Source organism: Chenopodium album, chromosome 9 (assembly GCF_948465745.1).
Source record: "Chenopodium album chromosome 9, dcCheAlbu1.1, whole genome shotgun sequence".
Lineage (NCBI taxonomy): Eukaryota > Viridiplantae > Streptophyta > Magnoliopsida > Caryophyllales > Amaranthaceae > Chenopodium > Chenopodium album.
The window spans coordinates 8,279,348-8,350,778 of record NC_137842.1 but is presented as its reverse complement, the minus strand read 5'-3'; the positions used below and the strand labels follow the sequence as shown (position 1 = coordinate 8,350,778).

Sequence of the window (71,431 nt, the reverse complement as noted above, 5' to 3'; positions counted from 1 at the left end):
TACGTTTTTAGGACGATTATTAGGAGGGAACCTCCTTCTCTTAGACTTTCTCTCTCTACTTAGTTTTCTCTCTCTTAATCTCTCTCTAAACCTTTGTTCTTAATTCTTTCATTAATTCCAGATTTATTTTGGTAACGGTTTCTTCTCCCTTAATCTTAGTGTTTATTTTATTCCTTTCACCATGATTTATTTTATTACTTTGATTAGTTTAGTTTTTAATATGTGTGAGTAGTTTAATTTCTAGGGTTTATGGGGATCTAATAAACAATATGAAGGGGTAAATTATTGTTGTTGATTATCAATGCTAGATTAATTTCCTATTGATTGATTTAATGCTCTGTGACTAGATTAGGCCTATCTTTTATGCATGAGTTTGACAATATTGATTCAAGAATCGAGAGATGAGAATTAATGTTTAGGTCTAGTTTCAATAGGCAAGTTAATTTATAAATGGTTAAGTCAAGATTCGAGAGATGAGATTTAATACCGATAAATTAATTGTGCGATTGTAATAAGTAGCGAGAGCCCTTTACAATCTGGTTAATTGATGCATTGATGATTGACTATTATTGATTGTTGGTATTGCATGATAATTTCTTATTGGATTGTTTTAATGTTTTACAATTGCGGCTTGTAAAAGTATAGCAATATTAAATTGATGAATCGAGCAGATGTTAATTTGATATTAAAGGCTATTTTCAATAAGAACTTAGATCTAGTAAATTGCGAGAGCCTGTTAGATCTATGTTGATTAATAAATTGCGAGAGCCTATTAATCATGTTATCTATGCCTTGTCAATGATTGATTACCCTGTTTTACCCCGGAGTATTATTTATTGGTGAACCTATGCCCTAGATCCCTTTATATATTGTTCTCTTCCTACTCTTATTCTTTGTAGTTTAGTCTCTTGCTTAATTATAAATATTGGTTACTTAAATAATTTAGATTATAATAATTAATTAGAATTAAAAAGACCTGTTTCCCTGTGGAGTTCGACCCTACTTCCCTATCTACCTTAGTTAGTGATTTAGGTAATTATTTTTTATTAGGGGATACGACTTTACCCTGTCAAAATTTGGCGCCGTTGCCGGGGAAACGGTTTTATTTTTATTTCTGATTGTTTTTGTAGTCTAGATTATTTCCCCTTTTTGTCTCAGAGAGCGTTAGTTCTCTGAGACAAATCTCATATTTGCTTCTAGTTTTTGTTTATGCCCAGGTGTTCCAGATCAGGTTACATCCCTTTCGATCTTGAGATCGAACGTTCCTTCCATAGACAGAAAAACTTCTACAAGCAAATCCTGGCGGATTCTGGTGATAATAACAATAATCACCGCGATCCTCCAACTGATTCTAGCGATTTAAAGGTATCATCAGACACAGAATCAGAGATGGCGGCTCCAAAGAAGCTTAGTGATTATTCACAACCAAAGCTTACGGATTTTCCACATCTCACCCCTACTCCGGCTCTTGATGGGGTTCAATTTGAAATTAAACCTCAATTTATAACGATGATAGAGAGGAAGCAATTCAGTGGAGCAAAGGGTGAAGATCCGAATCTTCACATTGCCGACTTTTGTCAATATTGCAACACCATCAGACAAGCCGGGGTCACTCAAGACCAGATCAGGGAGATTCTCTTTCCCTTCTCTTTAACTGGAAAAGCTAAATTGTGGTTTAATGGCTTAAATTGAACTACACTTGGTATAACTGACTGGGAAACTCTTGTTTTGAATTTCTATAACAAGTATTATCCTGCAGAGAGAACAGCAGTACTACGGAGTGCGATTCAGAACTTTGCCCAAGAAGTCGATGAGTCTTTATATGAGGCTTGGGAGAGGTTCAAGGACTTACAAAGAGAATGCCCTCACCATAATTTAGTGCAATGGCAGTTAATCCAAGCCTTTTATAACGGCATTGGAAATTCTTCTAGAATAATTTTAGACTCTGCAGCTAGTGGGAGATTCATGAATCTTAATGTTGATGATGCAGGTCAGGTTATTGAAGACATGGCGATACACAATTCCCAATATGGGAATCCTAGAGGATTTGCTAACAAGGGGAAACATAGTGTCGACTCTGTATCCTTTTTGCAAGCTCAATTGACCTCTATTTGCCAAAAATTGGATAATCTGAGCACTGCTAATGTAGCCAATGTTTCTGCGATTAATAATAATTCTAATGAGGCTTTCTGTGAAAATTGTGGTATTGTAGGTCATTGGGAGCAGGATTGCCAGAGTTCCGTGGAGCAAGTTAATGCCTTCTAAGCTTATAGGCAGAATAACCCATACTCCAACACTTACAATCCTGGGTATCGGAATCATCCATACCTTTCCTACCGGAGCACTAATGTTCAAAATCCACCACCACAAGAACCACAGGTGCCACAGCAACAGCAGCAGAAATATTATCACCCTAATGCTAGCCAGAAAAATCAACCACAACAACCCCCCTCATCTTCCGACCCTTCTTTGGGAGAAATTAGAGCAATGTTGGTCAATATGCAAAAGCACATGGAGAGCAGGGATGCGACAATTGATCAAATTCTAGCGCATAATAAAATTGTAGATAATCAAATTGCGCAACTCTCCGCTACTCTACAAGCACGCCAACAGGGAGCCCTGCCGGCACAGCCGACTAGGCCTACGGATCAAGCATTTGCAATTACTCTAAGGAGTGGTTCAAACTATGAAGGGCCCTCTATGCCCAGAGTTGATGAACCTATTTTATTAAATAATGCTAATCTTGATTCCATTAAACCAAACAATGTAGTTGATAGCCCTGCAGGGCTAAAGGATAATACTAACATATCTAATTTTACATTGCAGGGTAAAACTCCAGAGAAGGTGGCTACTCCAGACAAGAATAAGAATGCTCAAAAGCCAATTATCAAACTTCCTTTCCCCAATCGTCAATTGAAGACAAACTTGGATAAACAGTTTGGTAAGTTCCTGGAGGTGGTTAAAGATTTGAAGGTAACAGTTCCCTTTACTGAATTGATCACACAAATCCCCTCGTATGAAAAATTCATGAAAGAAATATTGACGAGAAAAAGGTCTATTAGTGAGGTAGAGACAGTAGCTTTCACTGCAGAGTGTAGTGCCGTACTTCAAAATAAGTCTCCACCTAAATTAAAAGATCCGGGTAGTTTTTCTATCCCTTGTCATATTGGCAATCTCTTGATTGATAATGCATTATGTGATTTGGGTGCTAGTGTTAGCGTCATGACATTATCTGTGTGTTCTAAGTTGAATATGGGTAAGTTAAAAGCTACCAATATAACTCTACAAATGGCCGACCGTTCTTTCAAATACCCCTTAGGTGTTTTAGAGGATGTCCCCGTTAGAGTAGGTAAATTTTATATACCTGTGGATTTTGTTGTTCTTGATATGGCTGAGGATATGCAAACCCCAATTATTTTGGGTAGACCATTCCTTAACACTGCAGGAGCAGTCATAGATGTAAGAAGTGGTAAGTTAACACTATCAGTAGGGGACGATAAAGTAGTCTTTAATCTGAATAATGCCCCCAAAAGCTCCATGACTGAGGAGAAATGTTTCAGTGTTAATGTGGTTGTAAATTATTCTAACAAGCCCCAAGCTCTTGAAAAAGATCCCTTGGAGGCGGTATCTTGTGTTGCATCCTTTTTAGATGAGATAGACAAATGGTAGAAGGAAGTCGATGCAATAAAAAGAGCACTCTACAATGTTGGTCTTGGTTTCGAGGATGAACAAGTGGAACCGATCGAGCAAGTTGTGCGAATCGAGCCTACGGTAAGTGTTGCGCCAGATCGAGTTGCAAGTGTTGAACGCAATGACAATTTGAAGCAACATTCGATCAAAGGAGGGTTTTTAGTGCGTAGCATTGAAGATCCCCCAGTCCAAGTCAAGGAGGATCCACCAGATAAGGCGACTTGGCGTCCCACAAGTTATGTCAGGAAGCCGCATCGCAGCCTAAACATCGCTAGAACGGGTGAGAAACCACCCGATCAAGCGTTAGGCCAAGGGTCCTAGGAATTGTACTTGGTAAGAAGGTCGTGCGGGACTTAGATAAACCAGCGCTTTGCGGGAGGCAACCCGTATTTCATGCTTTCTAGATTAGTTTTCCTTTTCTCTTATTTTTATTTTTATTTTAGAGAGGTGAGGAGAGTGATATTTCACCAGTTTTAAGTGTTGTTGTACAGGTATGAATTTGACAGGTAAAAAGACTTAGAAAAATTTGAAGAAGAAAAGAAATCGTAGAAACTCCAGGGCTTGGTACGGGCCCGATCGGGCGAGGCTCGCCCGATCGGGCGCGCAAGTGAGGCAAAAATCGGAAAAAAATTCGCCCGATCGGGCGCGCAAGCAGAGCTGATTTCGTGGCTAATTTCGCCCGATCGGGCGAAGCTTGCCCGATCGGGCGCGAGAGGAGAGCTGGAAACGAGTTCTCTTTTCGCCCGATCGGGCGCAAATCGAGTGAGAAGGAAAGATTTCTCGGGCGAAGCTTGCCCGATCGGGCGAGCAAAGGGCGAAAATTTTGTTCGCGTTCACGCCCGATCGGGCGGAGCTCGCCCGATCGGGCGTGCAACTTGAGTTCTGGAATTTCAAACCTTCGCCCGATCGGGCGCGCCTACAGCCCGTCCCCCCTTTATTTTCTTTTCTCTTCTTTCTTTCCTCACTTTTTCCTTATTTCATCTTCTTCATCTCACTTTCTCTCTCTAAAACCTCCATTTTCAAACCTTCAACTCACACTTCAATCCAAGATCTTCTCCAATTCTTCCATCCAAACTTAAAAATTCTTACATTTTCCAACTCCTCTCATCTTCCTCTACAATCTACACTAAATTTTCAACACTTTCTCTCAATTTCTTCTCAAACCCTAAGAGAGAGAAAGCTTCAATTCCTACTACTTTCACATAAAATGGCTTTCAAGAGGTCTAGAACTGTAAGGGGTGAAGGATCGAGGCAACAAGCACCCAGCATTGACCCGGAGTTGCAAATTCCGGGGTGGGAGAGGGTGGTCATCACCACCCAAGAGCAAAGGCAAAGGATGCTCAACCTCATCTCACGGCAGGTAATTCCTACCCGTTTTATTCATCATCCTACGCTTTCTAGACTAGGAATTGATAAACATGTTGAAAAATTGTTCAAAGGAGTTGGCATGAGCGGTTTCTTTAACATGCATTACGATACTTATGATTATTTAACCTTAGAATTCGTTTCTAGTTTTAATGTCATAAAATCAAATGCCTTAATTTTTCATGTTCAATTTCGGTTATTCAATAATGATATTAGATTAACTTTGAAAGAGTTTGGAAAATTTTTTGAGTTGAAATCGGATAGGCCTCTTGAACCACCCCAAGACAACATTTCCGTTGTCTATCAATCCCTTACGGGGGATCCTAACTTGAACCTCCAACACGCTAAAGGCACTTGGATACAACATCCCGTGCCAAAGATTTGGCAACGGTTTGTTGGCCTTACCATTTTTGGTAGGCATGAACCCGCCAATGTTAGGCGGGATGAGCTTGAATTACTAGGGTCATACATGGTCCCTAGGAGTGAAAAGCTCAATATAGTCCACAAAATGGCCAACCACTTCCAACGGGTGGCCAATGCGGCTGAGGCGGGTAGGTCTAGGGTACCCATATACTTTGGTGGCCTAGTTACACATATAGCGGTCAAACACCTTAGCTTTTTCCCTAACGATGATGGTAAGGTAGCCGGCCCAACTCTTATGGACCTACCCTATCTAGGTAGCCTTAACTGGGTTAATGTCATAGGAGGGGATACTTGGTGGGTGATTCAACGGGAATCGGGTAGGAGGGATAATGCTTTCACTTTACCCCACCCCACCTTGACCAAATTTGAGAAGGGGAAGCCTTCTTACACTTTTGCACTTGACGGTCAAGGTGAGGTGCAACCACCTCACCCTTCACCCCAACCCCATCAATCACCAATTGACCACTCACCTCCTCACCATTCACCACACTATCCACCACCTCCACCCTTTACATACGACATTCCCACTTCCTCAACCAACTACAACATCGACCCTAACGCCCCATATGACTTTTCGGCTTTTAGAACCCAATTGGATCGGATAGAGAGTGGGCAAGGGAGGATGGAGGGTATGGTTAGGAATTTGGACACTAGGGTAGGAGCCCTAGATTCTAGGGTTGGGGTTGTGGAGAGGAACTTAGGGCGGGGTTTATACCCCATGTATGATGATTATGCCCGTCGGGGGGCAATTCCCCCCGAATCACTTGTCCCCGATTGGTTCCAATACCCCCAAGGGGGATACACGGACCCAAGTGCATACGGTACCTATGTGGACTATTCATCGGTCCATGGATATGGGACCGATGCTCCTTTTGGTGGGCTTGGGGGGAATGTAGACCCTAACTATTTTGCTGGTGGTTCGGGGTATGGTGGTGGTGGCTCTAGCCATGGAGGAGCCGGTTCTAGCCATGGAGGGGGCTATTCTAGGATGGATGAGGATGAGGAGTAGGCTACTCTCCCAAGTCAATTAGGGCATTGCTTGATTTGGCTTGGGGGGGTGTTCTTTCACTTGGAAATTCTCTTCCTTTTCTCTCTTTATTTGCTTTATAGTATAGTTTTTCTTTCTTTCTAGGTTAGATTTCTTGCTTTCCTAGTGTAGTTTTTATTGCTTTCCTTATATGAAAAATACAAAAAAAAATTGAAAAACAAAAAAATCCAAAAATACGTTCCAATGAATTATAAATTATGCTTCCCTGTGCCCCTTACTTGAGAACATTGTTTTGATTCTTGGTATTTGATGATAGGCATTGTGGATTAGTTGATCATGATTTGAAGTTTAATTGCCTTGAACCCTAAACATGCGTCAATTTTATCCAACTACTTGTGAATATAGTGCTTGACTAGTTGACTTGGTAAGGGAATGTGTGATAGTTCCATAGTTCCTGGTATGTCAATGAATTTGAGTATTGGTTTGCAACTATTAGTAATGTCTATATGATTCATTATTATGCACATTGTGGAGGACGAAGGCATTTGTTCTTTTAGGTAGCCTCCAGACATTGTAGATACATTTGTTCCCTTCTTGCTACCCATGTTGTTGCCTTGGCCTTTTGTTGTTTATTAGCCACATTACAAGCCTATTTTTCCCCATTGGTTACTAGTCCCAAGCTTGGCTTGGGGGAGCTATTAGTGAGTGAGGTGAGGGAGTTTGTAGTGTGCTTATTATTTGCACAATTTGGGTGGGACTTTGAGAAGTTGTTTTGTTGTTATTCATGTTTATTTTTGATGAGTTTGAGAGTTATATTTTCTTGAAAAAAAATAAAGCATGATGTTATGAAAAAAATAGAAGTTAAAAAAAAATGTGAAAAAAATAAGTGAACTTCGAAAGGAAAAAAAAAATGTTCAAATGTTTTATTTGGAGGTTGATCAAAAGGGAAAAAAAATTGAGCCTCAATGAAAAACTCAAGTTGAAAAATAAAGTTTGTTTATTCACTCTATTTCTTCATTATCATATTTTTATGAGTGGAAATTGTAAGAGTTGGGTTTATTTATTATGATTGGAGTATATTTGGTTGATGTTAGAGTTGGTTATGTAGGAGATGTATGATCATTATTTATTTTGATCATGGGTTTTATTAGGATATATATGGCTCCTTTAAGCATAGCTTTTCTCTCACTTATTCCCAAATTTATCCTACCCTTTACCCTAGCCTTACATTACAAGCTTTAAAGACCTTCTGACCTTTGTGCATAGAATTGTATGAATGTGAAAGTGTTGTTTATCAATGCAAGTTATGATTTGACATATTTCGAGTCGACTAGTAAGATTGAGCGTTCATTGTTTTATACACACGAGAGTGTGAGTTGGGAGGGCATTGTTCACATAAAGGGGTTGGATGGAGAGCGAACGAGTACATCTTTTACTCGCCACATAAATGAGAGTTGAGTGTGTGAGCACTAGTCTTGAATTCTATATGCTCTTGTGGTTTGCTCTGTTTGACAATTGTTAGGGGAGAAAGGTAATTGGATGGATTTGATTGGTTGACTCTGAAGCGTGTTTATTTGATTTACCCTGGATCGTTTGTGCTTGATTTTTACTTTTGGGGTGAAGCATATTTATTGATTCATTGATGAAATCTTTGCTTAGGGACAAGCAAAGGTTTGGCTTGGGGGAGTTTGATGTGTCCATTTTATATGGTATTTTACCCCCGTCCCTTGGTCATAATTAGTAGTGTTTTTGGCTCTTTAGAGCCACTTTTATAACTAATCGATGTTTTCCAGTGTTTTCGTAGATTTGGTTGACTTTTGCAGGGATTTATGCTTTTGGAGTATTTTCCCGAGATATTTTGGAGCAATCACGAGCATTGGAGAAACACGACCACTTTTGGAGCCCAAGACCGGTGAGAGCCGGTGATTAAGGGCTCGGTAATCGGGATACCGAGGTATATGGACCGAGTGATCAAGACCCTAAGTGGATATCCGGATTGGGCCGAAGAAATAAGCCCAATCGAAGCTCTGAGCCTCGAGGTGAAGCAAGGGCCCGATCGGGCAGCTTAGCTCGATCGGGCAAGATGCGTGCTGGTGCGTGGCCAAAGGCGCGCCCGATCGGGTGAGCTGCTAGCTCAATCGGGCGCGGCTGTGAGAAGAACAATATGAGAAAAAAGGCGCGCCCGATCGGGCGGCCTCTAGCCCGAGCGGGCGCGTGTTTCTGGAAAGGCTCTTTTGACGAGCAATTAGTTTCTAATTAGGAGTTGTTTTAGTTTTGTTTAAGTACGTTTTTAGGACGATTATTAGGAGGGAACCTCCTTCTCTTAGACTTTCACTCTCTACTTAGTTTTCTCTCTCTTAATCTCTCTCTAAACCTTTGTTCTTAATTCTTTCATTAATTCCAGATTTATTTTGGTAACGATTTCTTCTCCCTTAATCTTAGTGTTTATTTTATTCCTTTCACCATGATTTATTTTATTACTTTGATTAGTTTAGTTTTTAATATGTGTGAGTAGTTTAATTTCTAGGGTTTATGGGGATCTAATAAACAATATGAAGGGGTAAATTATTGTTGTTGATTATCAATGCTAGATTAATTTCCTATTGATTGATTTAATGCTCTGTGACTAGATTAGGCCTATCTTTTATGCATGAGTTTGACAATATTGATTCAAGAATCGAGAGATAAGAATTAATGTTTAGGTCTAGTTTCAATAGGCAAGTTAATTTATAAATGGTTAAGTCAAGATTCGAGAGATGAGATTTAATACCGGTAAATTAATTGTGTGATTGTAATACGCAGCGAGAGCCCTTTACAATCTGGTTAATTGATGCATTGATGATTGACTATTATTGATTATTGGTATTGCATGATAATTTCTTATTGGATTGTTTTAATGTTTTACAATTACGGCTTGTAAAAGTATAGCAATATTAAATTGATGAATCGAGCAGATGTTAATTTGATTTTAAAGGCTATTTTCAATAAGAACTTAGATCTAGTAAATTGCGAGAGCCTGTTAGATCTATGTTGATTAATAAATTGCGAGAGCCTGCTAATCATGTTATTTATGCAGTGTCAATGATTGATTACTATGTTTTACCCTGGAGTATTATTTATTGGTGAACCTATGCCCTAGATCCCTTTATATATTGTTCTCTTCCTACTCTTATTCTTTGTAGTTTAGTCTCTTGCTTAATTATAAATATTGGTTACTTAAATAATTTAGATTATAATAATTAATTAGAATTAAAAAGACCTGTTTCCCTGTGGAGTTCGACCCTACTTCCCTATCTACCTTAGTTAGTGATTTAGGTAATTATTTTTTATTAGGGCATTAGGTGAAAAAAGGCAATTGGCAGCGGTTCAAACCCGGTCTAAGGCACCGGTTTGAGCCGCTGCCTATGTGAGGGGTGCCAAAAACATGGTTTTTGGCACCGGTTCAAAACCGGTGCCATAGGGTGGAATAGGCACCGGTTAACCGGTGCCTAAAACTGCTCTCCCGCTATATTTTTTTTTGGTGGTGGATAGTTTAGGCACCGGTTGCTGCCTAACCGGTGCCTATTAACCAATTTTTTTTTTTCGTTTTTTTTTTCCATCGTGCAATAATATTTTAAAAAAAAAAACCTGCAATAATAATAACCTGTAATTCCAGCAATTATATTAAATATAATAATTAATAATTTTATTATTATAATCATCAATCAATCAAAGCCTTAATCCCAAAAGTGGGGTCGGCTAACATGAACCAAATTTGATTATTCCGTGTAGTCATCAACATAAATCTTTCTCCTCCATCCCTTACGATCCAAAACTTCATCCTCACGTAAATCCATGCACTTCATATCCTTCCTCACTCCTTCCAACCAAGTCATCTTTGGTCTCCCTCTTCCTCGTTTAATCCCTCCATGGTCCCACTCTTCCACTCTTCGCACCGGTGCACCCTCGGGTCTCCGTCTTACATGTCCAAACCAACGCAGACGATTCTCCCTTAATTTATCTACAATGCCCGCCACACCTACTTTCTTGCGAATAACCTCATTTCTGATTCTATCTCTTAAAGTGTTTCCACACATCCACCTTAACATGCGCATTTCCGTAACCTCCATCTTTTTAATATGCTCTTTCTTAGAAGCCCAACATTCTGTACCATAGAGCAACACTGGTCTTATGGCAGTCCTGTAGAATTTTCCCTTCAACTTTAAGGGAATGCTGCGGTCGCATAGCACTCCCGTGGCCGCTCTCCATTTAAGCCACCCTGACTTAATCCTGTGGGTCACGTCTTGATCAATGTCACCATTCTTCTGGATGATCGACCCTAGGTACTTAAAACATTCACTCATGGTCAAATCCTTTCCATCCAAACTCACCACTTCATTGCTTGTCCCCCTCTGAGTGCCAAAACGACATACCAAATATTCAGTCTTACTCCGACTTAGCTTAAACCCTCTAGATTCCAACCTTTGCCTCCATTGCTCCAACTTGACATTAACCCCATCCTTAGTCTCATCCACCAAAACGATATCATCTGCGAACAGCATACACCATGGAACCTCATCTTGAATTGGTCTAGTTAATTCGTCTAGAACCGTTGCAAAAAGAAAAGGGCTTAATGCAGACCCTTGATGCAATCCGATTGTAATAGGGAAATCTTTTGTCAACCCTCCGCATGTCCTCACATTTGTTGACACATCCCGATACATATCCTTAACTAGGTCTACATACCTTCGTGGGATACCTTTCTTCAACATTGCCCACCAAAGTATCTCTCTTGGCACCTTGTCATATGCCTTCTCTAAATCAATAAAGACCATATGAAGATCTTTCTTCTTTACCCTATAAAACTCCATCATTTGTCTTATCAAATGGATTGCCTCCATAGTAGATCTCCCAGGCATAAAACCAAATTGGTTATCTGAAATGCTTGTGCATGCCCTCAACCTTTGTTCAATCACCCTTTCCCACAACTTCATAGTATGGCTCATAAGCTTAATTCCTCGATAGTTAGAACAATCTTGAGCGTCTCCTTTGTTTTTATAAACCGGGACCAAGGTGCTCTTCCTCCAATCTTGTGGGATCCTTGTAGCCGTCCATATCTTGTTGAAAAGGTTTGTTAACCAATCAATACCAATCTTACCCAAACACCTCCACACCTCTATCGGTACCCCATCAGGGCCAACCGCCTTCTTAGGTTTCATCTTCCTCAGTGCAATCTCCACCTCTACTCTCCTAATCCTTCGCACATACTCCATGTTGATTTCTTCATCACTCATAGAGGTATCTCCTATCACAACTCCATTACTTCCATTAAATAATTCATCGAAGTACCCCTTCCACCTGTCCTTGATGCCCTCCTCTTGCACTAGGACCATTTGGTTCTTATCTTTGACACACTTCACCATGCCAATATCCTTCCTTGCCTCTTGTCTTCTCTTTGCCATCTTATAAATGATCCTTTCTCCCTCCTTGGAATCAAGCTTTTCATAAACCTCCTGATATGCCTTTTCTTTTGCTTGGCGAACAGCTGCCTTTGCCTTACTCTTAGCCTCCTTATACGCTGCAAAGGTTTCATCACTCCTACATTTTCCTAAGGCTTGATAGCATTCCCTTTTTTGCTTAATTACTGCTTTCACCTCTTCATTCCACCACGAAGTATCTCTCTGTACCGAAGTTCTTCCCCTTACTTCCCCTAAGACCTCTTTGGCCACTCTTAGGAAACAGTTCTTCATTCGTAACCAGGTCATGTCCGGATCCACCTCTCCATCCCAATCCGCTTCTTCAATTACCTTTTCTGTAAAAACCTTAGCTTTTGCATCCCTTAGGGTCCACCATCTTATCCTTGGTTCTTCTTGTCTAACTTTTTTCTTCGCCTTCTCTTTCAGACGAATAGTCATTACCAATAGCCGGTGTTGGGTGACCACACTCTCCCCTGGGATAACCTTACAGTTTATGCAACTTTGTCTATCTATGCTCCTTGTGAGCAGGAAGTCTATTTGAGTTGCATTTGCTCCATTCCGAAAAGTTATCAAGTGTGAATCCCTCTTCTTAAACCAAGTATTAGCCAAAATTAAATCATATGATTGGGCAAAATCCATAATAGCTTCACCACCGGCGTCCCTCTGCCCATACCCAAAGCCTCCATGGACACTCTCATAGCCATCTCGGCTCGCCCCAACGTGCCCATTTAGATCCCCTCCAATATATAACTTCTCTGAGTGGTGGACACCCTGCACCACCTCGTCTAGGTCCTCCCAAAATTGTCGTTTCTCTTCTGCATCTAAACCCACTTGGGGAGCATAAGCACTGATAACATTCACAATCTCCTTGCCACATAGCAACTTCAGCCTTATCAACCTATCGTTCTTCCGATAGACCTCGATCACCTCTTTTGCCAACCTCTCATCGAGAACCACACCAACTCCGTTCCTAGCTCCACCATTCCTTGTTCTGTGGCTCGTTTCTTGCCCAACATACCATACCTTATACCCCAAAACCAAGCCTCGAGCTCCTTCTCCTGTCCATCTTGTCTCTTGGAGGCACATGATGTTCACGCGTCGTCTTTTCATTACTTCTACCAATTCTGCTGATTTTCCCGTAAGAGACCCCACATTCCAAGAACCAATCCGCAAACTAAATTCTTTTCTCCCACGCTCCCTCCTGATCCCAACTCCAAGTCCTTGATTATTTGACACCACAATTGGGCAATATGGCGCGTCGCTTCTGGGCGACGACCTAGCAACCCTTACATACTTATCACTGCACCCGGGTCTGGGAAGTGCAGCGCGTCGCTCAGTAGGGAACGCCCCAATGGCACGCCCTTGCTCATTTGACACCACACTCGGGCAATGTGGCGCGTCGCTTCTGGGCGACGACCTAGCAACCCTTGCATACTTATCACTACACCCGGGTCTAGGAAGTGCAGCGCGTCGCTGAGTAGGGAACGCCCCCACGAAAATATCTGTTTGGCTCATGTCATGGGATGTGACGAAGTTTTATACTGGCTGTCACTGGCCTACCGTAACCCTCCTCCTTTATCCAGGCTTGGGACTGGCAGCGGGAAACCCACTGGCGGAGTTATAATAACTAATAATAATATTATTAATTATTATATACAAAAATATACAAAAATAATATTAGAAACAAGAATTCAATTATATATATAGATATAAATATTCTCAAACGCAATACAAAAAAAAAAAAAGTTGCTTACATATACAAATAATAGTAAGTACACATATATAATGAATAATAAGTTATATAGTTCAAAAGTTAACATAAATAATTTACAATTACAATGCCATTTACATGTTGAAGGTGATAAAAGACGCCAACATGTCACGAACTTCATTAAGCTCCTTGATTGTCAACGGACCATCCTTTTGGACCTTGCAAAACTTGAAATACAAAAACATTATTTTAAAAATAATTAATTAGGCAAACAATATGTATTTTATCAAATATTACCTATATGACTTCTATATAGCCCATTTACTACATTACTTATCAAATGAACTATTTCTTTCTCATAACATGTAAATATTGGATAGTTGTATGTGTGTAAGCCCTAAAATTGTATAGGAGAGCATTTTGTTAAGGTTTATGACGCTTTTTACCCAAAATGGCCCGAATATGGCCTATATGACCTTACTTTGCCCATTTCTTACATTTCTTATTAAATGAACTTTATTTATCTCATAACATGTCAATATTATCTAGTTATAGGTGTATAAGGAAAGAAATCACATCAAAAGAGCATATTAACACAAAATGGCCCTAATATGGCCCATATGACTTCTATTCAGCCCATTTTCTACCTTTCTTGTGAAATAGCCTTTTTGTTTCTCATAACATGTCATTGTTGGATAATATTAGGTGTCTAAGGCTAGAAATCACATCAATAGAGCATTTCAAGAAGTTTAACAACGCATTTTACTCAACATGGCCCAAATAGGGCTTATATGACTTCTATGTAGCCCATTTTCTACATTACTTATCAAATGAACTATTTCTTTCTCATAACATGTCAATGTTGGGTATTTGTATGTGTGTAAGCCCTAAAATTGTATAGGAGAGCATTTTATTAAGGTTTATGACGCTTTTTACTCAAAATGGCCCGAATATGGCCTATATGACCTTACTTTGCCCATTTCCTACATTTCTTATTAAATGAACTTTATTTATCTCATAACATGTCAATATTATCTAGTTATATGTGTATAAGGAAAGAAATCACATCAAAAGAGCATATTAACACAAAATGGCCCTAACATGGCCCATATGACTTCTATTCAGCCCATTTTCTACCTTTCTTGTGAAATAGCTTTTTTGTTTCTCATAACATGCCATTGTTGGATAATATTAGGTGTCTAAGGCGTGAAATCACATCAATATAGCATTTCAAGAAGTTTTAGGACTTACCTCATCAAGCTGTTGAGTGTCCGTACAATGAGTCACAATGTCAAGCATGAATCTCATCACATACAAAGCACAATCAAGTCCATTTTCTTGTTGTGCGCACTAGCATATGACAAACAAATCACATCAGTGAAACATGCAAAGGAAATGAGCAAATATTTACTACCATAGATTTTCAAGATAATCACAATATCATGTAAATTACCAACGGTGTCTTCCATGTTGGACCCTTTGGAGCACGACAATGTAGCTTCTTCATAACACTGTAGTATAAAAAAGTACATTCAAATTTGATTAGTCGTATGATTACTAAATTAGTTATTATTAGCAATAATCATCACTATACGTTGCTATATATATTTACTTTTGCAATATAGACTTCACGAGCCACTTCTCCGATGATCGAGCTGAATCAAGGTGATAAATTGTGTTAGTGGAATTACAAATCACCATGAGGCTCCAATGCTCCCTACATAAGTTCACAATAGACAAGGTAATTAATATTTAGGAGTCAACATACAATGAGGCCAAATCGATTGAATTTGACATGGTTAGACTTACTCTCTATAACATGGGGCGAATATGAACTTGTCTCCCGCACGCGCTGATTCCCTTATACTCTGTTCAACATAGTACAACACGTCATGGGGGTTGCCTATGATTTTAGTAGTGGATAACTGCTCGGGGCATAACCACCCAACTTTACAAGGAGAATCAGTGTCAGTTAAGTGCTCCTGTAGTGCTCTGCGTGCATGAACATTGAATAATTTATCAGATGTAGGATAATCACCATCAATTTGAATAACTTGAAAAAAGTATAGATTATGTGGGCATTGAAGTACCTCATGAATGTTTGAATGAGGGAAATGTTAAGCTTTGCACCGCGTAGAAATTCCTTCACATCTTCTTTGCTGATCCATGCAATTGCATCCTCATCATAGTGGAACATTGCCTTAGGAAGTGCAACTTCCATGGGATCGACCAAATGACAAGCACGGTTGTGAAGAAAGGTCATGTCAGTAGAGAGCGATTGAAGAACAATGTCTTCAACAAGTGGAGTAGGTGGCATGGGTGAACCTTTCGAAGAGTGCAACTTCGACGCTTGTTCACTCTTGGACCGTTGTTCACTTAGCTTCTTCTTAGGTTGATCAATTCTTTTAGGCTTCTCCACCCTCTTTCTCTTTGAAGTTTTGCTTCCATTGGAAATCTGAAATAGTTTGAGAAATAATAAGTTTCAACTCACAATCACTTATACATATGTAATTATGATATGGTTTGAGAATGTATAAGTTTAGTAGTTGAGAAATGAAGAAAATAGCCAAGTGAGTAGACATTTCGGCTCAAAATGGCTTTATTTTGATGAATTGGACCCAAAAACTTAGAACTTGGCGATTTTTATGTAATTTCAAATGACAAACACTTATAAATATGTGATTATGAGTTTTTTTGAGATGCAAGGAGTTTATAAGTTGAGAAATGAATAACATAGGCAAGTGAGTAGCCATTTCGGCTCAAAATGGCTTTATTTTGATGAATTGGACCCAAAAACTTTGAACTTGGCAATTTTTATGTAATTTCAAATGACAAACACTTATAAATATGTGATTATGAGTTGTTTTGATATGTAAGGAGTTTATAAGTTGAGAAATAAAGAAAATAGTCAAGTGAGTAGCCATTTCGGCTCAAAATGGCTTTATTTTGATGAATTGGACCCAAAAACTTAGAACTTGGCGATTTTTATGTAATTTCAAATGACAAACACTAATAAATATGTGATTATGAGTTGTTTTGAGATGCAAGGAGTTTATAAGTTGAGAAATGAAGAAAATAGTCAAGTGAGTAGCCATTTCGGCTCAAAATGGCTTTATTTTTATGAATTGGACCCAAAAACTTAGAACTTGGCGATTTTTATGTAATTTCAAATGAAAAACACTTATAAATATGTGATTATGAGTTGTTTTGAGATGCAAGGAGTTTATAAGTTGAGAAATGAAGAAAATAGCCAAGTGAGTAGCCATTTCGGCTCAAAATGGCTTTATTTTGATGAATTGGACCCAAAAACTTAGAACTTGGCGATTTTTATGTAATTTCAAATGACAAACACTTATAAATATGTGATTATGATTTGTTTTGAGATGCAAGGAGTTTATAAGTTGAGAAATGAAGAAAATAGTCAAGTGAGTAGCCATTTCGGCTCAAAATGGCTTTATTTTGATGAATTGGACCCAAAAACTTAGAACTTGGCGATTTTTATGTAATTTCAAATGAAAAACACTTATAAATATGTGATTATGAGTTGTTTTGAGATGCAAGGAGTTTATAAGTTGAGAAATGAAGAAAATAGGCAAGTAAGTAGCCATTTCGGCTCAAAATGGCTTCATTTTGATGAAATGATGAAAATTGCTTAATTTTTTTTTAAAAAAAAAATGCAACGGCATCCGCACCGGGACACCCGAGGGAGCCGCCCCCGCTGCCGGAATAGCGAAGGCAGCCCGTGCCGAGGCCACATCAGCCCCGACAGGTGGCTGCCAAGGCTGTAGCAGCCACGGCAGGTGGCTGCCAGTCTGCTGCAGCCTTGGCAGCAGCCTGCCTGGGCTGCTGCTGCCTCGACAGGCGGCTGCCATGGCTGTAGCAGCACAGGCAGCACCTGCCGAGGCTGCAGCAGCCCAGGCAGGCTGCTGCCAAGGCTGCAGCAGTCTGGCAGCCACCTGCCGTGGCTGCTACAGCCTTGGCAGCCACCTGTCGGGGCTGCTGTGGCCTCGGCGCGGGCTGCCTTTGCTGTTCCGGCAGCGGGGGCGGCTCCCTCGGGTGTCCCGGTGCGGCGGAAGTTGCTTATTTTAAAAAAAAAAAAAATTTGAACTAGGCGATTTTTATGTAATTTCAAATGACAAACACTTATAAATATGTGATTATGAGTTGTTTTGAGATGCAAGGAGTTTATAAGTTGAGAAATGAAGAAAATAGGCAAGTAAGTAGCCATTTCGGCTCGAATTGGGTTTATTTTGATGAAATGCGCCAAAAACATTAGAAGTTTGCTTCTTTTATGCAATTTCATGTCACAATCACTTATACATATGTAATTATGATATGGTTTGAGAATGTATAAGTTTATTAGTTGAGAAATGAAGAAAATAGGCAAGTGAGTAGCCATTTCGGCTCAAAGTGGCTTTAGTTTGATGAATTGGACCCAAAACCTTAGAACTTAGAGATTTTAATGTAATTTCAAATGACAAACACTTATAAATATGTGATTATGAGTTGTTTTGAGATGCAAGGAGTTTATAAGTTGAGAAATGAAGAAAATAAGCAAGTAAGTAAATAATTTACCTCCTTATTAATCAACTTCACCCATGCACGTGGCCAATCAACGAAGCTACCTATAGCTTGCCAAAGCGCTGTTATCTCAACCTCCTCTATCGGTACGGGTAGTGGGATGTCTTCGAACCCCGCAACCACTGAATCGATCCCAACCGAGTAATGATGTGGCCCCGCCGTAGCACCCGTCGTCGGTTGGGCACTACCATACGCCACCAAACTCAACACGGTACTATTTGCATGCCTCGGGGCTAGAAGTGCACACCGGGTGTCTTTCTACACAAGTATATATATAAAAAGAAGATAGTTAAACAGGACTTTTACAACAGCATAGATATAACAAAATTCATTAAGGTAGAGGGTTACAAATCACCTGTAACTCTGGAAATTCATGCGGTGTTGGATTTTCAAGCTCCCTCGAGTCCGATCCGCATGTGTAGGAGTAGGAACCTGCAACAGTACATCAATCATTGCAACTCAAATCTCAATTAACTCGGTATTTTAAAACTTTTAATAACCCAATTGATTTTACCTCAGGTGGCACATCTTCACCACGTATCTCATCTCCTCCATGTCTATCACCTTCTCCTTGTCCTTTTGGTTCAGAACATGAGTCGACCGGGGTACGAGTGAGGAACGGCAAAGTCGGTAAGTTCATCAGCTTCGCCCAAGCATTCAATTCACCAACTAACTCGTTGCGTACTTGTTCCTTAATTGATGCCACCTTGGCATCCAACTCCCCCGGTGAGTTAACACTGGCTCGAGATCTACCCAATTTTGTGTATTCGGGACCCATCACCTTATTCCATCCAAGCAATGACCCTCCCGAACCTACTACTCGTCCTGGATGGTATGGCCTTCCCAAAGCCATGGTGAAAGGGTCATTCTCCACACTTAGTTCAAATTTGCCCTCCACCATCTCTTGAGTGTGCTCAAGCTATAGCATAAGGAAAAATGAGGTCAGTAAAACAGTTAATGGTTTGTACAGTGATTAGATGCAAAAGTGACTTAATTTCAACAATTCATAGGTAACTTACTAGCTTATCCGCCAGTTTTTTGGCTTCCGGACCCTTGATGAACCATTTCCCGGTTTTCTTATCAAACGAATGGAGAGAACAAAAGAAATCACCGGCACGACTCACTGCACCAATGTAGTGATCGTGGAACTAGAGGGTTCCTTCGATTCCACTAGAAGCGCTTTAGGGTATAAACCCGAAGCGGGCCACTCAGGTCTCTTTTCAGCAAAAGTCTTAGGACCCATACGATGGATGTATTCCTTCTTTTCTGCATTCGCTTGATTTTGCTCTCGAAGTTCCTACAAAACAAAAAATGTTAGTCTCATTAATACAAAAAGTGTCAAGCTATTATTCAATTGACATCAGATTTACACAAACTTACAATGGTTTTCTTTTGACTCTTCATTCTAACGAACTCTTCCCAATCATCTTTTGACACGGTCGGCCATATTTGCCACGGGAGACGGTCATCCTCTTTGGCATTCTTCTTCTTTGTTTGCACCTTCTTCTTCTTGTGGATCCACCGATTAGTCAACTTGGTCTTAAAGCCTCTGAATCTTTCCCCTAATAAAGAGACAAACACCCTTTTCTTCTCGGGATCATTAGGAATAGAAAACTGCCTCTGCAAGCACAAATTAAAACCGATTATTAGTTTCTATTTAAAAACAATCATAAGGTTAAGGTATCTTAAATTGTCTAAATGTGCCAAAAACACACTTACCCTTGTATCATCCCAAAATGCTTGAATCAAACCCGGAGGTACTTGCCGCATTACAAGTGTAATGGGGATTTTCCGCGAACATAAGCCAACTTGATTAGCATATTGTCGACGCCATTTGGGCCCGGGTTGGCCTTTGTTGTCATACTCCAAGACCATGGGACCGTCCGGTTTCTTAAAGCTTCTCGTCGGACCCCTTCTTTTTCTTTCAGCCGGTGCCTTTTCCCCCCCTCCACCACCTGTGTTGTTTTCATCTTGTCCTTGGCCTTGACTTTCAGGAGTCGGGTTCTCACCAACAATCTCACGTGTTGTATTTACAATGGCCGGTGCACGTTCAGCTGACATTTCAAAATCGTCAAGCCTACGCTCGAACTCATCTTGAGCCTGATCCTCTGGCTCACCCAAGTCATCCTCCTTATTCACATCATAAGGAGCATCACTATCATCGGAGTCGTCATCCTCGTACTCGTCCTCATACTCATCATCGTCAATGTCCTCTACCAAAGGAGGATCATGATCGTCCGCCATGAGATATAAGCACCTGTCAAAGCAATCATAAAACAATATTAGTGTATAGTAAAGTATATGCATGATAGTTATTATGGTTATGTAGAAGCTATTTTAGCCATTTTCACCTACTTATTATGGTCCTATAACCTTGTATATGCATGATAATGAGTACAAAATGCCAATTTCAATCTACATATGGAAAATAGGTTGTTAGAATGAATAAATGTTAGTTCATACACAAAACAAAGGAGTTGGGTTAAGTAGAAGCTATTTATGCCAGTTTCACCTACTTATGGTCCTATAACCTTGTATATGCATGATAATGAGTACACTTAGGCAATTTCAAACTACAAATATATCATTTTTGCCTACTTATGCTCCTATATACATGATAACTAAACTATATTTGCAATTAAACCATTACTAACTTTTAATCAAACTACCTCATTCTGAAATTCCTTCGTTGTGGTCTGATCGCATATAACCTGCTTCGTTGTCTATGTCATTTAGTACAACAGGTCTAGGAACAGTGAAAGGTGATGAATCATCAAACGCATCATATTCTTCCTCATCCTCAACATCTCCAATGCCTAGGATTCTTCTTTTGCCAGCTAGCACTATAGACCATTTTGAATCTATTGGGTCAGTTACGTAGAACACTTGCTTAGCTTGAGATGCAAGGATAAATGGTTCCGCACTATCATTCAAGTGGCCAAGATCTACAAGAGTAAAGTCCTCATGTTTGACATTACGCCTGATATTATCAACCCACTTACACTTGAAAAGAGCAACCGTGAAGTCACAATAATTAAGCTCCCATATTTTTTGAATTCGACCATAGTATGACAACTCTGCATCGACAGGTGATTTATCCTTAGAACTTGCAAACTCCCTTGACGATGCCACAAGAGTTACACCACTATTTTGGGTGGAGGAAGATTTCAAATCACGAGCCTCGGTCCAAAAAGTGTACCCATTGATGTCATATCCCTCAAATGAACGGACATCATCCCTAGGACCGTACGCAAGCCACCGTACTGTATCGGTCACATTAGTATCATTCAATCCACTCATTACTCGTTCACAAAACCAATCAACAAATTTCTTATTATGCAACTGCATAAGTGCCCTTTCACCGTTGGATGGAAATTCGGCACGCAAACAAGCCATGTGCTCGTTTAAATATGGGTGCACATCTGAAACATGGTGCAACACATAAAGGTGTTCTTGTAAGAACTGATCTCGGTCTGGTGACATTCGTTTCGACCCAATTGTGCCATGACCATCAAGTCTACCTTCATGTCGAGAAGTAGGAAGACCAATAGGTTGAGCAAGGGCTATGTAGTCCGCCACAAAGTTACCTATCTCCTCACCCACTGTCCCTTGCATTATACTTCCTTCAGGGTGAGCTCAGTTTCGTACTTTATCTTGTAATGTACTCATGTGTCTTTCAAAAGGGTAGCACCACCTCATGAACACTGGACCGCACAACTTAATCTCACGCACCAAATGAAGAACCAGATGAACCATTATGTCAAAAAATGAGGGTGGGAAATACATCTCAAATTTGCACAAAGTCACAACCACATCTGCTTGCAAAGCATCTAGTGTACAAGGATCAAGAACTTTGCTACAAATTGTATTGAAAAACGAACAAAGGCTTGTAATCTCTTCCCTCACGTGTTTCGGTAGAATACCACGGATTGCAATCGGTAGGAATACTTGCATCATAATGTTACAATCATGGGATTTCATACTTGTCAGCTTCAATTCTCCATTTAAGGTTACAAATCTTTTCATGTTAGATGAGTACCCTGATGGAACCTTAATGTCGTACAAACATGCACAAAACATACGTTTCTCTACCCTTGACAATGTATAGTAAGCCGGGGGTAAATAATTCTTTTCATCCTTCCCTTTACCCTTAACTTTCGTCTTTGACGCATCTTTGGCCTTTCCCTTTCCCTTGCTCTTCTCCTTCCCTTTTTTCGAAACACTTTCATCTTCTATTCTCGGCTCCTTCCCCTTTCTAACCTTTTCTTGAGGCCACAATTCTGGACGAATCCCCATCTCTTTCAAATCTAATCGTGCACCCTTTCCGTCATTTGTTTTGCCTGGGATATTCATAAGCGTCCCCAAAAGAGCATCACACACATTCTTCTCTATATGCATCACATCAAGACAATGCCTAACGTCATGTTCTCTCCAGTACGGCAGCTTCCAAAAGATTGATTCTTTCTTAAACAGAGCAGCTGAGACCACAGTTTTTTTTTATTTTCAAAACACCGTTTGTATCCCTTTCACCCGAGCACTAATCTCAGCACCAGTCAATGGTCTAGGCACAGTATCCTCTTCCACGGTTCCATCGAAAGCCTTTTTCTGCCTACGGTACGGGTGATCACGCCTAAGGAACCTTCGAGTCCGTAGGTACACATCTTTGTGAGAATGAGTCAGGTATACGCTTGATATGTCATCAATACATATGGGGCATGCTTTTTTCCCTTTGACCTTGTACCCACACAAGTTGCCATATGCAGGGAAGTCATTCATGGTCCACATAAGGGCTGCACGCAATGTGAACATCTCGTTCTGATGAGCATCGAAAACGGAAACCCCTTCGTCCCACATCTTTCTCAAGTCGTCAATAAGCGGCGCAAGGTAAACATCTATGTCGTTTCCAGGTTGCTTAGGACCAGTTATTAGCAATGAAAGCATTACATACTTACGTTTCATGCACAACCAAGGAGGCAAATTATAAATCACTAAAAGTACCGGCCATGTGCTGTGTTGGGTACTAAGAGTGCCAAATGGATTCATCCCGTCCGTGCACAACCCAAGCCTTAACTTTCTGACTTCATTACCAAATTCCTCAAACTTCAAATCAATGTTCTTCCACTGTGGAGAGTCAGCTGGATGCTTCAGCATTCTGTTTTTCTTTCTTCCCTCTGCATGCCACCTCAAGTTTTTAGCGTCTTTTGGTATTGAGAACAGACGCTTAAACCTTGGAATAATGGGAAGATACCACAACACCTTAGCAGGAGGTCCCTCCGTGCCAGGATTGCAACTCATGCGCTTGTACCGCGACCGCTTGCATCGTGGACACTCCTGCAGTTTTTCATACTCATTTCGATACAAAATACAGTCATTAGGACATGCATGTATCTTCTTATACTCCAAACCAAAGGGACACATGAGCTTCTTTGCGTAATAATAAGACTTAGGAATTTCATTCCCATCAGGCAACATATCACTTAATGCGGTCAACAAAGAAGTAAAACTGATGTCCGTCCACCCATGCTTCGACTTAATGTTGAAAAGTGTTAGCACGTCCGATAGTTTGGAGTATTTTTTTCACCCGGGATACAAAGGCTTTTTGGAAGCCTCCGACAATAATTCAAACACTTCACCTTCAACACCTTGCAACATCTCATCCACTTGTTCATCCTCGACCTCATTCGCCTGATCTTCATCGGCTCCATCCTCACCATTATCAACAATATACTCATCATTCTCGTATTCCTAATCCACATGAATCTCAGTGCTTCTAACACGCACATCATTCCGATCAAGATCCCCACTGTACTCTCCACTTTCTCCGTGCCAAATCCACACATGGTAAAATTGCCTAAACCCACGACATAATACATGATCTCTAATGATTTAAACACTATCGACCACATTCACACAATTACAATCAACACAAGGACAATAAAGGCCTTTGCCTCCCAGTGTGCGTTGATAAGCTAAAGCCCTCTCGCAAAAATCTTGAACCCCATTCCAAAATTCCAATGTATCGCGTCTACCATACATCCAACCACGATCCTTCTCCATTTAGTAAATTGTCTCTAAACATATATATAGCACCATATAATTATAATGTGTAAGTGCTACATATTTTATGTAAATCAAATTCAAGTACAAAACGTGAATATACCATTCATATAGTGAAAAAATGCATGTTTCCAAAGGGTCCTTATCACTCCAACCTAACCCATCCTTGAATGTCTACTCTCACTAGTGAATGTATGTCAACTTTCCAATTTTAAGGAAAATCCGGCAGCATTTCCCCCTAGTTCTCCAAGTACACGATGTAGATAATTAATTACCCACATATGTACCCAGAGAACATAGTGAGGAAATGGTAAGCCAAGATGTTCCTTAAAATCGAAAAGAAAACATACATTCACCACCTAAGTGAGAGTACACATTCAAGAACAGTCCCAACCGGGGACTATTCAAGACTTTCTCCTAATGAGAAAGCCTTGAACGGGTATCTAGGCATATGATGATGCAATTCAAGTATTCTATATATTGTTGTATTTATTTGCAATTAAACAATACACAAGTTGCAATTTCATGAATAAACTTTTATTAAATGGATGAATAGTAAGAAATATAGCTAAGTAAAGTTTAGTAGTCATACCAATATAGCAACTACCCACTTGAGCTCAATATGTAGTCCTCAAGCTAATTAAACTCTTGCTTCAATTCACATATGAATCTATATATTAAAAAAACAAAAATTAGCAACGTCACTAATTCTCTAATATATTCACAAATCTCTAATGTATTCACAATTCTCTAATTTATTCACAACTAATTAAGTGGCAATATCACTATTTCTCTAATTTATGCACAATTCTCTAATTTAATCACAATTCTCTAAATTATTCACAAATCTATAATGTAATCACAATTCTCTAATTTATTCACAATTTTCTAATTTATTCACAACTAATTAGAAGCAAGGTCACTAATATACACATTAAAACATACAAAAACTCAACTAAGGAACAAGGTAATGCAAAATTACTAATATATTCAATCGAGGATCAAGAGTCAAAGCATTCAATCACAATAATTTGACTAAGAAATCACCATCTGGAACAAAAAGAAAAGTGCATGGAGAAAAATAAACTCACTCTTTTTCACCAAGCTTCACTGTAGTTCCTCCGTATTCACGGTATCCCCTTCTTTGACAGCAACAGGAATATGATTCCCCGTCTTGTCACGAAGGCCAGGTCCAACAGCAAGAACTTTTCCAGAATTCAGCTGAAATCGAATCCAAGCAACAAAATTCAGTAATAAATCCTTAAACTGATTCAATTATCAAAAACCAAACTCCCCAAAACAAGGCATCATAAACAAATTTCACAGCCAGCAATGTAGCACAAACATACAATTTTAATCCCAACAATGTAGCACAATTTTAATCTAAAATAAGATGAACCCATTAATTTTCTTTGCATTTCATATACAATCTAAGCACAATTTTAATCTAAAATAAGATGAACCCATTAACTTGAAAAGATGAACTTACCCTAAATTAGTTGGAGGTGGAAGAAGCTAAGGGGATGAGAGAATGAAAAGACCCTCACTGGTGGAGGAGGCGGTGCGCGCTGGTGGAGGTGGAGGCGATGCGCGCTGGTGGAGGTGGACGGAGGTGGTGCGCGCTGCTGCTGTTGTTATTTGTTTCGCACAGAGAAAGGCGGTGGAGGCCGGCCGTGAAAGACAGAGAATGGCAGGGCAGGGAGATTCACGGCGGTGGTTTTCGACACCTGAAAGCGCTGGTGAAGGTGGCGGCTGTGGTGGAGGGAAAAGGTGGAGGCACGACTTCAAATACTCTGAGTGAGAACGAAAGAAGGGATGAACGAATGAAGGGAAGGAAAGAGAAAGAGAGGAAGAAAAGAGGAAAAGACGTGGTTTTTTTTTTTTTTGAATTTGGCATCGGTTTGAATGGCACCGGTTCAAACCGGTGCCTTTTTTATTTTTGGCACCGGTTCAGGCTGAACCGGTGCCTTTTCTCTTTTGGTAAAAACCCGCCCAATTCTAGACCGGTTTTGGGCACCGGTTTAGGCTGAACTGGTGCCATATAGGGGGTGCCTAATGCTTTTTTTCTACTAGTGGGGGATACGACTTTACCCTGTCAATAGGCCTTCTGAGCAGGTGGATACCCCAGAAAAATACAAGGTGATGCTCTGGGGTCAAATTTTGCTATGTCATTTTTCAGTGTAGAAACAAAGCACAAGCAACCAAACACCCTTAAATGCTTCATACGAGGTTTTCTTCCATGCATCTTCTCATATGGTGAGCTGAAATTAACACTACTAAGAGGCATCCTGTTTATTAAATGAGTTGCACATAACAAACAATCTCCCCAAAATCTCACAGGTACCCTAGACTGAAAATAGAGCCCTCTAGCTGTCTCCAATAAATGTCTGTGCTTTCTCTCCACTACACCATTTTGCTGTGGTGTTTCAGCACAGGACTTCTGATGCACAATCCCCTTCTCATGATACAAACTCAAAATATCTCCCTCACATAGTTCCTTAGAATTATTAGTTCTAATGCACAAAACTTTAGAACTAAATTGAGTTTCTATCAAAGTAACAAGATTACACAGAACAGAAACAACTTTAGTTTTATTCTTTATTAAGAAAGTCCAAGTATGTCTTGAGAAATCATCTACCACAGTGAGAAAATAGCTAAAACCATCATGAGTTTTAACTCTATATGGACTCCATGTATCTACATGTAATAGTTCAAAACATCTTGTACTGCTAGAAAAACTAGAAGAAAATGGTAATCTAGTTTGCCTAGCTTTATGACAGACCTGACATACAATGTTACTACCATTGTGCAAACAAAATTATTATTGACTAGATGCAACTTATTAAATGGTAGACGTCCTAGTCTAAGATGCCATAACTTGGCTTCTTCTTAGCAAGACTAAAGAGAAACAACAGCAACACCAGAATTGTCCTGTTCCTTCCCTTGATTAACCTCATCAACAGCATACAATCTTGAATTCAAGTTACCAAGAACCAAGCACTGATTCGAAATTGGATCCTGAATTAAACACTTATCATGAGTAAAAGTAACCTCACAATTCAAGTCTTTACACAACTGTGAGTTGAAATTAAGTTGAACTTGAAACTAGGAACATGAAGCACATTATCAAGCTGAATTCCATTCTCAAACTTAACAGTGCCAATATGATCAACTACTACCTTCTTTCCATCAGCAATAGTTATAGTATTAGGAAATTTATCAAAATGTCTAAGCTCGGCGAACAAATCAATATTAGAGCATATATGATCTGTAGCTCCACTGTCTATAATCCAACTAGAATTTGAACAAGTAATAAGGCATGTACCTGCAATATAAGCTCCTGACTCAGTCTGAGCAAGTGAACCTCCAGAACTTGCATCAGATTCCTGAGTTTGCATATATCTCAGAAAATTGTTGTAGTGTTCTTGAGAAATATGAGTCACCTGAGCATCATCAGTGTCAGCTGCCTGAGACTCATCATCTCCTTGAACAAGTGCTGCAATCCTTTTTCCTTTAAACTTGCTTGGATGATTAGGTGGATAACTAACAATCTTGAAGCATTTATCCCCTGTGTGACCAGGAAACTTGCAATAATCACATAATAATGGAATACAAGGCTTCTTGTTGTGAACAACAAATTTGTGAGAATTTCCTGCATTCTGTTAATGATATTTAGGATATGATTGATACTTATGAGAATTTGCTGTAAATACCTTGCTTGTCTCATCAACAAGTGAACTCATCTCTCTTTGCTTCTCCTCCTGAATAAGTAACCTGTAAGCAAGAGAAATAGGAGGCAGAGGCTGCATCATTAAGATGTTTGATCTTGTATTAGCATACTTATTATTCAGCTTCATCAACAGTTGAACAAGTCGTTCTTCTTGCTGCTGCTTCAAGAACTTTTGTGTTAAGCCACATGTACAACCATTGCAGGAACAAATAGGCAAAGGATTCATCTCACTAATCTGATCCCAGAAAGCTTTAATTTGAGTAAAAAACTCAGCTATAGAAGTATCAACACCTTGAGAAATATCAGCAAGCTTCTACTGCAATGTGTACAGTTGAGGACCTGAAGTCTGTGAATATCTATCCTCTAGATCCTTCCAGATTTCTCTAGAAGATGTCAAATACAGAACACTTCTTGCAATTGAATTATCCAGTGATCTAAGAATGTAAGATATGATAATAGCATCACATCTCTTCCAGGCTGCAAATATAGGATCATTTGGAGCCAGTTTAACCAAGCTTCCATCAACAAATCCAAGCTTATTTTTGGCAGAAAGAGCAATCATCATACTGCGCTTCCATTCACCATAACCTTCACTAGAAAACTTCTCTGAAATCAAAGATTGACTAGTATTTTCTGAAGGATGTATGTAATATGGACTGGTAGGATCCTGAGTTAGTTGCAAAAAATTCTCAGGCATCTTGATTTGCAATTAATCAAACAGATTGTAGGCACTCAACAAAAATTATGATAATGATCAAAAATAGATCAAGGAATTCCAGAAATAAACTGGAAATTGAACAGAATAAACCAGAAATAAACTGGAAGAAAATGATCAAACTCTCAAGATAAAATCGCAGAAATTTGATCTAAGAACAACAAAATTTGAAGTAGAAAATCAAGTTCATACCTCAAACAAAATCAGAGATTAGAATTTGCGGAAGAAAAATCAACAAACAAAATCAACATAATTCAACAAACCACTGGAAATCCAGCTGCTCTGATACCATATTGAATTCTGCCATTTCAAAACAGAGAAAATAGAGAGAGATTTTAGAGAGAAGAGAAGAGAGCTTTCATTATGATTGAATAATGAAGATGATTACAGGAGCAATATATATAAGCTACTGCTAGAAGTTTCTTAAAGGAAATCTTACAGTAACAAACTTATTACATGTCAGCATAGAGCTTATAACAAACTCTAACAACTTCTAACAACCTGTAACAAACTAATCTAGCGTGGCACAAGTTGTATTAGCAGCAGTCACTCACCAGTAGTATCAACAGAGCAGATTTATTGATGAAAAATATTGGTGTAACAATAGAAAAAGGCCAGGTAAAGTTTTGGGTGAGACGGACTCACGTAATTCCACCATCTTCATTCTCCTACTTCCCCTTTCTCTCTCATGCCGCCTATCAATGGCGGTGGCTAGATCCTCCACCACTCTCCGCCTCCTCTCCCGCACCTCCTAACTTGCCAACAATATAATGAAGAATGATCAGATGCAACTTTCTTTGGTGATCAGTGCTTCGAATTCGGAGTTTCGAGATGATCTGGAGAATGACCAGATCCATGCTGCTACTCAGTTAAGTTTGGGGAGGTCGAATTCTATTGATAATGGTCGAGATAAGGAGGATTTTGGTGAGGCGGCTTTGTCGCGGTAGTTTTGGTTGAACTTGATTAATTGATTTTGTGCAATTTGATTGTGGAATTGTTAATTGATGATGAACTGTAGGAGTTTGTTAGAGATGATGTGAAATCCGTGGGTTGAGGAGAGAGAAAATATTGTAGTCATGGAAGAAGAAGAGGGTCATTGGTGAAGGAGAAAATGATGTCAGGTATTAGATGTTTATTGTTTGGTCTTTGATTGTTATTGTTTGGTATTAAGTGTTTATTGTCAGGTATTAGATTAGTATTGTCAAGCATTACATTAGTATTGTCAGGCATCATATTAATATTAATTGGTTTAATATTTGTCTGGAATTAGAAAATTTTAGTTAGGAATAAGATAATTTTTATCAGGAATAAGACTATTTTAGTTAGGAATAAAATAATTTTTATTAGGAATACGACAATATTATCAATTTTATAAAATGTTAGTGTGCGGGCTTTGATCAGCTTTTGCAGACCCGCGCCTTTTTGTTACTTATCCCGATCTCACGTGAGTCCGTTGTACGCAAAACCTTCTCATAGAAAAAATAAGAAGCAAACTAAGCTAAAGTAATGACAATATATATATAACGAAGCAAGAATTTTACGATTTACTTCCTCCGTTCTTTTAAACTTGACCCGCTTTGACTTTTACACTATTCACCAACCCACCTTTGACCGTCTTTTGTGAATTATAGGTAAAGAAAAACATATTCATGTAAGATCTTGTTACAATCGTCTAAATAAGTACTATCACAATATATAACTTTAATAATATTTACTTATCATATAACTAATATATAAAGCTAAATTTTTAGCCAGGTCACGAAATAGCGACACATGGCGTTCCAACTTTTCGCCAAGTGTCGCACCACCTTAGATAGATTTTAATAGACTTTATACATAAAAATCGCCAAGTGTCGCACCACCTTAGATATATTTGGATAGACTTCATAAGATAAAAAGTTAATTTAGAATAAGATTGTAGTTTAGAGTTTTATTTTCGATAAAATACAAAATAATAAACTTATAATTAGGCCACAAGATAACATCATTTAGCGTTTTAATTTTTCACGCACCAAGTGTCGTACCACATTGGATAAATATAGATAGACTTTGTGGCAAAAAAAGGTTAATTAAGAATTCTATTTTCAATTAAATTGAATTAGAATATAATTTTATCTTAAAAGTCCATAAACAACCTGGGCATCGCACGGGGCACAAAACTAGTAGAGTATTAAAGTTATTGATGGTTAAACTTGTGCATCGACAAGCGTGATAAAAGAAACATGTCAAGTAAAAAAAAAAACAGAGCAAGTAAGAAGTTTGGGGAATTAAGGAAGATCAAACACACATAAACACATGATGGTGTATTTAGTTTTCAATTCAGCAATCTCATTGAATCAGTTTGAGTTGGGTTGAATCCGTCCTACTTAAATCTCTATACAATCACTTTAGAATTTTTTTTTTTTTTTTTTTTTTTTGTGTGTGTGTGTGTCAATCATAACCTTCCAAAAACCACAATCTCTCCCTATTCTGATATCTCGAATAACATCTCAAGATTTAATCCAACTAAGGGCCTGTTCTCATAGGATGAACTGAATAGAACTGAAATGAATATTTTATAAGAGAAGGGAATTAGGAGCTGAACTGAAAATAAAAGTATGAGAACAAGCTCTAGTTTGACAAGTAACCAACCGTCCTAGAGGGCATGATTCTTTGGTATGAACCGCTTATATTGACCAGATTATAGTCATTATACAACTTTGTGTCATTGTGTGTGGCAAAAAATAAATATCTAGAAGATGTAAAAATCTAGGCTAAGGGAATAATTAAAAAAAAAAAAAAGTCGGTCACGACACCGATTAGGTACTTATAAATTGAGCACCTTCACTTGTAAAACCCTCTTTTTAACAAGCCTTATAATCCACACACCTGGGAGTCTATTTTCTCCCTCTATCGTCCGATATAATTCCACTTCCGTCGGAAACCCTAACCCTAGATCCCAATTTTTTTCATCTTCTCTCTCCTCCATTTTTTGTCGCCGATCTCATCTCTCTATCTTCTCCGTAACCTAATTGGTATGTTTGTATATGTATTATACTCATTAATTTGCTTGAATTTGTTGTTATTGATGTGATTTTGTAGTTTTGACTGATTTGTGGTGTTTTGATTTTGGATTTTTGATTGATTTTGTGTGGTTTTGTAGTTTGAAAATGGTGTCGGACGCAAGCAAGAAGAAGGCTGCTCAGAAGAAGGCAGCTGCGGCGGCGAAAAGAGGAGGTAAAGCGCCTGCCTCATCGAAGGCGGCAGCTCAAAGTGTTGATAAGGTTACTGAAGCAGTTGGGGATATGGTGATTTCTGATCGGAATTGTACCGGTATTCTTTGCTCGCATCCTTTGTCAAGAGATGTTAGGGTATGTTTTTTTAGATCTATTTCGTGCTGAATTTCTTATTTATGTGAAATTCTGTTGTTGCTCTTGATTATAATTACAAGAATTGGGATAAAAATGGGAGCTTTAGGAGGAGTTTTTGAGTTTACTAATGTTAGGTAGTTGAAGTCTATTTTGGGATTTGCTTGAACTGAATAAGGGGTTTGAATTAATCAATCAAAGGGATTATTTTTTAAACAAATTTATTTGAAAGTCATCGTCTTGTTATGGTTTGTTTGTATTGGGATAAAAAAATTCATGAAATTTTGATGTAAAAAAAAAAAAAAAAGATTTTTTCTTGTTTGTTAATCTGAAATTGAATGGCGAGGCTTGAATGATATGTTAGCCGTCGAAGTATGCGGTGAAGAGAATAGGGAATTGATCCATTTCTTGCATATTAGTTTTTGCACATATTATGGTATTTGCAATCATGTCTATATTCCTTTGAGTTTCTTTTGTTGAATATGTAGTTGGTAATGGAGTCCTTTCTTTCATATATTTTTCCGTGCATGTTCACAAATCATGTGGTTAGCTGGTCTCACTTCTAGCTTATTCTTGTTAGCTATGCCGCACTTAGACCAATGCCTAGGCGAGCAGATCGTCTGTCAGCTGGGTGTTCTGCCATCTATGATGCTGGATTAATTGAATGAACTTATAATTTAGTGAATATTCCCGAAATGTCATCCCTTGTGATTCCTTCTTACTTAGGAGGTAAAGTTATGTATAATATGCTTTTGTATTTTGAGCATGTGGCTGCTTCATGTCTCTGTAGCTCTCTGTTTTGTGTCATGATGGAACTCCTCTACCTTGCAGATAGAGTCTTTGTCAGTTACTTTTCATGGACACGATCTGATAGTTGACTCGATGCTGGAGCTGAACTATGGAAGGTTTGTTGCTATCCCAAACTTGTATTCTTAAAGTTTGTTTTTATCTTTATATTTGAATTTTTTTCACTCGGGGCGTAATGCGTTTTACTTGGGAATTACACATCTGCAGACGTTATGGTTTGCTGGGTTTAAATGGTTGTGGAAAATCTACACTTCTTACTGCAATAGGACTCCGAGAGCTTCCAATTCCCGAGCACATGGATATCTATCATCTTAGCAGTGAGATAGAAGCATCTGACATGTCTGCCCTTAAGGCTGTAATAAGCTGTGATGAGGAAAGGATCAAGTTAGAACAAGAAGTTGAAAGATTAGTGGCACAGGTGTCTACTCTGCATATATTAATTGTTTGCCTGATTTTTTTTTTATTTATTTTATTATAATCATTGGCTTGCAGAATTAATATTTTTGCCTATAGGATGATGGAGGTGGGGAAGCACTTGAACGTATTTATGAGCGGTTGGAAGCTCTTGATGTAGCAACTGCTGAAAAGCGTGCTGCTGAAATCTTGCATGGTCTTGGATTTGACAAGATGATGCAGGAAAAAATGACTAGAGATTTTTCTGGTGGTTGGAGAATGAGGATTGCATTGGCACGGGCGTTATTTATGAATCCAACCATCTTACTGCTGGATGAACCTACAAATCACCTTGGTAAGTTAAACCACTTCATCTTATGGTACTTCTTTTGTGCTTAATTTTTCTTATGCCCAAGTTTGTCTGACATTGACTTCCACATCCCTTTAAAGTAAGGAGAGATGTTTCTCAAACATTTTATGTTATGATGCTTTGAGAACATCTTGCGATGATTCATATGCCAGACGGTGCAATTTAGATAATCTTATCCTCTGTAAACATACTTGGTCAACATATTACGTTGAGCTGTTGATATTAACAATAAAAATGACACTGAGCCGGGCTGGCCTGTCCCCATTGACATGGCAATGTTACTTTGAGCTGGGCTTTGGGCCATGTATTAATGTAGAATGACGACTCAATGTTAGGCAACTATGCTTAAATAAGTTTGATTTGGCCTAGGCACTTAACCACAAAACTGTTAGTGCGCTTGGATCGTGCTTGGGCACTCTTTGAAAATTTCAGCACATAATGTACTAATAATATGGTGGTGGTGTTGTGATAAGATATGTTTAGCTTAATTGAATTATATTTCTCTTTGGGAACTTGTATGGTGTCGGTGTTATTGCGCTTATTTTTTATGAAATAAGTTTGATTTACCTTGCTTGTTCATTTTGATGGCAGATCTTGAAGCTTGTGTTTGGCTAGAGGAGAATCTGAAGAATTTCAATCGCATTCTGGTTGTGGTTTCACACTCTCAAGATTTTCTGAATGGTGTCTGCACTAACATTATACACATGCAAAACAAGAAGTTGACAATCTACTCTGGAAACTATGATCAGTATGTTCAGACCCGTTCTGAACTTGAAGAGAATCAAATGAAACAATACAAGTGGGAGCAGGAACAGATTGCTAACATGAAAGAGTATATTGCTCGGTTTGGTCACGGGTCTGCTAAGTTAGCCCGTCAAGCACAGAGCAAGGAGAAAACACTTGCAAAGATGGAGAGGGGAGGACTGACAGAGAAAGTTTCCAGAGACAAAGTTCTTGTTTTCCGTTTTACAGATGTTGGAAAGCTTCCCCCTCCAGTGTTGCAGTTTGTGGAAGTGTCATTTGGCTATACACCAGAGAATATTCTTTACAAAAACCTCGAGTTTGGTGTGGACCTTGACTCCAGGATTGCCCTGGTGGGTCCCAATGGTGCTGGAAAGAGTACGCTTCTGAAGCTGATGACAGGGGATTTGGTTCCTCTTGAAGGCACGGTGAAGCGACACAATCACTTGAGGATTGCCCAGTACCATCAACATCTTGCAGAAAAGCTCGACTTAGAAATTTCTGCTCTACTATATATGTTGCGAGAATATCCAGGTACCGAAGAAGAGAAAATGAGGTCAGCAATAGGGAGGTTTGGGCTATCTGGCAAAGCACAGACTATGCCTATGAAAAATTTGTCTGATGGACAGCGTAGTCGAGTTATCTTTGCTTGGCTGGCTTATAGGCAGCCTCACATGCTGTTGCTGGATGAGCCTACTAATCACTTGGATATTGAGACTATTGATTCATTGGCCGAGGCGTTGAACGAGTGGGATGGTGGTATGGTTCTTGTTAGCCACGATTTCAGGCTCATCAACCAAGTGGCCCATGAGATATGGGTGTGTGAGAATCAAGCCGTCACTCGTTGGGGAGGGGATATCATTGCCTTCAAGAATCATCTCAAGAAGAAAGCTGGATTCGAATAAGCTGATGCTTATAATGGGTGTGAGTTGGTTTGAATTTTGTCAAACGTTTATTAGTACTATGCACCTCACCTCGACCTTCAGTTTTGCCTCAATGAGCATAGCTCCTTCTCGACGTTTGGATAGAAAATTGCAGTTGAGCCTTGAAGGTTCTGGCTATAGTCCCAAGCTTGGCGAGTTGAGCATTACTGTGGCCTGAGTTGAGGTAATTTTTTGTTTTTGCTTCTTTATCCCCTTAAAAAAACCCTTTATAAAACAAACTCTGTAGTTGACCAACGAGATTATGTAAACGAGATCATTTGTGAACCTGCATGTTTGAGTTTCTAAATTACTTCTAAACATATTTTTATGTATCCTCTTGTTTATTTACTAATTAGTTGCTGGCTGTTGTACCTGGGAATGGTAATGGGATGTTAGCCAGTCAGCTACACTTTGGTAACAAATACACCCCAAACAGTCTAAATACTAATTATTTTTTTGTGGCAGTTAGTTTGATCATTGACAGTTACAAAGTTCTTCGTATTTTGTATGTACTTGTAGATTTTGTATGTACAGTGTTCTACATGGTGCCATTTAGATGACTGAGCAATCAAAAGGTTTGGCAGTCGAATAGTCGATGTTAGTTTCACTCGACAGAATATAATTCATGAAATAAAGCAGACATTCACTGATTTTTTACAAAAACAAAGTGGAGGAAGATAACTTGAGATTTATGCAATTGTTCCTTTTTGGCTAATGAGTTACTGAGAGAGCATATGGCAGTTCTATAACATCGTGTTTGCTCTGGTAGAAATGAACTAACAGATCAACTTCTCTTTTTTTTTTATACTTGTAATAAACTTGAGATGAGAGGAAGATGCCATAACATGAGCAGTGATTTTTGGGACAAGAGACATTGAGTTTCTGTTATTTATCTGGCTTCTGATGAAGAGGAAGGGTATCACATAAGCAGCCTTTGAAACAAGAATATATATGGAGTTTTCGTAATTTTGTTATTATGTGATGTGAAATTATGCATGGCTGCTGATTGAAAATGATTTCGGTGTGGTCAAAATCTGTAATTTTAAAGACCAATATATAATGTGTATAATAGGGAATTAGTAAAAAAGAAATATTCTACCTCCGATTTTTATTATTTGCAACTTTGGAGTACAATATACTACCTCCGTTGCATATTGCAACGATTAGACATTTTTTCCCTCTACTTTATGTCAAATCGTTGCAAATAATATGTAACGGAGGTAGTACATGCTAGGGTCTCTGTTTAGGGCTTTAATAACAAGTTAGTGCATTTAGGAAGCTAGTTTTCCCGTGATAAAATAATTGATTTCTACACCTCCGAGCAATTCTGGAGTCTTGTTTTGCTTCACATTTAACTATTGCCTCCGTTCTGAAATGAGACCTGTCATAACTTAGAATATGAGACTGTCATAACTTAGAATATGAGCTATACTACGCGTCTATGCAGGAGAAATTGATGAACTTGCAGATGCAACCGGCTATTGCTTTGTGCATCAAGTGTGATAGCATCAGCAGCTAATCAAGCATTTTCCTTGTCTTTTTTTATGTAGATTGTTGTGTGCTATCAGCTCCCCACTCTAGCATGTAATGTTATGACTAGTGTAATATTTAGCTGGATAAATAAGACGATATTCTATGAGATGAAACTGCTGCTCATGTATTTTCATTGCGTTTATACGTGCACTAGATTGGTGCTGCATTTTCCATGAGATATATCTGTGGTGACCTGTGACAATTAATCTTAACTTATTCCTAACAGTTTATCTTCACGATTGATTCCTAAATTTCTAAGGGAAATCTCTCTCAAATTTACATATTTACTGAAGGGAGTATGAAAACTGTACAATTAGCAACAAGTTCAATTTAGCAATCAAGATTTGATCAGTTGGTTGTTCAAGCTAAACAAGCTGAGTAGCTGACTACACAAATGAGTAACGACTACTTAGACCTTGTTTAATTCACCGTATTTTTTACTTATTTCAGAAAAACGAAGTTCAGATTATCGTTTTATGTGCAATTTTTTATCGCAAAATGTCTTTAATTTCGTAATGAAAAAAGTTATAAAAATTACATATTAATAAAAAAGCACATTATGACGAATCTAATAAGTTCCCACTTGATGTATTTATTCCTTACAAATTATCGTAGACTTAAGGTCAAATAAGACAATAAGATAAAATCAGACCAGACCAGATCTGAGCAAATCAGACCAGATCAAATAAGAAAAAAAAATAAATAAGGTGAACTAAATAAGGCCTTATCGTTTATTTGACATTTTTTTATTTTTTTTTTGTTTCCAGTTTTCTATTTTTTAGAATACAAAAAACCAAAAACAGGAAACAAGAAAGAGGTGTTTTTACTTTTCTGTTATTAGTTTTCATAATCAACATGATTTTAATATGTTTGATTAATTTTTTATTCATTATATGACATATATTATATTATATGATTATGAAAACAAAAAATCAAAAAATAGAGAACTACAACAATGTCAAACGAATCCAAGCTTTCTTCATCGAAAATTTCACGAATTCCTTGCTTATCATTCAGTTCATTGAAAATCAGATAAACTGCTTAAACCTTCATTGTTAGAAATATTTGGTACGTAAATGATTGAAAACATGAATTCCAATCTATGCGCATCTAGGGACGACAATGGGTCGGGTCCACTGAGACCCAGACCCAGAATCGGAATTTTAGAGGTGGATCTAGATCCGACCCAGACCCAGATCCATCGGGTCTAGGATCTAAAACGGGTCCAACTATAATTTTTCATAATCTTTTATATATATTATAAATTTATAACTATACTACTAGTTGATATAATAAAAGATGCATATTAAAAAATTGTTCATAGTTTTTATACACAAATGATTTGTTCATTAAAAAGTAAAGACAACGCATGAAAAATAACTTAAAAACTAAAATTCTTGGTTGTTTGTTATTTTGGTGACGTATTTTCTCTAAAATTTATCTTCTTAACCTCTAATTACGTAGTATATTACTAATCTAATATATCTAGTTAAGTGGTTTATTTCAATAATAGTATGTCTAATATACATTTATTTATTTTTTAAAAAAATAAAAATTAAAACGGGTCCATGGGTCGGGTCTGGGTCCAAAAAGTGTAGACCCAGACCCGGCCCATTAAACTTAGACCCAGACCCGACCCAAATTCATCGGGTCTAAAATTTAAGGACCCAAACCCTAACATATGGGTCGGGTCCAGCTGGGTCTGGGTCGGGTCTAGGACCCATCGCCATCCCTATGCGCATCATACAACTTTGCCTATCTCATTAGACACTATTCATCGACAACAAGGATTCTTTGCTAGAAAATTCTTTGCCCCATTCGAAACGTTTATCTCTTTTGATGATTCAGAAGATGTCATTACTAGCTAATTTGGATTGTGGAAATTTTTGGCCTTTGAAAAACTATTATCATTGGTTCCCAAAAGGAAACAATGTTGACTAGTTCAGAGCAAAAAATACCCAATATCTCAGTATCATCATCTTTGCTTTCTCGCTAGCAGAGTAGCAGGGGATGATCTACATCGAGGCTCATTGGGGTTTGACTTGTTTAAGTGATTAAATAAGTACAAGGGATTTGAGAGTGAAGGATAGCTCAAGACCTCAAGTGGTTAGAGCTTCCTTTTCGGTTCTAGGGAATCCTAGGATTGATTTTCATCATCTGTCATTGTGGCTCCTTAAACACCAAAAAAAAAAAAAAAAAAAAAAGGAATTTACTGCCTTAAAAAAGGGTTTCAAGAAGATTAAGGTATTTATATTTTTAAATATGAGGGAAGAATAAGCATGTTTTACAAAAAGTAGCTAATGATAAAGCTTAGATGATGCTGTTGTTTTCTTTGCATATATTAGTGAAAATATAAATAAGATTAAAGGATGAAAATTTCTAGATTCTTTGTAAATAAACGTCTGGTTTGTGTTGCTCCAACTTGCACTATTGTCATCTTCAAAGAGAAGTCAAGCTCTGTTTTGTTCTTTCCTTTTCTTTCTTTGGATGGTTTCATTTCAATGTTATGTGCAAGTACTATGCCCCGTCTTCCCCGTTAGTAGACTTATCGATTGTGATCCTTAGCTTCAAGTATCATCACCATAAGTACATTCAACCAAGTGATCGTCGGTGGTTATAAAAGCCACTCTCATCTCTTTTGTTATGTACTTGTAAAAAATTCCTCACTCACAAAATTAAATTTACACTTACATCACAATGGGTTTGGGATGCTTTACGTACATGCTTCTACTTATCGTATATTTTCCATTACTATTTATCAATTTTCTAGTACTTGCTAATTCTAATCTCCCTTCCTTGCAGCAATCGAAACCATTGTGCCATGATCAAGAGAAGATTGCATTGCTTCATTTTAAGCAAAGCTTTCATCTTGATTGCTCTGTATCAAATCCTACCTTGGTGAAATCATGGCACCATGAATCAAACATTCATCATTCGAAAAATGCCACTGTAACTGGTGATTGTTGTAGGTGGGATGGTGTCAAGTGCAACGAGGAGACGGGTCATGTGATTGGTCTCGACCTCAGTAGCAGCTGCCTTTACGACACCTTCCCTCAAAACAGCACCCTTTTCAGCCTTAGTCATCTCCGTGAGCTTGATCTTTCTTATAACAACTTTAATTATTCTCAAATTCCCTCTGACATTGGTCGTCTACACAAGCTCACCCATCTCATCCTCTCCGATTCAGTTTTCAGTGGCGAAATTCCAGTAGAAATTTCAAAATTGTCAAGCCTATTTCTTCTTGATCTTTCATATAATGGAGGTCCTATAGGTGTCAATGAGAATTTAAATCTGAAACTTAATGATTTGAGTCTAGAGAAGTTAGTAAATATGTTAAGTCGCTTAACCCATTTGCATCTTGACTTTGTTGACATATCGTCTAAGGTACCTCCTATCTTAAGCAACCGAAGTTCCCTAAAAGCTATCTCTCTCGGTTTTTGTAACCTATTGGGTGAATTTCCAACAAGTATTTTCAAGCTACCAAAACTTGAAGAAATTTCATTGATTAACAATCCCAATTTAAAAGGATATCTTCCTGAATTTCATTCTAATAGTCCTCTTCGTGTTCTAGTTCTAGAGGGTATAAAATTTTCAGGAGAGTTGCCAGATTCACTTGGAAATCTTGCATCCTTGAGTGTTCTGAATCTACATGATTGTGAATTCTCCGGAAAAATTCCATCCTCTATAGGTAACTTGACAGACCTCACTGTACTAGGCCTTGCCTACAATTATTTTAGCGAACTCCCTCACTCCATCATGAACCTAACGCGACTTACTATTATATATCTTTCAGACATGATGGATGTTAGGACTGCTAGAATATTGAAATCTTGGCTGCCTAAGCTAAATTCACTTACTAAACTATTCCTTCATCAAATGCATTTAGGAGATGACATTCTTCCTACTCTTTCTAACTTAACTAGACTCGATTTTTTGAGTCTTGGAAACAACTTGTTAACAGGACCACTTCCAAGTTGGTTCATGAATCTAACCCAATTAGAAACCTTAGACCTAGTAGGTAATCAGTTGCAAGGTCCAATCCCACCTTGGATTTCTAACCTTATTTGTCTTCAATTAGTGCATTTGAATTTCAGGAGAACAGTTGGTAATCTTGATCCATTTTTCATGCTCCCAAATCTTCGTATTTTACAATTAAGTGGTGTTAGCCTCACATTCCCTCAAAATATAAGCACCAATTCATCTGTTTTGAAGTTTCGCGCTTTGGGTCTTGAATCGTGCAACTTGACTGAGTTCCCAAATTTCTTACGTTATCAAGATGAGTTAAGAGGACTATTTCTCCGAGGAAATAGTATCACTGGAAATATCCCACAATGGTTGGTGAACACAACTAGGGAAAATCTATTGTTCTTATACCTTTCTAATAACCTTTTAACGGGTTTTGATCAACCTTTGATTTTTCTCCCATGGAATAGTTTAAAAGCGTTAGATCTCAGTAATAACAAGTTGCGAGGGCCACTTCCAATGCCTTCAAGGTCCATGCTAGTTTATCAAGTCTCATATAATCAATTCCATGGAGTTCTTCCCAATCATATATGTCGTGCAACTTCTTTAGTCTACCTTGACTTATCTGAAAACAGTCTTATAGGCGAGATTCCAAGTTGCATTGGTCATCAACTTGGTGGTTCTTTGCAAGTTTTGAATGCACGAGGCAATCAATTTGGTGGTGCCATTCCTCCAACATTCTCAAAATTCTGCAAATTGAAAATGATTAATTTAAGCCAAAATCGATTTGAGGGCAATCTCCCAAAGTCATTAATCAACTGTACTTTGCTTGAGGTACTTGATGTTGGAAACAATCGTATTAATGGCACTTTTCCATCGTGGTTAGGAAGTATTCCCACGTTGCAAGTTCTTGTTATGAGGCATAACTACATCTATGGGAAGATAACAACCCCATTTCCTTGTAATGATTTTCATGGGCTGCGTATAATTGATCTGTCTTATAATTATCTTACTGGTAACTTGCCATCTGGGTATTTTCAAAGTTGGGTTGCAATGACACTTTCAACTGAAAACTCATCAAACTCATCTGGCTCTTTTTTTCCAATGTACTTTTTATACGATTACAGCCAAATGGGGTCTTTCGATGAGAGTTACAATTATGTTGTCACCATAACAAATAAGGGAAGTGAAACAGTTTACCCAAAGATATTTACTGTATTGCGAGTCATTGATCTTTCAAGCAATAAGTTCACGGGTAGAATCCCTAAGGACATTGGAAATCTTAGGGGACTTCAAGCTCTTAATCTATCCAACAACAATCTTGTTGGCAGTATCCCATCTTCTATAGCCAACATTACTGATCTCGAGTCCTTAGACCTTTCTGTAAACATGCTTTCAGGACTGATCCCTCAGGAACTGATAAGGCTAACCTTTCTTGAGGTCTTTAATGTTTCACAAAATTCTCTTGCTGGACCAATACCTGAAGGAGAACAATTTAATACTTTTGACAATAACTCTTTTGCTGGGAACTCGGCATTATGCGGAACTCCATTGACCACAAAGTGCAAGAAAGACTCCTTGCCATCGTCACCACCACAAAAATCAACAAATGATGAGACGATTAAAGATGATACTAAGCTGATTGATTGGATCATCAGATCTTTGGGGTGTGTAAGTGGATTTATAATTGGCTATGTCATTGGGAAGATATATGTGACTGATCGACATCATGATTGGTTTCTGGAGACTTTCGAAAGGAAAGGGAGGTCGAAAACAAGAGTGAAGAGATCAACACAAAGACTTAGGAGAAATTGAAAAAGCTATAGATCAATGTAGGGATTCATATCTAGTCTAAGAACTAAAGTATAATTACTTCGGTTTATCTAGGCTTTTTCCTTCCGTTGTTGTATAGTTAGTGTTTTATAGTTTTGTTTCCCAGTAGCTTGTATTTTTTTTTTTGCTAATGCAATCTTATGTATTATCTAGTATTATATCGTGTTATTAATGTTATATATAATATTGCTACTAAGATAGCACCTTATGAGACGAGAGTTTCCCTAGTGTTCCCCTAGTGTTTTGCATCGTGTGAGCTTTATATCTCATTTTTCTATTCAATACTCCTTCCGTCCCTAAATTACATTCCAAATAGGAATTTAATTTAGGGACGGAGGGAGTATAAATTTATAGATTTACAGTGAAAGAGAATTAAATATGAAAGAGTTTGCATGGTATATCAGGTTTTTTCATAGTTTTGTTTCCAAAGTACTCCGTAGCATGTAAATTTTGCTTGTCTTATCACTCTCATGTATAATCCCAGTGTCATGTACTCCCTCCGTCCCTATTTGACAGTCACTTATCCCATTTTTGGTGTCCCAAAATGTTCGTCATATTTGTTTTTTTCAAGTACCATCAATATTAATTTTTTACCAAAATTCTCTCCAATTTGCAAAAAATTTAGGAAAAATTGCCCGCAATAATCCGACCTTTTGCCCGTCCGCTGAAAATAATCCCACCTTTGGATTATTTTTGAATAATCCGACCTTTATACCTAATCTGCTTAAAATGGTCCTGGGTGACCAGCAACCGGTTAAAGAGGTAATTTTTTTTAATTAAGTTTAATTTACACGTGTCACTACTTGATTTGTCCAAAATTAACAAAAACAATTTTAAAAAAAGTAAAATTAAAAAAAAAAAAACCATCACCTTTCAGCACCACCACCCCCACCACTACCCAAAACCAAGAGCCTAGAACCACTGACCCGGCGCCGACCCAAAACCACCGCCACTGACGCACCAACTCGAAACCACCTCCACTGACGCGCTTACCGGAATCCCATCCCACCCCAGCCAACCCACCTCAAAACCCCTTTCGAAAAATCGAAAACCCACCAAAACCCACGGCAAATCGAAAAATCTGAGATCGGGCTTGGGGTTGGGCTTGGGGTTGGGGTTGGGGAGGTCAGAGTGATTGGAAAAGGGACGGTGGACGGGGAGGGGGCTGGGATCGAGCCGGGAAAGGGATTTTCGAGGGTTAAGGGCTGCCGGTGTTTCCGTTTTCGTGGGGGAGGGAGAGGTTGGTGGTTCAGGGATGGGGGAGGGGGAGTACGTAGGGTCAGTCGCGCACCGGATCGACGGTGGGGTAGGGGGCTGACTGGCCGGAGCCGCGTGGCGGGGACGACGGTGGTTCAGGGGATGGGTTTTGTGAGGGAGGGAGGGGTTTGAGGGTGGTTTCGTGAGGGAGGGGTTTGAGGGTGGTTTTCGTGAGGGAGGCGGTTTGACGGTGGTTCAGGGGATGGGTTTTGTGAGGGAGGGAGGGGTTTGAGGGTGGTTTCGTGAGGGAGGGGTTTGAGGGTGGTTTTCGTGAGGGAGGCGGTTTGACGGTGGTTCAGGGGATGGGTTTTGTGAGGGAGGGAGGGGTTTGAGGGTGGTTTCGTGAGGGAGGGGTTTGAGGGTGGTTTTCGTGAGAGAGGCGGTTTGACGGTGGTTCAGGGGATGGGTGGCAGGGGCGGTCGGCACGCTGAGATTGGTGGCAGGAGAAGTGGTGAGGTTGTTTAGCTGGTGGGTGGTTTCTAAAACTAATTAATTGTTATTTTAATTAATTTTTTTTTTTTAATTTTTTTTTGGACTAATTGGGTGCCAACATGTGTTAAGTAACTTGCTATAACGAGTTAACTGACCGGTTGGGACCATTAAAAAAGATTGGGGGGTAAAGGTGGGATTATTAAAAAATAATCCAAAGGTGGGATTATTTTCAGCGGACGGGCAAAAGGTCGGATTATTACGGGCAATTTTTCCAAAAATCTATGCAAATTTAACTTTCCCATGTAAATTTTGCTTTCCCATGTACTTTAATTACTTTCTCTCTCTACTTTTTTGTATACCCAATGTAAATTTACTTTTTCAATGTACTTTTGCTACTTCTTATTCATGTTTATTAATTCTCGTAAAAATTGCCCAAAAGTGACAGTCAAATAGGGACAAATAGAGTAATATTTTGATAGTTTTGTTTTTTTTTGGTGAAAAGGTAGGAATAAATAAACATTGGGGAGCCCATGTAATATTAGGAAGCCCATTTAAGAAATAAATATTAGGGTTCGATTTTGAGCAATGGCCTCTGATTTTCGCAGTGACTTGCTGGTGGTTGTGGCGATGGAGGAATGCGAGGAGTTTTACTCGAGATGCTAAAATTCCTTTAGATCAAATTCTAGCTCAAGTTGGAGACATTCGTAGAGCATATGAGAGAGTTGAAAAACTAAACATGCCCAAAAGAAAAAGGGAAAAGATGTTGATTCGATGGGATGAGCCTCCGTATGGTTAGGTTAAGTTGAACACAGATGGTGCCTCCAAAGGTAATCCGGGTTCGGCAGGTGTTGGTGGTATGATTAGGGGACCACGTGGTGAACTTCATAAGCTATTCTCGGCCAACTGTGGATCCTGTACGAGGACTAGCCTTGGCTTGGAACGTTGGTCATCGAAGAGTGCAGCTCGGAGTAGATTCAGAGGTTGTTCTTTGTTAATTGGTGGATCCCTTCCCTTTAAACTCTCCTTATTAATTTTTTATTTGACAATGTAAGACTCTCCTCTATTGGCCTAGTTGGGAGGTAACGATTGGACATTGCTACAAGGAAGCCAATAGAGTTGCCGATTGGTTGGAAAATTTTGGCGTTCAACCGGAGCAAAAACTTATCGTTTTTTAGGCGGTCCCAGAGGACCTTCGTGTAGTCTTATTGGAGGATTTGTGTGGGATGGCTTTACCAAGGAAAGTGCCGAGTAAGAAGACTTAGTCTTTAGGAGCTTTTGTTGGTCTATTTTTGTTCTTGTGTTTCTTGTTTTCTATTTCTCTGTTTTTTCCTTTGTAGTTTGTTCTAGCTCTCTCTGTGTTTTGGAGCATGCCCCTCGTTTCCACAAAAAAAAAAAAAAAAAAAAAAAAAAAATTGCTAGCTACTATATGAATAAGATATAGCAACCTATGAAATAATTCTTTATCCTGTTTTTCACATTTGTCTCGTCTCTGATTTTGCCTTGTTTTTCACATTTGTCTCGTCTCTGATGTTAATATTGGCTAAAATTTTCTTAGTGTTTTCTATGACGCTCATACAAATTACATATTGGTGCATTTTCCATGATATATTCCTTCTGTGACCGATGACATTTTATCAAAACTTATCTTTAACATTATTGTACTGCTTTTGTTGTCTACTCTACTACGTAGTATTTTTTTTTGTTTTTTGAAAGGTACTACGTAGTATTACTATATGTGCCTTCAATAATCAATATGCAACGTTAGCAAAAATTTGGTACTAGTTGCTCAGATTTAATCACGAATTGATTCCCAAATTTTGGCAAATCAAGAATAGATCACTTTCATTTGCCCACATAGTCTTCTAAGGGAAATTGCTCTCAATTTTACCGAGGGTTTTTGGAAATCTTACTAATACCTCAAAAATCAAGTTTAATTTTAGCAATCATGAATTGATCACTTAAGCTAAACAAGCTGAGTAGCTGACTACACTAATGAATAGTGACAACTTAAGCTTTTTTGATTGATAATTTCATGAATTTCTTACTTTTTTTTTTTTTTTTTTTTTTAATAGACATGAATTTCTTACATATCATTCAGTTTATGTGTTAGGATTAAATTCAGCTAGTTATACCTACCGCAGTAGAAATATTTTGGTGCGTCATAAATGAATAGAAAAATGAATTATAAAGCTTGACAATTCCATAGTTGAACAAGCACTATTTGTCCATCGACAAGGATTGAACATCGTTAGAAATTTCTTTGCCCCATCCTACAACTTAGGGAATACATTTTGGCCGCAAGCGCCTTAAATATATTTTTATCTTCTAGAAATTATTTTTTAATATTTTTGAAATTCTAAAAATAAAAAAAATGTATAAAGTAATTAAAAATAATTTTAAATTAAAATTACTAATTAAAATAATTCAAAAAATAATTAACCTTGGCTGTTTGTTTTAAAAATTGTGGTAATTAAAAGTTATAAGGCTATATTAGAATTTTCATCTCCAAACCCAAACTTTTCCAAAAACTTGAACCCCAAATGTATGCTTCATTCATTTTTTTGAGCAGCGGTGAAACTTTTTAGTAACAACTAGCCTTTTGGCCCGTTCGATTCATTGGTTATTACCTAGGTTATTTCATATGTAGGTATGCTTTTTAATAGTTGAAACTTTTGATATGAAATACGAAGTAATTGCTTCATTGCTAAAACTTAAAAGGAAAAAAAAATGGAAAAAGATAAAGGAATTTAGTTACATATATATACATGAAGATGGTATGATATGAAATGACTACATATTGATTTAAGTTATATTTTTAAGTCTAGGAGTTGAAAAGACAATTTTTATTAAATATAATTCATATGTTAATGTGATTTATATTAATTGATTCACATTTAATTTATTACGATGGAAATAAAACACTTCATTTTCTTACTTGAATTTACAACTTATCAAATACATACAAATTTAAACAAAAAGATTAAAAGAGGTGACATGTGTCATATGGGGTAGTGAGTGACTTGTGATAACATGTGTCATATGAAAAATTTATGATTTGTGTTTTTTTTTTGAAAGAAATGATTTGTGTTTTTAAATACTAAAGCGTTGAATTATAGATTACATTTAATTTGTTCTGTTGGGAGTTGGGGAGTGGGGCTACTGATAAATTTGTTATGCAAGTAGACATGTACTACCGTAAAATGCATGATGGAATCAATAATTTGGTACGTCAAGTTAGGGAATAAAAACACAAGTCTGAAGTCTTACATAGTCAATTAGTCGTCATACAAGTACACAACACTATTTATTTGCCTAATTGATTAAAGGCTATGTTAGACAATTCAGCTTTGCGGCCTTACCATCGTTCTTCATGTTTATCTCGACAATATGAGGTTTCTCCCGCCTTTTTAAAATAATTAACATTTTTAATCAACTTTGACTTTTTTTTTTTACTATTATGAAAAATAAAATGTTTATAATTAAGTTGTTGGATTTAACCCCATGTACATTATTGGAATATTGAGTTTTTATTAATTAACATATAATTTTATGTAATAGCAATAAAAGATGATCAAAGTTGATAAAAAAAAAGTCAAATATTTTAATTATTTTGGAACGAAGAGAGTATTACATTATTACTTAAAACATCTATCTACCTATCAATTAACCTATACTAAAAGCGAGCCTAAAGTGACACTTGTCACGATGTTATAAAAAATTTTCCCGCCTTTTCTTCTTTCTTTTTTTTTTTTTTTTTTTTTTGCCAAATTTTTAATAACTTCCATTTTATAACCTACCATAATATTTATTTCCATTTTGACAACACATTTAATCCATCAATCAATTAAACTATACTAAAAGCGAGCCTAAAGTGACACTTGTCACGATGTTATAAAAAATTTTCCAGCCTTTTCTTCTTTCCTTTTTTTTTTTTTTTTTTTTTTTTGCCAAATTTTAATAACTTCCATTTTATAACCTACCATAATATTTATTTCCATTTTGACAACACATTTAATCTAATCATACTCAATTAATTTTTTTTTATTATTATTTTTCAACATATATTTTATATACTATAAATCTTTTAGTTACAAATATACTAACATAGTTTAAAATTAAGGTATTAACATATATCATCATCCAAGATTATCATAATATTATTATAATTTTTTTTTCCTCCGACTTAAAATTTATTATAATTAAAAATAGGAATAATAATTTTGGTAGGATAATTTGTATAAATCTTACAAATATACATAATGTTTATAAGAACAAATTAACAAAATCATTTTATTATATTATACTCCTCCGTTTTTTTATAAGTTATGGTTGGATGCAAATTTATTGAGACACAACTTTGACCATCAATATCTTTAATTAGAGACGATTATTTTGTTACAAATATTTTTTTTTAGTTTGGATAAATTTGTTGAATTAACACCATTCTTTATAAATTTTGTTGTAAAGTTTAATTATGACCGTGCATGGCACGGAATTTAACCTAGTATCTATACTAAAACAGAGGGCACTCAAGCTACAACTTGACACGTGTCAGTCTATCATTAAAATATTTCCCGCTCATTTTCCACCCTTAAATATATCAACTATATATTATTGTGATATTGCAATTCACTATAAATATGTATATATTCTTATTAAACGGATTCATTTTAGTATTTTTTTTTCCTATTTATGATGATAATAATATCATATAATTTGGATACAATTATTAATTCATAGAGTATATAAGAATCATGTATCTTTATTCTCAAAGATGCATATAATTTAATTTCTTAATTTCAATAACAAAGAATCCACGTTAAGATATGGAGTATAACTTTTTTTTTTTTTTTTTTTTTTTTTTTTTTGGTGTACACTTTGAAGGAAAATCCTATCATCAATGATACTAAAATTCCAATTATAAGTTTAACTTAATTATGTTATAAAATATGCTTATATTTTTATTACAGTAAATAAAATGTGAATATAATTTGATTCTCAAATAATGCATTTTATAATCGTATATAGCATGGATCTCAATATTAATTTACGTTTGGCAGCAAAATTTTATATACTATAATAACTTTTATAATTATATATACCATGTGGTCGCTTATACATTTATCAAACAAAATAATTCTTATATATGACACTAACCGAGAACATTGTTATACTGATTGAGTAACCCCTACAATAACCTTGACTGAGTAACCCCTATAAAATTGAAGAAATATTCCCTATCCACATATAAAAGTTGGTGTATGTGGTTTGTATTAAAATAGACAATTTTATTTATGCTAGGGTAATTTTTATTTGTGTTGAAGTACCTTTTGACTATTTTAGGGAAATTTTACAGAGGATATATTATACTTATTGTATACCTGATGTTTTTAAAGTTTGTTACTTCATTATGAGAGTTTTTTTTTTGTGTTCTACCCAGTTCACCCTTTGGGCTAATCCGGATTCGGTGATCAGTTCTGGGTGGTTAGGTTCCAGTCCCCTCCCAATTGATGTTGCGGGGGATCGAACACAGGTCCTCCCTACCAAGTGTAGTCCCAATCACCACTACACCAACATCCAACTGGTATGAATGACAATGTACTTAGGGCCTATTCCGATTGACTGAACTCAGCTGAACTGAACTGAACTGAACTGAACTGAACTTATTAATTAGTGATTTTTAACTACGGATTAGTGATCTTTGATTATTTATTGATTATTTATTACTATACATATGTGTATATACAAATGTACATATTAATAATATTATTATTATTATTATTGATTATTATTATTATTATTATTATTATTATTTATTGATTATTATTATTAGTATTATTATTATTAGTATTGTTATTATTATTATTATTATTATTATTCATTGACGATTATTATTATTATTTATTGATTATTATTATTAGTAGTATTATTTCAATTATTATTGTTATTATTATTATTATTATTATTATTATTATTATTATTATTATTATTATTATTATTATTATTATTATTATTATTTATTGATGATTATTATTATTGTTGTTGTTGTTGTTTAGTATATTAGATATATGTGAAGGGGCTTGATTTATTATGATCTAAAAGGGAAAATATGATCGAATATGTATAGTGAAAATTTCGGCCTTATTCATATCTTTATTTCTATTTTATATATTCAACAATGAATTGAAAATATTAATTAAGTTATGTGATAAGTAGATACACATTATCGTGATTAACAATGTCATGAAATTATAAATAATCAATTAATGTAAAAGAACTTCACTATTATGCATTAGTCTAATTATTATACACATCAACCTTTTGGTGTAGTAGCCCACACTGTGTGGCAGGGGTTACTCGAGTTATTTTGTTAGGGGTTACTCGAGTTATTTAGTTAGGGTTACTCGAGCTAATCGGTCAGGGGTTACTTGAGGGGTTCGGATAGGGGTTACTCGAGGGGTTCACTCGATCAAGGGTTACTTGAGGGGTTATTCGGTCAAGGGTTACTCAAGTTACTCAGTCAGGGGTTATTTAAGGAATTCGGTTAGGGGTTACTCAAGTAATTCTGTCAAGGGTTACTTAAGGAGTTCGGTCAGGCGTTACTCGGTCAATGGTTACTTGAGGGTTCGGTCAGGGGTTACTTGAGGGGTTACTCGGTGAAGGGTTACTCGAGGGGTTCGGTCATGGATTACTCGAGGGGTTACTCGGTCAGGGGTTACTTGAGGTGTTACTCCCTCAAGTAACCCATGACCGAGTAACTCGAGTAACCCTGGCAACTCGAATAACCCATGGCTAAGAAACTCAAGTAACCCTTTCCAACTCGAGTGACCCCTGACTGAGTAACTCGAGTAACCCCTGTCGCACTGTACAACAGACCCATGCAAAAATTTGTGATAAATATATACATCGAGATTTAATAGTTGAACTCTATATATCGTGCAATTGTACGGGTACTATACTAGTAGTAGTTAAATATATTGTCTTTGGAAATTGTTATTGTCATTTGTTCTCAAAATTTAAAAAATATTGACTAGTTTATAACAAAAAACTAGCTCGATAATCTTCGAGCAAATGCTCATATCATCTATAAATGGAGCAATCTCTTTTTATAGATATAATTTTTGTATAAAAAAATCAAGACATATTAAATTAGGAAATATGAGCAGTTTGGAAAAAAACACAATCATTAATTAGAATTAATAAATAAAATTGATAATCTACTCAAAACTCAATGCCTTTTTTGAGCAACTTACCACTTCGTGTGATCACTTTAAATAAAAAAAAAATAAAAAATAAAAAAGAAAAAAGAAAAGTAATCCTTATAATATTGATATGGCAACCTCATTATATGGACAAAGTAACTCCTCATTATACTTATTGAGTAACCCATAAATAACAAAGTAACCCCTACCTATATGACAAAGTAACTCCTATAATTGTAACAAAATAACCCCTAGAACACTAACCTGAAAACCCTATGGTGATTTACCACACTTTGTGGCCAGAGACATATATATAACTTGGAGGCCAGGGTGTAGCTAATAAGCATAGTTATTAAGTCCTAGACTTGCCAAACGGGTTGTTTGGGTCGGGTCATTTCAAGCCAGGTCGCTTTCGGGTCAGCAAATATTCGAGTCGGGTTCAGGTCAACACTTCGAGTTGAGTTCGAGTTTGGTCAAGTTTGAGTCAGGTCAGACGGTTCGGGTCACTTTGGGTCGGGTCAACTTCAGGTTTTGAGTCAGTTTCAGGCCGGGTCGGGTCGAGTCATTTCGGGCATCGGGTCACGTTCGTGTCAACTCGTGTCTAGTTAGTTCAAGTTCAAGTTCAAGTTATTTTCGAATCGCGAGTTGGGTCATTCGGGTCGAGTCAGATTAGGATCCCTTTATGTATATAATAATGGAAATAAAGAAGATAAAGGGATTATGATACCTCTAGATTCTTTGAACATAAATATCTGGTTTATGTTTCTTTAACTGCTATGCCCCATCTTCCTCTTTAGTTGACTTGTCAATTGTGATCCTTAAACTTACATTCAAGCGACCATTTACAATTATAAAAGCCACAGTTATGTCTTTGGTCTTGTCAAGAAAAAAGTTTATTTCTCACTCACAAAACCAACTAAACACTGAATATTACTATTACCATGGGTTTTGGGTGGTCTACTACTTACATATTCCTCCTAGTTTTATCTTTTTCTTCTTTACTTGTTACTGATTTCTTCGTGTTTGCTAATTCCACATTCCCCTTGGTACAAAATCGTAAGCCATTGTGCCATGATCATGAGAAGATTGCATTGCTATGTTTCAAGCAAAGCTTTCTTCTTAACTGCTCAGCATCACCTTATGCTGCCTTTGCATATCCAAAGGTGAATTCATGGCATGATGATTTACATAATCATCATTCGGAAAATGCGACTTTAAGTGGTGATTGTTGTAAGTGGGATGGTGTAAAGTGCAATGAGGAGACGGGTCATGTGATTGGCCTCGACCTTAGTAGCAGTTGCCTTTATGGCACCATCCCTCACAACACCACCCTTTTCAACCTTAGTCATCTCCGTGAGCTTGATCTTTCTTATAATAACTTCATTTATTCTCAAATCCCTTCTGACATTGGTCGTCTTTACAATCTCACACATCTCAATCTCTCTAAGTCAGTTTTCAGTGGCCAAATACCATTAGAAATTTCGACTTTGTCCCATCTTTCTCTTCTTGATCTTTCCCTTAATGGAAATCCTATGGTTGTCGATGAGGAGTTAGATTTGAAACTTAATGATCTGAGTCTAAAGAAGTTGGTTTCTAATTTAAGTAGTTTAACCCATCTTTATCTAGATAGGGCTGATATATCATCTGAGATACCCCTCATCTTAAGTCGTCGAACTTCTTTAAAGGCTATCTCAATGAATTACTGCAATTTGTTGGGTGAATTCCCAGCAAATATTTTCCAGTTACCAAATCTTGAAGTAGTTTCATTGACATTCAATCCTAAATTAGGAGGACATTTTCCTGAATTTTACTCTAACAGTCCTCTTCGTATTTTATACGTTGATGCAACAGGATTTTCAGGGGAGTTGCCAGCTTCGCTTGGAAATCTAGTCTCTTTGACTAAACTGGACTTACAAGAAAGTGAATTCTATGGAAAAATTCCGTCTTCAATAGGTAATTTGACAAATCTGTCTGTTTTAAACCTTGGTCGCAATTATTTTAGCAATGACCTTCCTGATTCTATCATGAACTTAACAAGCCTTACTTTCTTAGGTCTTTCAAACATGCCAAATGTTGGGAATGCTAGAATATTGAAATCTTGGTTGCCTAAGCTAAACTCACTCACTCAGCTACGCCTTAGCCAAATGAATTTACGCAATTCCATTTTACCTTCTTTGTCTAACTCTACTAGACTCACTCTTTTGGATCTTGGCAACAACTTGTTAACAGGAAAGCTACCAAGTTGGTTTGTAAATCTAACCCAATTACGCACCTTAGAGCTATATGGTAATCACTTTCAAGGTCCAATCCCACACTGGATTTCTAAACTTGTGAATCTTAGCACATTAATATTGTCATTTAGGGACTCAGTTGCCAAGTTTGATTCATTTTTGGAACTCCCAAATCTCAGTATTTTGTTGTTGACCGGTGTTAGCTTAACCTTTCCTAGAGATCTAAGCACAAGTAATTCATCTCTTTTGAAGTTTGAGATTCTAGGTTTTGAATCATGCAACTTGACTGAATTCCCAGAGTTCCTACGTTATCAAGGTGAGCTAAAAACGTTATTTCTCTCGGGAAACAAAATCAAAGGTGAAATTCCGCAATGGTTTGTAAACACAACTAGAGAGAATCTCTTGTTCTTAAACCTTTCTAATAATCTTTTGACGGGTTTTGAACAACCTTTAGTTTTCATCCCATGGTACAATTTGGAAATATTGGATCTTAATGACAACAAGTTAAGAGGACTACTTCCAACTCCTCCAAGCTCCACAAAAGTTTATCAAGTCTCAAACAATCAATTTTATGGAGTTATTCCCAACCATATATGTCAAGCAACATCTTTAGTTTACCTTGACTTGTCTAAAAACAATCTTATGGGCAAGATTCCAAGTTGCATTAGTCATCATCTTAGTGATTCATTGCAAGTATTAAACATACAAGGCAATAAATTTAGTGGTGTCATTCCTCAAAGGTTCTCAAAATCATGCAATTTAAAAATGATCAATTTAAGCAAAAATCAATTTGAGGGCAAGCTCCCAAAGTCCTTAGTCAATTGTACGTTGCTTGAGGTACTTGACATAGGAAGAAATCATATTAATGACACTTTTCCATCATGGTTAAGAAGTCTTCCCAAGTTGCAAGTTCTTGTCTTGAGGCATAACAATTTCCATGGGAAGATAACATCTCCATTGTCTACTCCAACGGTTCATGATTTTCCTTGCTTGCGTATATTTGACCTGTCATGTAATTTTCTATCTGGTAAATTACCATCTAGGTATGTTCAAAGTTTGGTTGCGATGACAGTTTCAACTGAAAACTTGTCAAACTCATCCAACTCTTTTTTTAGGTTTTATTATAGGATTGGTTATAGTAACTATGCATTTTATGATGAGAAATACAATTATGTTGTCACCATGACAAATAAGGGGAGTGAAACATTTTACACAAAGATATTGACTGTATTGCGAGTGATTGATTTCTCAAGCAATAAGTTCACTGGTAGAATCCCTATGATGATTGGAAATCTTAGAGGACTTCAAGCACTTAATCTATCCAACAACAATCTTGTTGGTGAAATCCCATCTTCTCTAGCCAACATTACAGACCTCGAGTCCTTAGACCTTTCTCAAAACATACTTTCAGGAGTGATCCCTCAAGAGTTGACAAAGCTAACCTTTCTTGGGGTCTTTAGTGTTTCACACAATCATCTTGTTGGACCGATACCTGAAGGAGAACAGTTCAATACTTTTGACAATAGTTCTTTTGCCGGGAACTTGGCATTGTGTGGAGCTCCATTGTCTAAGAAATGCATGAAAGACTCCGTGGCATCATCACTACCACAACAGTCAATAAATGATGAGGTGATGGAAGAGGACTCGAAGCTCATTGATTGGATCATCAAATCATTGGGGTGTGTAAGTGGGTTTATAATAGGCTATGTCATTGGTAAAATTTACGTGACTGATCGACATCATGATTGGTTTGTGGAGACTTTCGGAAGGAGAGGGAGGTTAAAGATCAAAGTGAAGAGATCAAGACAAAGGCATAGCGGCATAGCAAGGGGGAATTAAGAACCTGAAGATGCAACTCCAATGTATCTAGGGATTATCTTCTACCTTTATACTTTGTATTGTAAAAATAGTTCATTGTTTCCTAGATAGTAGCTTGTATTGTTGGTTATGCCAAGAGTGGTTTTGTTTTGGTGTGTTTTTATGTATTTTTTTTCTAGGTTTGTTTAGTTTTGATTTATCTTGTCATTCCATTTTATCTTCAATAAAATGCTCATAAATTGATGTCCTAATTTCAGCAAACCTTGTGAAGGGAATAGCTCTCAACTTTAAAGTATAACAGAAGATTTGGAAAATGTTACAAAGAATTGATTAGCAACGTTGCAATGCTTAAAACTTGCTATATGCTAATCATTATTTGGAGAAGGTGCATTAAGAAGACCAGTATTATTCCTATAAATGAGCAATTATATTGTGCTCTTATAAAAGTCATAGACTTACCCAACTACAACATTTATATCTTTGGCTCTTTGATTTGGTACGTCAAGTTGTTAATGAATAATAACATAAAGTCCTATTAATTAATTTGCTTATTTGATTATAGACTACTCCAACCATATACAAAGATCTGACATTGTTAAACAAGTTTTTGGCCTGTTTTTCACATTCCTCTCGTCTCTTCTCTGATATTAATTCTGGTTCCCGCGGCCCAAAATGAAGGAATGTTGACTATTTCATAACCAATAATCGAACTCTACACCTTACCAGATCAGCAATAGCAATTCTTGAGTCTCATAACTTAGATTACGAGTTATATTAAGGAATTGATGCCCAATTTTTGCGAATTAGTCTTCTAAGATCGCTCTCAAATTTACTGAGTGAGTTATGTTGTTCAAGCTAAACCAGCTGAGTAGCTGACTACTAAAAAGCTTTCTTGATATTAACCAAAAAAAAAAAAAAACCATGAATTTCTTGCATATTATTCAGTGCATGTGTTTGGATATTCTTGAAACTCGACTGCAGGCTTAACCTACGGTGTTAGAAATACTTTGGTACGTCGATGAATAAAATCATGAATTCTGATATATGCGCATCATTAAGCTTGCCAATTATCTGTTCATTGACAAGGATTGAACATTGTTAGAAAATTCTTTGCCCTGTTCTTAACGTTTTTTGTCTCTTTTGATGAATCGGCAAGCGCTATTAATCTATTATCATTGGTTCCCAAACGATGCCCAATATTAATATTTTTCATAGCATTAATGTTAGAGCTGCCATTGTTCATGCCAAACTGGCAATATCATTTTCAGCTATTAATTTATATGAATGAACATACGGGAAAAACATTTAATTTATGAATAAGAACCAATACGTAGAACCTGGAAACTTCATTGCACGGTACAAAAAAGAAATGAATTTTACAACTAATGGATCACTTATCAGTAATATACACTACATACATACATAAAAGGCTCATCTAATACCAGCAGAACAGCCTTCTGCATTTTCGAGCTAGGCAATAATAACATAAACCTTATGTGGAGCTCTATGGTGAACGGCGTATAGTTTCTGTATACCAATTTGAATTGTCAACAACGATTAGTGAAGCTCGGAGTTTACTCTATGTACATGAAAGGGGGGCTACCTAAGTGTATTGTTAAAGATCCAAGGAAATGCCTAAAGAATTTTTTGTCTACTTAGTGTTGTATTACAGACACAAAAGAGAGTAGAACACTAATGGAATAAATGCATTGTCGAGTTGTGCTGTATAAGCCTCCAGCAAGCCGCTTGCTATCACTGCCAAGAGAAGTGAGCTCCAATTCTGCACAATTTTCAATCACCCAATTAGCCAATCTGATAAGGTCATTAGTAGTTTCATGCATTGTCAAAGAATGATTGAATAGCAGCTGAACTTGTTGATTTTGTTGACAATACAAACCTGTATATATCCAGCCGATGCAAGAAGTGGGAGGAGAAAAGAGCACGCTGCCATGACTGATGTTATACCAGCAGCAGTCCCTTCAATAGTTTTCTCTGAACAACACATCCGAAGACCATTAAAAAATAAAGAACAAAAAAAAGTTCAGAAAAGAAATCTGAAATTCAACCAATGGACAAATGCAACTGAGCATAACAACTTACTGCCAGACTTGCTCCACCTCAGAACACCATATTTATAACCAACCATTGATGCCTACAGGAAAGAAACAACATCAGATATCTAAGTCAGCATAATGCAGATGTTTAAGCTACATCATACCCAACCACTTCACTTAAAATTCATTTTGCAGGCTTTCTTTTCCTAAAAATGTCTTTTCAGGTTCAATAATCAGCACATAACACTAAAAGACGATTAGCAGTTTTGACATATCTTCATTAATATAAAACTTACCATTGTATCTCCAATTCCAAGGCTCAAAATGCCAGCAAAGGGTGCAAGTGGACGATCATTAAATCCAGAAGATATCCATATAGGCAGCGCACATCCCAATAAGAGAGAAAAGTGGCTAAAAGAGAAGAATGAACAAAAAAGGCATAAGTAATTACTAACTGGTTTACAGGCACACCTCACAACAAGAATTTCAGAATTTCAAAAAAGGCACAAGTAATTAGTGATCATGCACACAATGGACACATACCTCACAACAAGAATTTCAGAATCACGATGGTCTGTAAAAGCATTCATGAAATGATGGATCATCTCCCCAAATGGCCGAATTCTCCATACCTGCCTATAAAGATTATGATTAGACAAGTAAACTGATGATTAATACAGCTCAGATCAGGTGATTGAGTGCTTTAAAAGGTGAAAGTTAAACAATTATGTCAAATGAAACTGTCTCTAGTGCAAAACATATTTTTTTGATAATGATGACAGCCAATACAGCAGAACTTGATACCAATAAGCTGCCAGTACAATGAAAAAAGAAACATATTTAAAAGACCCAGAATTTAGTTTGGCAAGTTCATGAAGCACTACAGATACCCCAAAGAGGGAAAAAAAAAAAAAAAAAAAAGGTTGCATGATATGTATAGCTACTAATCTTCCACGGGATGCATCCACCATGCAGAACTCTGAAAAGAATTTCATCATACAATTGTTGAGCAAGGGGGCCAGATAAACAGAGGTCAATTCATCCATAATTTATAAAAATGGTGAACAGATTATCTTATATATAATGCCTGTTGAACTGTTCAAAGCATCCTATATAATTAGTATCTTTAGACTTTCGCCAAGTTCTGGTGATCTTCAGTCAATGTAGTTCATATCTGGCACATTTACAGGGCCGACAAGATTGATATTCACCTGGTAGTGTGGGACTATATGTTAATTGAAGGCTTTGGGAGGGAAAGGGGTTAGAGTCGTTAGACTAACATTTCAAGTGTTTAATAATTTACTTTTAGCAAGGCAAGTGTGGAGGCTAATTATGGTTTTATGGAACCTAGTTTACTAATTGGACGTGTGCTTAAAGTCATTGGTTCCAAAATCCAAGAGTGTGGAAGCTGTGACAGGATTTAACCCCAACTATAATTAGAATAGTATATTTAATGCTTATTAGAGGGTCAAGAGATTGAGGTGACATGTAGTGAAAGTCTCTTCCTAAACCTGAGAGATTAGTAGCAGAGGAACACCTAGATATGATTTGAGAAACAATGAAAGGAGGGCTTATTACTTTATAAGAAATAATTGTGATGTGGCTGTTAGGGATGATGGTGTAGTGGGTATGAGATTGCTATATTACTTTATAAGAAATTATTGTGATGCGACTGTTAAGGATGATAGCGTAGTGGGTGTGAGATTGCTAACAAGGGAAATATGGTGGGAACTGGCTGTGAAAGTGGCAAGTCAGTTGAGAGCTAGCAGTGATCCACATGGACCACATATTGCTGAGGCCAAAAGTGGCAAGTCATTTGAGCTCAAGGTTTGTACTCCACTGTAGCCTAAATGAAATCAATTGTTTAAAGCATTAGGAGATGCAGTAAGAACTTATTAATTAATGAAATGCATCCTTTTCTATAAAAAAAAAAAAAAAAAAAAAAAAAAAAAAAAAAAAAAAAAAAGAAAAGAAAAAAGGTTTGAAGGCAAGATTTCATGGCCTTACCTTTCACTGGCCTCAGATATATTTTCTCTATATTTTTTAGATTAAAATTTTGGTCATTGTCTCATGTTATGTGGCTCCATTTTACTTATCACTTCTCACCAGTTACCCAGCAGAGCTGGGTAGGCCAGTTTCTGTTAGGAATAATCTCATGACTAGAAGCATTGCTATTATTGTATTTCATATTCTCATTCTTCTTGAATCAATAAATAACTTCCCTCAATTTACCTTCAAAATCATTTTTGTTTACATTTCAAGAATAATGCAGCTTCTTCCAAAGAAAGATGAAATGAATTAAAAAGGGACCATGGAAATTTGCAAATTGAACTTACCCGAACTATTTCCAGGACTAAGAAAGCTGCCAAAGCCACACCAAAAGCAAGATTAAGAAAATTTGGCTGGAAAAAATTAAAACAAAAATAGCATCAGACATTGTAAGAAAAAACAGAAATTAATCAATCAGCCATAACACAACAGAATCAACCTGAAGAATAAGTGCAGGAACAAACATAGAAACAGCCATTAGATGATAATACTTTCGCAGAAGAATCCGCTCCACCTTACTACTCCTTGAAATATTATAAAATCGATGCACTGAGATACAAATTACAGCCACCCAGTAGATGCACAATGATAACCTCTTAAGAGGCTCAGAGAAAACAAATTCGAACACCCTGTTTCAAGGCAAATTTGAAGTCAAGAATCAGGTGAAAATTTTGAAACCTTTGCACAATTAATTAGTGCAGCCTAAAGCTGCTTCAATAAAGTGCAGTAAACATTGTACACCAGACATACACAGGTAGGAGAAAAAGAATGCATTAATACCACCATAGAGGATGCACTTGAAAATCCTGAACGAACTGCACCCATAGTGGAATAACTGCAGCTGAACTAACAGCCAGCAAAGTAAAGAATAAAACTGATCGCCCATTCTCATTCCAGATTCTTGCATTATAAGAGCTTAAACTGATGAGACGATTGGCAATTTGAGCAGAAACTTTAAAAAGTAAAGGAAACAGAAGGAAGCCAAGTAGATAACCCTGCAACAAAAGTTAAAGTAACAAAAATTTAATGTTGTAGTAGTGTCTTCTCATCGACCTAAAGTCCTAAACCAAATGCCAACTCAGCGTAAAAAAATAATAATTAAAATAAAAAATGTTGAACAAGTATACCTGAATGATGGTGCTAATCTCACTTCTTTTAATGCTATATCGCTCATCAGCCTCTGAAGGCATCAAATATTGTACAATCTGATCAAAAGAGGGAACGACCTTTACAACAAATAATTGGCAAAACGGTTTAGATTACTTATAGAGCAAGTGTAGAAACCTTCACAAGAGTAGACCTAAGCATGTCTCCAAAATATGTAGTAAGACCAACAGTCACCAAAAGTGCTTCTCCTACAACATTGAATGAACAACAATAATCAATATATAAAAAAGAGGAGTAGCATCATATATCCCCTTATAGTAATACCCTAGACAAAAAATCTACATTAAACTTCTACTCACAGAGATAATTATTACAATCCAAAGCTTAAAATATTAAATGAGCAACTTATAATGCATTCAAATGATAGACCATATGGAATGAGAATAGCTAGTTAAGGGGACAAATAATTTGAAATGGGTGAGTATACATCTACAGCTTCAGAGGGCCTATCACCCACTGCTAGTGTCCTTTCCAACCCCATCCCTACTCTTGAATTTAACCAAGGTGTGGACACCTCTAGCCATATATTCTCAAAATTCAACCACAATTCAATTCCCTGCTATGAGCTTTTGCTCATGATTCTTTACCTTTGTTTCGTAGGTGTAACACACCTTTAGCAGCAACATTGCTACCCTGGTCTGATTTTCTTGATGAATGAATACATTTTTGAAACCATAAATGGGCAAATTAAATTCACCAAGAAACTAATAAATAAATACACAACATCAATAATCAGAGCTTCTTAAGTTTTCAACATAATATATTACGTGGCCACAATTTCTCTATTTACCAAAGAACCCCCTTTGCAACCATCTTGAATCAAAAACAAACCCCTCCCCCCTCTCTCTTAAAGAGTCATACGGAATCAATCATGAGAAGATGTTTAACTGATTTTCAGCTAGTCTATGAATGGAGCAATATTACTCAAGCATTGCATAAATCTCCTATGAAACCCTCGGTTAAGCTAATACACCAAAGTTACCAATTACTTCTTGTAAAGGTTCTCATAGAAATGGGATTGCTTGAAGATCTTGTTAGTTTCTTCTCTGACTGTATGATTACTGATTGGATTTTGCACTGCTAACTTGTTCTTTTTGCCAAATTGTCACATGAGAAGCACGCTGGAATTTAAAATATTAAAAGCACAACCCAATCTAGGATCAAGCAATCATGTGGTCCAGATTAGCCAAGTGGTTCAGATTGAGTATTATATTCAACAAAAAGATACGGGACATATACGATTGACTGATCGTGCAAGATTTCAATCCTAAAAATTCTGCAAAATTAAGCAATAAATCTCCAATGAATACTGCACAAAAGCAGTATAGAATCCATTCGGAAAAGGGAGGGGGGCACTCAGCACAGAATAGTTAATACAATGAATCCTTCAGCTAGTTCTCATATTTGATTCTTAAATTTCAAACTCTTTCTTCCATCCTCACTACTCCATTGATAGTGTATTCTCGGCTTTTCGCACTCATCAATTTGTTGTTATTTCACTTCTTCAAAAGTGCAAGTTATGTGGTGATCAATCTAAAGCTAAGGGGAGCTTGAAAAGTACAATTAGATGACATGAGGATTCAGCACAAAGAGGCTTGTAAGATTTGTAACTTACTAACTTATACAATTTGATAAATTGTGTACCATGGGCCAAGAAAAATTCTCTATTACTTCCTCAGGTCTTTTTCTACTCCAACATATACCTTTTTAAAAAGTATCATCTTAATTGCAACCATTTTAGTTTTGGATAAATTTGACACCCAAACAGACTTTCTTGCCCTTAACACCCACTTGTTAGGTTGTTCTCTAACTTGCTTTTACATAATCACATGGATATAGTGACCCGTGGCAGCATGGCCCATTCACACCACTAATCCCTTTCCTTAATTTGTGTGGCCAACCCATATGTTGCGATAAATAATGAACAAAGGAAGTATGCTAGTAGCTAAACCGAACCCATCAACCTCCCAGTAGGCGCCAGTGTGCCACAGCAAAATGCAAAGTCCCAACTGCATTTCTAAAATAATTATAGGATATTCCAAAATACACACATTTTATATAACTTAATAAGAAATACACTAGTAAGATGGTCAAACAAGTGTCTTTCCTTGTTCCAAACAAAGGTGGAGAAGTAACATGAACAAGATCAGACAAGCACATACCTATGGAGGCACATGAAGGGAAAGTACAAAGAATGTGTTGAATCAACTTCACTGCAGCTACTCCATGACTCAACATCCACATAAATATAAGTGTGAAGTGCAACCCTGAAATAGAAGGAGATCAAGTCATACAATCATATATGAGCCAATAATCAAATACACTAGACACCCATTAAAAAAAACAGTGTAAGAAAAGGAAACACTGTCCTATTAACCACAAATGATTTTATAACCTTCATTTTGCACAAAAAGAAGTGTTGGTCATATCCAAGACATACCATAATTAGATGCATCAAATGGGAGAATTAAGTACACTAATGCACCCAATATTACAAATGTGATGGTGCACTTTAATGCAACTCTGCTGCTGCTTGAATACCGAATGACCACACCAAGAAAGAGAAGTACACTGAAGCAGCTGATATATGTAGTCCAAAATAGAAACTTCTGGTACTGAAATTCTGCACAGCATGAGAAGATTGACAGCTTATAAATCAGATCCACAAACAAGTAATTCAAAATAAATAAATTAATTAATCACAAATCAAACTACAATTGCTTATAGTAGATCACGAAATCACAAAAACAATAGGCTCACAATTCATCATGGAAACTTGATCATACGCTAATTATCCCCTTTTAACATCCAAAGGAGAAATTGAACCACACATTTGTAAAAAGAAGCTGAATTCCATATTTGACCATCAAAATTATGTTCTAAATGCATATCAAGAAATGACAAATTAAGTGTCTTCTCCTTTCAAACAACCGAAGGATCGACATGTAAAATTTGACCTTGGTGTCATGTTTTGTTCAAGAACTTGGCGAGAGTTACTAGTTATTAATTATTATCCATCCATCTACTTAATTTCCATATTAATCAAACCAAGCTATAGGTATAATTAGAACTTTGCCCGGCCCGGGCAAAAATGAACTTAAACACAGCTCATAATTATATGTTTTATATCATTCTACTTGTATGCATACATACTCAATAATTATACAAGACACAAACATTTAGTATCGTATAAAATCAACTAAATTTACATATGCAAATTTTAGCATAACTTTAACATGAATTACAAAATTACCTGCAAGTGCAACTTCCTGCAATGGCAATCCTCTAGATAGCTGAATCAATTTCGAGAAGACGACAGCCGGCAACGTAACAGCTCCCAGCAGAATCCCCGACGAGGCACCTGGCCTACACAATTCATTCAAATTATCCCAGCAGAGTTAGATTTTAATGCCAAAAACACATTTTACTAAATCTAGAATTAAATTAGAATCAAAACCCTAGAAAATTCACCAAAAATCAAAATTGAATTGAGAAAATGACCTGGAGCTGAATTTAGGTTTGGATGTAGAATTTTCGACGGAGATCTCGACGAAGAAGGCGGCAAAAGCTAGGAAAGCAAGAGAAATAGCTTCAAGGGGAAGAAGAGAGAAAGGGGCGGAGTAAAGAATACGAGTGAGGACAAGTAAAACGACGGCTCGCTCGCCGTTTAGCAGCGAAGAAGCCATTAACGCCATTGTTGTTGCAGAAGAGCTTCGTTAATGTATGTAATCCGCCATTGTTGACGAATTAAGAGGAGAGAGAAAAGAAAGGGGGATTTTGGCGCGCACCAAGTTGGAATTCCGATGGATCGAAGACTGAAGAGAGAGAGAAATGAAGGCTAAAATTGTGAGATTGAAAACCGCGTGATTGTTTGTTTGTTGGAGTGATGGTGACGTGTGGTATTACATGATCACGACCAATTATAAAGCGACATGTCGGATTTGTTTGGTCATCTAGAATTTGCAGTTTGTTTGGATAAAGAAATGGGAGGCCTTCCTAAGGGAGGTTAGTTATGTACCTCATAATACATAATGAGGGGTATGGTTGTCCTTTGACATGTATTTTGAAAATTCCTAAGTAGCACCTCCGTTTTGCTTACTGTCATCCCGTTTTAGTACTTCAATTAAAAATAATATTATATTGTCTTTGGTAGAAGAGCCATATTCAATTTGTTTCTAATGGGGAATCTGTCTCTCTCCACCCTTCATTCTTAATTTTTGTTCTTTATTGTGTTATTCTCTCTCTCCTCTTCCTTCCTTCCTTAATTTAATTTCTCGACTGATGAATTCCGGTGTAAATTCGTTCGTAAAATCACCGGTCGTTGTCGGCGTTGAGGTTTCGCAGCTTCAAGTCTGGGCTCGAGTGGTGGGTAGCCGAAATCGCGAAGTTCATCCCTTCGTTTCCTGGTTGGTGTTACTTGCAATTGTCTGTTAATTTGGTTTCATGAATTTGTGAATTGAGTCTTGTGTTTGCCCTATATTGTTTCAAAATTGTTGTGTTGGTCTGAAGTAGGAGTTTTTGTTTGACATCGAAAGTTTAAAAATACGGTTGTATTAGTGAACTTGTGATTAGGGTTTGGTTACTCACGTGGCTTGTTGGGTCGGGATGAATGAAGACGAGTAATTGAAACTTGAATGAGTGTGGATTTTAATGTTTGAAAGGGCGTAATTAATGGATGCATGTGTTCTTGAACTATAATCCGATATACAGTGATGGATAGTTTAGTGTTTGTGTTATATTAATTGGCTGAATTTTAAATTAGAGGGAGAGAGTGTCTTCATGAGGAATTAGGGATAATTGTTTTTTTATGAAGCTATTAAATTTAAATAACTGTGAATGTAGGGGTTGTCTGAATTAGTAATTGGATGAATTTTTAATCTTGGAGTTGGTGATTGTTGTTTTTGTGTGTATTGAATATAGTTTTTTTTTAATGTTTAATTGCGCTTTTGTGTTGTTGTCATAATAATTTATGTTTTTGTTGTGGTGGAATGGACTTTTGAATATTCAATAGTGCATTTTGATTGCTGAATTAGGGTTTCCTAAGTGTGTGATTATTCAATTGAGCATTTTTTAATGGTTCTATTAGGGATTGGAGTTTTTGTGAATATTCAATTGAGCTGTTCTATAATGGTGGGAATAGGGATTGGTGTCTATGTGATTAGAATATTTGTATGATTATAATCTTTAAAAACAGGGTTGCTGGTGGGCTGGTTAGTGTGGATGGGGAAGAAATTGGTGCGTTCAATGAGCTGGAAGAAGGGATTGGTGAGTTATATTTGTTAATTTTGTATATATATTTTTTGTGATGTAGTATTAGGAAAGGATATTAACTTGGTTGCGGTTGTTTGTACAAGGGTGGTCCTTCTAAGTGTAAAGGTAAGGGGCAGGGCAAGAAGGAACGTGTTTCGTCGAAGGCTCCTGCCCCTCTTAAAAGCCAGACCCTTGGGAAGAAGGTAGGCCCTAAGAGAAAGATTGATGAGGATTATGAGGAATCGGATGAGTATGATGAAGATGGAGACGAAACGAAGAGTAATAATACAGATGGTGAAGGTGAGTCAGCTTCAAGCTCTGGTATTGTGGAGAACTTGTTGATGGAGTACATGAAACGGAAGTCACGGAAGAGGAGATTGAATGGGGAAGGAAGTCAACACCGGCGTAAGGTGATTGTTTTATTAAAATGTTGTTTTTACATGGGAGCAATTTTCCTTATCTGTTTAGTGGGGTGTAACCTTGTGTGTTTTGTACCTGAAAAATCAAATAGGTTCGTACCCTTGAAGGGAACAAGGTGTTGAGTAAAGGGGAGGTTTTGAAGACCCATCATGACAATGTCGAACAGGTAAATGTTTTGTCCTAGAAAATTTATATTGGAATGATGTTCTTCTGTTGTTGTGCTATTAATGTAAATGTGTTGTGCAAATTGTGGCAGTATCCGAATATTGTATGCCGGGTTGAGTCATTTTCTGTCTTAGTTTCTGCCTTTGATACGAAGCGGAAAGAGTTAGTAAGGCAGATGGGTTTTGGTGCATTGTTGGAGTTGGATATGAAGAATATTCCAAGGCAGTTCTATTTTTGGCTTATGGCCCGTGTTCGCGAAGATGCGACTATGGTATTTGGCGAAGGAGAAATTCTGCCTTTGGGTGCTAAGCAAGTGAGGTATGTGCTAGGGATTCCTATGGGGTCAAAACTCGTGCCAATGGATATTGGTGAAGACGAAGAGAAGATTATGCCGGTGAAGTCTATGTACGATGCTTATGGGATGGGACCTAAGAAGGAGACAATATCTTTGAAAGCTGCTTCTAGTGTGTTGTGTCCATTAGGGACAGATCAGAAGCCCGTGCCGCTGCTGACAGAGATTGATGAGGAGGAGTTCATGGTTGCCTTTTTGATTGTGGTGCTTGGCAAACTACTATGCACCACAATCAATTCTTCTAACTTGGCATCTTCCCTAATTCCTTGTGTTACCGTGGCTAGTCATGCTAATGAGTATGACTGGTGTACTTTCACCATGGATTGGCTTTGTGACACTGCCCGGCGTTTTCAGTCAAAGTTTATGAGGGATGGGTATAGATCCGGTTGCGGAGGTAGTTTTTTGTTTGTGATGGTGAGTTTTTATCATTGTTTCTTTTTGTATAGACATTTTTATCATTGTTTCTTTTTGTATAGACATTTTTATCATTATTTCTTTTTGTATAGAAATTTTTTGATGTTATGTGTATTAATTGATTTAAAACTTGTTCTCCTAGATATTCTATCTAGATCACTTGCAGCGGAAACCTTTGAAATGGGGAGTGTTCCCAAGGGTGACGGTGTGGAATTCTGTCGAGATAAGGGCAGCTCTTATGGAAGACAAGGTTACCCGTGACAAATATGGGAAGCTGTTGGTAAGGGAAGCTAGTAGTTATTATTTCGGATTTTTCACCAAATACCACTGAGTTTAAACTTAATTCACTGTATACCACCAAAAACTTTGTAATACACCTTGTACCACTTAGTTACTGTACATTAACACGAAATGCCTTTTTCCTTAACTGCCGTTAGTCTGCCGTTTGAGGGAATTTACTAATTCACCATATACCACAACTGTTAAAAATTATTTCACCATATACCATTATTTAAAAGTTATTCACTACTTACCCATTTTTTTGTAACGGTAATATTTTTTAAAAAAATAACCCTTGCACACTTATAACGGCTACTTTGTTTATATAAATGTAGTGTTTGAGGGAGATACTAATCAAGTCACACTTCTAAAAGCTAGAGTAAAAATGTAAACATAAACTTTGTTTATATAAATTGGTAGTTGTTTGTCTTAAAAAATTTAGGGCTACATGATTTTGCAATGGTTGTAATAAACAAGTTTGTTGCAAAACAACTAAGTGGTTAACATTTTGTCCAAAAAAACCTGACATCAGTTTGAAATGTTTTCCCCAAAAAATTATACATAATGTATGGCAGCTTCAAGGATTCTAACTGTTAGCCTTTCTCTTCCTCCCTCTTCCTTTGCCTTGCTGTGAACTGGATGCTGCATTTTCTGCTTGTTTTGCTGCTTCCTTTCTTGCCTTACAAGTTTTTGCATTGTGTCCCAACTCCTTGCAAAGACTGCACTTGTTGTTCTTGTGCCTCTTTCCTTTTCTTGCTTCATGAGATGCTCTCCTTCTCTGCTTAGCTGGTCTGCCTGCAGCTCTTTTGACAGTTGGTGGTGCTATTTCAGGCACATCAAATGCTGGCCAGTGACTTGGATCTGACATGGGATGGATGTGGTCTCCATAAGTCAGCTTGTAAGCAGCTCCCTTGAAGTATGGTGACACATAATCTGCAGCTTGAAGTCTTTGGCTGTATATGACCCTTAGACCATGTCTGCATGGTATTCCTGACCCTTGCCACTTCCCACAACCACAGGTCATTGTCTGAAGTGTGACAGGGAACTTCACATGCCCATCCCTGACCTCAAACTCTCCACCACCAGCTGCTATCACATGACACAATCTGGACTCCTCACTTCTTGTCTCCAAAACTCCCTTAGCAAACTCTGTTAGCTTATTAGGATCCATATCAATTGCTTTGTCAAACCTAGAACCCATCCTTTTCATGCACCAATTCCTTACAGCTGGTTTAAGTCCAAAAAAAAAAAGAAAAAAAAAACAAAATCAACACAAAGAAATCACAAACCATCAGAACATGGTGCTTACTGTTTAATCACAAAGAAATTAAGGGGTCAAATGTTACCTTCCATTAAAGTCAGGATAGGCAAATCTCTGTTGTCCTTTGTACATGAGTTGAATGACTCGACAAAGTTTGTTGTGTTATGATCACAACAAACTGTTCTGTCAAACATGTACCTACTCCATTGCTCTTCAGTAGCTGTAAGGTAATCAAATGCTGCTGCATCATATTTCTTGATCTTTGACACTGCCTTGTCATACACATATGCATTGTATGCATTGGCTGCAATCCAAAAGAGTTTATGAAACTCTGTCCCACTCCACCCAGCTTTTTTGCAGTTAGAGTACACATGTTGACAGCAGACCCTCCTAGTTGCTCTTGGGAATACCTCAAAAAGGGCTGATTCAACACCCTTCAACATACAAACACAAAGTTAGTTACTGAAAATTAACAAAAGAAAGACAAAGTTTAATTATTTTAAAAAGCAAGAAACTAACCTCATCCTGTCACTTATAAAAGTCCAGTCATCCCTTTCAGATCCATATTGTGCAAATAAGATCCTTAGGTTTCTGTAAAAGTAAGTCCAACTGTCTATATTCTCTGTATCAACCAGACCATAAGCTATCACAAAAATCTCATTATTGCCATCAATGGACACTGTAGTGAGCATGACTCCTTTGTAATAGCCACTAAGGTGGGCACCATCAATCCCTATAATGGGTCTGCAGCCACCCAAGAACCCTTTCACCTGAGCTGCAAAAGAGATGAAACATGCCTTGAACTTTTCACCATTGCCCCCACTGTCAGTCCAAGTAATGAGAGCATATGAGCCAGGATTGGTGGCCTTTATCATCTCAGCATATTTTGGTAACAGAGCATAGGACTGGGCAAAACCACCATGAATTTGTTCCCTGGCCAAACACTTCACTTTGTAAAACATCCTGGACTTTACTTGGATCCTAAACCTCTCCAAGAACATCCTTTGCAGTGCATCAACAGGGATATCTGGGTTTGCTTCCAGATCTGGCCTCAAATGTCTACAAAGCCATGCTGAAGACACCATAGGATTCTCTTCCAGCCTCCCACAAGTTTTATGTTCCCCTTCCAGTATCTTTATTGCCCAGCTGACTTTATCAACAAGGACTGCTGCATGAATCCTCCAACTGCAATCATTGATCAGACACCTTGCAGTATATCTATGATTGTCAGCATAGTCTACTGTCACAGCAAATCCTTCTTGTATGCAAAAATCTCTGAAGACATCATGAAATTGTTCCTTGGTTTCAAATATTAACCAAGGTTCAAGTTGAATTGACCCAAATGGTAAGTTAGACCAGACCTTGCCATTTTTGTACAGCTTGTCTAAAACATGAGTCCCATCCAGGTAGTCTTCAAAAGTCTTCTCTTGTATATTATCAGCTAGGTCTTCTTCTTCCACAATATACTCATCATCAAGGTTCAATTCCATATCCAAATCATCCTCAGCTTCTGAAAATTCATAGTCATCATCTTCACTATCCTCAAAAGGCCATGGATCAGATTCACCATCATTGTCCTTAACTTGCACAGGTTTTTTGCTCCTTGTATTCACTTCCCTTCCTCCTCTTTTATTCTTCACAACCTCAACACCATACTTTTTTGCTGTGCTTCTTGGCACCCTCCACTCTTTTGGTTTAACTCTATATTGCACTTTAGGCTTGGCAACAAAACTAGAAGCAGCAGTAGGTTGGGGTGGTGGAGGTGGTGGTGGTGGGGGCGGTGTAGGCTGCCTGGCTTGGGGTGGTGATTCATGCATGTGTGGGTTATTTGGGGAAGCATGGTGTGTTGGTGTTGCTGGTGGAGAAGGGTGCTGACTTGGTGGTGGAGATGTAGGCTGACTTGGTTGAGTTGACTGCTTAGGTTGGGTTTTTTTCTTCCTTGGAGTTACTTTTTTCCTTCTAGGAGATTTTTTGGGTGGTGATGGTGTCTTACTTTTTTCATTTGAGGGTTGAGATGGTTCATTTTGTGAAGGTTAAGGTTGAGAATCTCCTGGAAATGACTCATCAGCTGCTGCAGTGTGGAATACCCTAACATATTCAGTCTTATCTTCTTCTGCATTCACAACAGGGACCTCTACAGCAACAGTAAATGGTTCTTGAGCATTAAGCTCCTCCTCAACTTCTTCAGCCTCTGCATTTCTCCTTCTCTCTTCCTCCTTCTGCCTAATTTTGTCAGCCCTCATCTTCAAAGTTCTTGCCCAACTAGCTTCTGCAGACTTGAAGACAACAGATGGGTTTTCTGTCTCTTCTATGAACACTTCTATTTCATCCTTCCCTTCATTCCACTCCCACATTTTCAACATTGCCCCATCATCAACTAACTCTAGCTTACGATTAGTTCTAGGTTTACTCACAAACAAAGTGAAGTACTTAGGGAGGAAAACATTCTGCTTT

The 71,431-nt window shown here is 37.4% G+C and overlaps 6 protein-coding genes and 1 non-coding gene across 8 annotated transcripts; 3 read left to right on the top strand and 4 right to left on the bottom strand.

The window, feature by feature from the left end:
- Positions 1 to 1,770: 1,770 nt before the first annotated feature.
- Positions 1,771 to 1,877, bottom strand: LOC145561015 (small nucleolar RNA R71). Its single transcript, XR_014093598.1, has one exon. It is a non-coding gene; the product is annotated as a small nucleolar RNA R71 (small nucleolar RNA).
- A 25,292-nt stretch (positions 1,878 to 27,169) lies between these two features.
- Positions 27,170 to 28,698, bottom strand: LOC145557410 (uncharacterized). The gene is made up of 4 exons (XM_081618592.1): positions 28,341 to 28,698; positions 27,985 to 28,250; positions 27,394 to 27,930; positions 27,170 to 27,289 (listed from the first exon to the last, which is right to left on the bottom strand). Exons 1-4 carry the CDS (start codon positions 28,696 to 28,698, stop codon positions 27,170 to 27,172), a joined length of 1,281 nt encoding a protein of 426 aa, XP_081474718.1.
- A 2,852-nt stretch (positions 28,699 to 31,550) lies between these two features.
- On the top strand, positions 31,551 to 35,761 carry LOC145558359 (ABC transporter F family member 1). Of its 2 annotated transcripts, none has more exons than XM_081619580.1 (6): positions 31,551 to 31,730; positions 31,859 to 32,066; positions 32,895 to 32,968; positions 33,078 to 33,288; positions 33,384 to 33,618; positions 34,225 to 35,761. In XM_081619580.1, the coding sequence occupies exons 2-6, from the start codon at positions 31,866 to 31,868 to the stop codon at positions 35,277 to 35,279; spliced, it is 1,776 nt and encodes a 591-aa protein (XP_081475706.1). In that variant the 5' UTR covers positions 31,551 to 31,730; positions 31,859 to 31,865; the 3' UTR covers positions 35,280 to 35,761. The 2 variants fall into 2 exon arrangements, with proteins under 2 accessions (XP_081475706.1, XP_081475707.1); XM_081619581.1 differs by lacking the exon at positions 31,551 to 31,730 and adding an exon at positions 32,644 to 32,792 and having other exon boundaries at positions 31,945 to 32,066.
- A 3,766-nt stretch (positions 35,762 to 39,527) lies between these two features.
- On the top strand, positions 39,528 to 42,608 carry LOC145557409 (receptor-like protein 7). The gene has a single exon (XM_081618591.1). It carries the CDS (start codon positions 39,528 to 39,530, stop codon positions 42,606 to 42,608), a length of 3,081 nt encoding a protein of 1,026 aa, XP_081474717.1.
- Positions 42,609 to 52,458: 9,850 nt separating this feature from the next.
- On the top strand, positions 52,459 to 55,587 carry LOC145557408 (receptor-like protein 6). The gene has a single exon (XM_081618589.1). It carries the CDS (start codon positions 52,459 to 52,461, stop codon positions 55,585 to 55,587), a length of 3,129 nt encoding a protein of 1,042 aa, XP_081474715.1.
- Positions 55,588 to 56,930: 1,343 nt separating this feature from the next.
- LOC145558358 (dolichol kinase EVAN-like) lies at positions 56,931 to 64,678 on the bottom strand. The gene is made up of 14 exons (XM_081619578.1): positions 64,338 to 64,678; positions 64,090 to 64,202; positions 63,277 to 63,459; positions 62,999 to 63,103; positions 60,954 to 61,024; positions 60,797 to 60,874; positions 60,450 to 60,664; positions 60,109 to 60,298; positions 59,957 to 60,022; positions 58,164 to 58,252; positions 57,917 to 58,031; positions 57,667 to 57,718; positions 57,464 to 57,558; positions 56,931 to 57,346 (listed from the first exon to the last, which is right to left on the bottom strand). The coding sequence occupies exons 1-14, from the start codon at positions 64,529 to 64,531 to the stop codon at positions 57,233 to 57,235; spliced, it is 1,680 nt and encodes a 559-aa protein (XP_081475704.1). The 5' UTR covers positions 64,532 to 64,678; the 3' UTR covers positions 56,931 to 57,232.
- Positions 64,679 to 68,302: 3,624 nt separating this feature from the next.
- Positions 68,303 to 70,794, bottom strand: LOC145557407 (uncharacterized). Its single transcript, XM_081618588.1, has 4 exons — positions 69,497 to 70,794; positions 69,347 to 69,411; positions 69,063 to 69,281; positions 68,303 to 68,943 (listed from the first exon to the last, which is right to left on the bottom strand). The coding sequence occupies exons 1-4, from the start codon at positions 70,792 to 70,794 to the stop codon at positions 68,303 to 68,305; spliced, it is 2,223 nt and encodes a 740-aa protein (XP_081474714.1).
- Between the last annotated feature and the right edge of the window lie 637 nt (positions 70,795 to 71,431).

Coding starts and splice junctions, on each gene's coding strand:
- LOC145557410 (XM_081618592.1), bottom strand. CDS start 28,698: ATGCCTGAGAATTTTTTGCAACTAACTCAGGATCCTACCAGTCCATAT. Junction 28,251..28,340: donor TAGATATTCACAGACTTCAG/GTCCTCAACTGT, acceptor CTCAAATTAAAG/CTTTCTGGGATCAGATTAGT. Junction 27,290..27,393: donor ATGGAATTCAGCTTGATAAT/GTGCTTCATGTT, acceptor TGTTTAATTCAG/GATCCAATTTCGAATCAGTG.
- LOC145558359 (XM_081619580.1), top strand. CDS start 31,866: ATGGTGTCGGACGCAAGCAAGAAGAAGGCTGCTCAGAAGAAGGCAGCT. Junction 33,289..33,383: donor TTGAAAGATTAGTGGCACAG/GTGTCTACTCTG, acceptor TTTTGCCTATAG/GATGATGGAGGTGGGGAAGC. Junction 33,619..34,224: donor TGAACCTACAAATCACCTTG/GTAAGTTAAACC, acceptor TTTTGATGGCAG/ATCTTGAAGCTTGTGTTTGG.
- LOC145557409 (XM_081618591.1), top strand. CDS start 39,528: ATGGGTTTGGGATGCTTTACGTACATGCTTCTACTTATCGTATATTTT.
- LOC145557408 (XM_081618589.1), top strand. CDS start 52,459: ATGGGTTTTGGGTGGTCTACTACTTACATATTCCTCCTAGTTTTATCT.
- LOC145558358 (XM_081619578.1), bottom strand. CDS start 64,531: ATGGCGTTAATGGCTTCTTCGCTGCTAAACGGCGAGCGAGCCGTCGTT. Junction 64,203..64,337: donor AAACCTAAATTCAGCTCCAG/GTCATTTTCTCA, acceptor TGAATTGTGTAG/GCCAGGTGCCTCGTCGGGGA. Junction 60,665..60,796: donor AGATTAGCACCATCATTCAG/GTATACTTGTTC, acceptor CTTTTGTTGCAG/GGTTATCTACTTGGCTTCCT.
- LOC145557407 (XM_081618588.1), bottom strand. CDS start 70,794: ATGCATGAATCACCACCCCAAGCCAGGCAGCCTACACCGCCCCCACCA. Junction 69,412..69,496: donor TTTATAAGTGACAGGATGAG/GTTAGTTTCTTG, acceptor TGTATGTTGAAG/GGTGTTGAATCAGCCCTTTT. Junction 68,944..69,062: donor TATCCTGACTTTAATGGAAG/GTAACATTTGAC, acceptor GACTTAAACCAG/CTGTAAGGAATTGGTGCATG.